Below are 72,089 nucleotides of genomic sequence, written 5' to 3'. Positions count from 1 at the left end.
TTATTATTGAATAAATTCCCATGATCGACCGAGTATTATGTGTTGTTGTTGTTGTTGTTATAGATTCAGCTACTCGGAACAAGTCCCAAGTAGCACGGGCTATGGTGAGCCCGTAGTGGACTTACCTGGCACAGGAGCGGGGCACTAAAAAAAGAGAGGCCGTCGATCTACCGTCCAGAGTGAATTTGACCCCCCCAGGCTCGACTTTCCGTTCCCTGCAACGTGCTCGACTCCCTATATCCTATCCCATTTCCTTCCCTCTGCTCGACCTCCAGCTTACCCCCCCCCTACCCCTACCCCTCCCTCCCTCCGAACATGTCATTAACGTTGTCATTTGGGGGTAATATCCGCTGATTACAGTAGGCAGCTGTTTCAGCGAGCCAATTACCCTCGTTAATTATGTAGTTTTATGTAGTTATCTCATCTGGATCAGCGCTCTAAAAGCTCTGTATATATATATATATATATATATATATATATATATATATATATATATATATATATATATATATATATATATATATATATATATATATATATATATATTGTCTGGTCGTGTTGGTCGAGCGGTTAAGGGATCCTGTACGCCAGCAGAGTGCTCCTGGCAGTATGGGTTCGAGTCATTTCTGAGGTGTGAGTTTTCAGTTGCATATAGTCCTGGGGACCATTCAGGCTTGTTCGCAAAGAGAGGGAGAGAGAGAGAGAGAGAGAGAGAGAGAGAGAGAGAGAGAGAGAGAGAGAGAGAGAGAGAGAGAGAGAGAGAGAGAGAGAGAGAGAGAGAGAGAGAGAGAGCGAGAAAGAGAGCGAGAGAGAGAGAGATTACAAAAACAAAATAAATTTCATTATAAATTAAACTTTTTCTGTGCAATCTCAGTGCATTTGTAACAATATGTAACATCTCGTTTGTCTCGCCCGCCAGGTGTGGTTCCAGAACCGTCGCGCCAAGTGGAGGAAACAAGAGAAGGTCGGCCCGTCGACCCACCCATACGGCGCCTTCCCGCCCTCGACGCCCATGCCGCTGCAGAACCCCGCCCTCCCGCCCACCATCTCCAGCCCCTTCGCCGGCCTCGGCTACCTCAGAAAACCCCATTCCTTCGACTCCCCACCGATATTGCCACCCTCAGCCTCCAGACTCCCGTCATCTTACCTTCAGGCTGCGGCTGCGCAGCTGCTGCCTGGCGCAGGCTACCTGGCCGGCATGTCGGGGCTGCGCGAACTGCACCAGTACCGCGCAGGTCTCATGGCGCCCCACCACTACCCACCATCCTTCACGCACCTCCTGGCGGGGCTCTCTTCCCGCCCCAAACTGCCGGAGGCGGATTACGCGGCTCTTCTGGCTTCGGTTCCAGCATTGCAGCCGCCATTGGTAGCCCCGCCGGCCCCCGTCACGCCCCCAGAGCCCCCCAGAGTCGGGGCTTCTTCCAGGGGGCGCTCTTCTCCCCCGGCGGTTACCTCAGGAGGCGTCGATCAAGACCGTCGAGCGTCGTCCATCGCCGAGCTGCGCCTGCGAGCGCGGGAACACGAACTGCGCCTGGAGATGCAGCGCAAACACGGCGATGTTGTGACCTGAGCGCAGCGGCGCACCACCACGCTTCCCGCCCGCACGTTGGGCCAAGGAAGACCTGCGCGCATTACGCTCTGAATCGGTGATTATGGAAGCAGTGAACTGGTGGTGATTGCGGTGACTAGCGAAGCAGTAGTCACCAGAGACAGTGAATATACTGTGCAGTAGTGAGTCACTGGAAGCTGTGTACAGGACCTGGCAACAGTGAGTGCTGTAGAAGGTAGTGAGGTAGCGGGCTGCCACGGTGGCACCAGCTGCAGTGCCACCAGCCACGGTGCCACCAGCTGCAGTGCCACCAGCCACGGTGGCCACCAGCTGCAGTGCCACCAGCCACGGTGCCACCAGCTGCAGTGCCACCAGCCACGGTGGCCACCAGCTGCAGTGCCACCAGCCACGGTGCCACCAGCTGCAGTGCCACCAGCCACGGTGCCACCAGCTGCAGTGCCACCAGCCACGGTGGCCACCAGCTGCAGTGCCACCAGCCACGGTGCCACCAGCTGCAGTGCTGTAACAGTTGAGGTGAGTGGAGGCCTGAAGGATGACCTAACCTAACCACTGTGACCCAGGGAGATGAGGCAGGGTCACGTTAGCCCCACCTCGGAGAGTTTCCAAGATTAGCGAACTAATCCTTCGGCCGAGAAGTCACCATATCCAGCTTCAGCTCTGTTAATCCAACGGAAACAGGAGGGAACGAAGAACATAAAATGCTGAGGACAAAATACGACTGAGTTACCTCCTGTTTCCGTTGGATTAACAGAACTGAAGCTGGATATGGTGACTTCACAGCCGAGGGATTGGCTCACCAACCTTGGAAACTATTTGAGGTGGGGCTAAGATGACCCTGCCTCACCTCCTTGGGGTCACAGTGGTTAGGTTAGGTCACTTTTCAGGCCTCCAGTCACCTCACTTCAACTGCTACAGTGCCTCAAGCCGTAGTGACTTCCCACGACAGTGCCACCAGCTGTGGTGACCTCCAAAGACAGTGCCACCAGCCGCAATAAAACAGGAACCCGCTACTCTAATGGTCGTTACGCTCTAGCAACCAGCCACTTAAGGTGCTTCTTGTGAATCCCAAGTATTGCAGTATTTAAGTTTTAACATTTATACCTGTGTTGCAAGGGACTAATCCGTCCAATGAACTGTGCTAACTTTTACTAACTTAGTGAATGTACCTATGTGAGTACCTCATCCTTAGATTAAGTGTTACTAAATCTGAGTAATTTTTGGCTTTGACATGACTTAGGCAGCAAGTAGGAGAGCTGAGAGTCCCAAGGGGCATCCCAAGGCTCATTCCTCTCTCTCTATACTACTTATGTGGTCCCATTTCAATACAGTTTTACTATATGAAATTGTGTTTCATTCATTCCAGTGTTACATCAAGACTATATTCATCATATTGAATTTCGCCAAATGGGCAAGATGAATAATTCTAACATTAATCTCCCTATATGACATTCTTCTAAACTTTTAGAAGTTAAATAACACAATATAACATTTTTTTTTGTTCCTGGCTACTGTTATTTTTTTGGTGGCTAATGCCTCCAAAGTTCCAAAGTATAGAAATTTGCTGTTATTTCTCTCAAAATTTGCCCTGACTTCTTTAAGTCAGGGCAAAGAAGAAAGACTTTACCTAAGAAAGCTTAGGTAAGAAGACTAGATGGTACCTTAATTTTGTGTTTTGTTTAGTAACAAACTTAGGTATACGGAGCAATGTGCTGCTATCCTACGCTATATAAAAGATTACAAAGTGTAAGATAACAAAAAACTGGCTATAATTTTCATCTAATGTTCCCATCTCAGGTACCTTAAAGGCAGCCGTCTTATAAAACAATGTGTCACAGCTCAGGATAAAGGAGTCAGCAACCTGTCCTCTTAAAAAGAACGTCGCTTTTGGCCGTTTGCCAGTATGGCCGAATTTGGACGTAATTTGAAAATAAAAAAAATTGAAAATAAATTTGGGATTTTTTTTTTCAACAACGGTAAGTTAAGGGTCCTCTGATAGGTTAGGTGGGCAGGAAATTCTCATAAAGTTTCAAAACGTTATGAAAAACGTTAATTTAAAGTGTCCTCTCATAACCTCTGCGCGTACGCCGGACGACTCAAATAGAAAACGGAACAGAACGTCACTTTTGTGAGTCGATTTCATTTCAAATTACGTCCAAATTTGGCCACAGTGCGCATACGAGCCAAAAGTGACGTTATTTTTAAGAGGACGGGTTGCAGCAGCTGCCAAGTACCTTAATCGAGACGTCTTCCCTAAGAAGCTGTCTAGACAAAGTTTGAGGATGTGGAAAACAACCATTTGCTATGATTTAGAGGCGTAAGCAATCGCAACACTAATCTGGAACACACACACACACACGCAAAGTTACATTGTATAATCACAAATTCCATTCGCCTGGGTTCTATAGGAGGCTCGAACCGTGGTCTCCTCATGTGTCTATCTGCCGAAGCTCTATCGACCGAGCTATTGAGTAGTATTAATAAGGAAAAGTTAGGTGAATGGAATGGTTATTTCTACTGAAGTGTGGATGACAATTTTATGATCACAAATAACATATTACTGGCTCTAAAGTATACATATTACATTAAAAAAATATATATAAATGTTCCTAAACATAAATGACCAGGTCTGGTCGAGGACCGGGCCGCGGGGACGCTAAGCCCCGAAATCATCATCGCAAGGCAGTTTGTTCATTCGATATACATCCTTTAAATAGTTGCAGAATCAAGCTAAGTATTTAATTAGAACTGGGACAACTTGAACTGGACGGTAGAGCGACGGTCTCGTTTCCTACAGGTCGGCGTTCAATTCCCGACCGTCCAAGTGCTTAGGCACCATTCCTTTCCCGCGTCCCATCCCAAATCCTTATTCTCATATTCCTCCCAAGTGCTATATAGACGTAATAGCTTAATGTTCTCTTGATGATTACATTATCTATGGGTGAATTTCTTCTAAAAGATACACCTAGTTAACACAATTATTGCTACGAGTTTCACTAAGTGAAAAGTCAGGTTAGATGGTGACATTCTAAACCACACGAAACGCTAAGTACCCACTACGGTCGAGGACCGGGCCACGGGGACACTAAAGCCCCGAAATCATCTCAAGATAACCCTCAAGATATACGTATTTAATAAGATCTGTGGTATACAGGCGAGTTATTAATCTTACAATTAGTTAATAATTCAGAGTTTCTTGGGTGCAAAAGCGTTCAGAGCTAAGATTGTCACCTCTTGACCCAAACCAACGTGACAATCCCGTTCGGGCTGACTCGACGGCAGGTCCTACCTACCTTGAGGCTACCTTGAGGTGCTTCCGGGGCTTAGTGTCCCCGCGGCCCGGTCGTCGACCAGGCCTCCTGGTTGCTGGACTGATCAACCAGGCTGTTAGACGCGGCTCAGTTAAGTTAGGCTCAGGTCAGTTAAGGTCAAATAAACAATGCATATAGGCAGTTAAGACTGGCAAATATAACTGACTCCAGAGCCGCAGGACAGTCTATTATGACACTGGGGGATGAAATTTAGACACTCGACCATCATATCTGAAAATAATGGAAGTGACGACGTTTCGGGCCATCCTGGAGAGAGATTTGATAATGGGTTTTTAACATGGACCGAAACGTTGTCAATTTTCTCCCCTTTTTTTTACGTTTTTGTTTTCCAGATATGTGGATTATGTGTCTAATTAACACCTATTTGTACTCACCTATTTGTGCTTGCGGGGGTTGAGCTCTGGCTCTTTGGTCCCGCCTCTCAACTGTCAATCAACTGGTGCACAGGTTCCTGAGCCTACTGGGCTCTATCATATCTACACTTGAAACTGTGTATGGAGTCAGCCTCCACCACATCACTTCCTAATGCATTCCATTTGTCAACCACTCTGACACTAAAAAAGTTCTTTCTAATATCTCTGTGGCTCATTTGGGCACTCAGTTTCCACCTGTGTCCCTTAGTGCGTGTGCCCCTTGTGTTAAACAGCCTGTCTTTATCAACCCTGTCAATTCCCTTGAGGATCTTGAATGTGGTGATCATGTCCCCCCTATCTCTTCTGTCTTCCAACGAAGTGAGCTTTAATTCCCGTAGTCTCTCCTCGTAGCTCATACCTCTCAGCTCGGGTACTGTGTGTGTGTGTGTGTGTGTGTGTGTGTGTGTGTGTGTGTGTGTGTGTGTGTGTGTGTGTGTGTGTGTGTGTGTGTGTGTGTGTGTGTTGCAGTTTCAAGTTCTCAAATTATTCATATTACAGTTTAATTAACACCGATTCAAATTATATTTCAAGTTACGATTATCGAAGCTTATGATAGAACCTCGATCGTAACCACGCGCACTACGATCCCCCTTTGAAGAATAAGACTTAGCCAGTTACGATATCCTTCCCCCCCCCCCTCCTCCACAAGAGGCAAACCTTACGCCTCTTGACTGATGATACAGCAGGCAAATAAACATCATCAAATGAAGCCATCATGTGTCATCCTCCGAGACGATCATCTGATGAGTTGATGACGATACAAGCCACACACACACAAGTTACGACCTAATGGCGTATTCATCATACGCTGATTAAGTTAGTATCGAACGAGGAAGGGAGCGATTTTTGCGTAAATTACGATCACCTAATGAAGCGATCGTAGGAGTGGGTGAAGCCATTCTGATTTACGAGTTTTTTTTAATACGTGTCGTAAATTCGCTCTGAAATACGGGGATTGGGGGGGGGGGGTGAGAGATTATGCTGGGGCGATGCTCTTACGTTTAATAATGAATAACCATGGACAGTTTATTTGTTCAGTTTGAGGGTTTTTGTTTCGTTTTGTTGTTTGTTTTGTTTCTCTACGTTCAATAAATTACGGGATTATACCAAAAAAAAAAAAACTGACATTGCAAAAGTATGTCAGAGGCGACTGTAGAGAGAGAGAGATTATGATCGATGCGACTATAGACGAATTGATCGACGTTTGTGAGCTGATTGATCGACGTTTGAGAGTTTGATCGACGTTGGTAGATGATTGATCGACGTTGGTAGATGATTGATCGACGTTTGAGAGTTTGATCGACGTTGGGAGACGATTGATCGACGTTTGAGAGTTTGATCGACGTTGGGAGATGATTGATCGACGTTTGAGAGTTTGATCGACGTTGGGAGACGATTGATCGACGTTTGAGAGTTTGATCGACGTTGGTAGATGATTGATCGACGTTGGTAGATGATTGATCGACGTTGGTAGATGATTGATCGACGTTGGTAGATGATTGATCGACGTTGTGAGAGAGTGGAAGAAGGGTAGAAGGGAATCATCAGGGGGAAAGCACCAAGCCATTACGTGTATATAGCACTTGGAAGGAATCAGGATAAGGAGTTGGAATGAGACGGAGGGGAGAAAGGAATGGTGCCCAACCACTTGGACGCTCGGGGATTGAACGCCGACCCGCAAGAGGCGAGACCGTCGTCACTCTACCGTCCACCCCAAATGAGGGGAATCGAAGGGGGTAGTTTGGGGACGGGTATTGAGAGGAATTGAGGGATATTAGGTATATATATATATATATATCTGTCAGGTGGCAGAGTAACCATAGCCCGTGCGGAGGCTCACCATAGCCTGTGCTACTTGCCCCGCTCCTGTGCCAGGTAAGTCCACTACGGGCTCACCATAGCCTGTGCTACTTGCCCCGCTCCTGTGCCAGGTAAGTCCACTACGGGCTCACCATAGCCTGTGCTACTTGGAACTTTTTGTTCCCAGTAGCTGAATCTAAAACAACATGGCAGAGTAAAGAAGAACAGTTACAGCCCCGCTCCTGTGCCAGGTAAGTCCACTACGGGCTCACCATAGCCTGTGCTACTTGGAACTTTTTGTTCCCAGTAGCTGAGTCTAAAACAACAACAAGAGGGAGGAGGAAGAAGGAAAGTTGGCATATAATTAACAACAAAATAAACTGGAGGAGCCTATTGACAAGCACCATTAAGCTAGACGTCTTAAAGAACCATAAAGTCTTGCACTCTGACGGAAATAAATTCCTGAGGCACGACAGTCAGAGCCCCCGAGTATGGAGCTCCAGTTTCATGCTGGTGGAGGAGGGGAGGCTGAGGAGGGGGGCGTTGGAAAGGTGAGGGAAGGGGAAAATGAGGGAGAGGGGGGATATGGCTGACTCTGTCTCCTTAAAACAATGAGCTCATCATATCTTACCATCTACCAAATGCACTCAAATGCCTCTGTCAGATTGACTCGATTCAAACCTCTCGATTCACTTTCATTTTCACCCCCCCCCCACACACATTTTACCTTATAGTCCCCTCCCCCCCCCCTCTACCCCCACTCCATAATTTCCATAAATTTCCCTTCGAATTTCCATGTGATTTCCCTGCTTACCAGATCTATGATCAAGCCATCTCTACCAGGTATACCCGCAGCAAAGATTTTTGTATACAATAATAATCATAATAATAATAATAATAATAATAATAATAATAATAATAATAATAATACATAAAGAAACAACATTAACGTGATGAATCATTAAGAAAATCAGTAGAAACCTTAAGTAGGATTCGAAGCTGTGCCCTGGAGACTCCCAAGCTTCGCCAATCCCAGTGCACAGGGTCGAATCCTTCCTTATGGCGTCAACTAATCTTCTCACGAATACTAATCCAAAAATTATGTTCTGTGGGTGGCAAAATTAAACTCATTAACACGTCAATAATTAGTTAAATGAGATTTCGCCAAGATTTGGTTGCAGCGATGACGAATGAGGTTATCTTATCTTGAGGTTATCTTGAGATGATTTCGGGGCTTTAGTGTCCCCGCGGCCCGGTCCTCGACCAGGCCTCCACCCCCAGGAAGCAGCCCGTGACAGCTGACTAACACCCAGGTACCTATTTTACTGCTAGGTAACAGGGGTATAGGGTGAAAGAAACTCTGTCCATTGTTTCTCGCCGGCGCCCGGGATCGAACCCGGGAACACAGGATTATAAGTCCAGTGTGCTGTCCGCTCGGCCGACCGGCTTCCTAGTCACGAGGGTGACAAAAGGATACGTTAGCGAAATGCCGCCTTATTTCGACTGCGTTATTAAAGAACTCGTTGGTTCACGTTAAGTGAAAATGGTTTTCTTTTTGAGGGCTCTCATAGGCAAGGTGGAGGCTCGTTATTACTGTGAGAGGGTAGAGGGGGGAAGGGAGGGAGTAGGAGGAAAAGGAAAGGTGAGGGATGGATAAGAAGGGGAGAGGTAGAGGAGGAAGGAGGGGAAGCAGGGAGAGAGAGAGATAGAGAGATGGGAGGGAAAGAGAGGAAGAGAGGAAGAGAGGAAGAGAGAGAGAGAGACTGTATTAGTACTTGCTGTGTGAAAAAAAGGCAGTATCCAAGCACGTGTTATTGAAGATCTTTAAGGGGTTAATTGGCCCTAGTTTTATAGAATCAGGAACTCAATAAATTCCTGGTATACTGAACATTCCTCTAACATAACACAAGAATTTTAAGGAAAGGGCACAAGACCTATTGATCCATATCTAGGCAGATCCAATTGTATCCAACTAAATGAATTCTGTCGACTTTTAGAACTTTATACCAAGAGGTATCCACAGGGCGCACAACCAGTAGCTGTATCTTAGATCACTCCAGACTCAAACCGGACAGTTGCTCAATGAGTTAAGGCCCCACGGAGCAAGGTCTCTCTCTCTCTCTCTCTCTCTCTCTCTCTCTCTCTCTCTCTCTCTCTCTCTCTCTCTCTCTCTCTCTCTCTCTCTCTCTCTCTCTCTCTCTCTCCTGTTTTTGCTGACAGCTGCGGAGTCTGAAACCCGGTGTAAACATTTACGTAGGAGTAAAACCAATGATAAATAAAGTCTGCGTTATGGATCTCTCTCTCTCTCTCTCTCTCTCTCTCTCTCTCTAGGCAGATAGATGGCGGAGGTTAGTGAGCACTGTCGGTGGGTGTGGGGAAGGGAGTCAGACCTCGGAAGATTGTTGTTGTTATAGGTTCAGCTACTCGCAACATGTTTCAAGTACCACGGGCTATGGTGAGCCCGTAGTGGACTTACCTGGCACAGGAGCGGGGCAAGTAGCACGGGCTATGGTGAGCCCGTAGTGGACTTACCTGGCACAGGAGCGGGGCAAGTAGCACGGGCTATGGTGAACCCGTAGGGACTTACCTGGCACAGGGGGCAAGTAGCACGGGCTATGGTGAGCCCGTAGTGGACTTACCTGGCACAGGAGCGGGGCAAGTAGCACGGGCTATGGTGAGCCCGTAGTGGACTTACCTGGCACAGGAGCGGTGCTCGTTCTGACCTCGGAAGGAAATTTACCTCGTTACATTACAGGAGTCAGAACTACAGGAGACTGGGAGAGAAGAATAACCCACGATTGTGTCAGTATAGAGGCAGAACTACATCCCCCCAAAAAACAGGAAAACACGCCCCCCTCCCAAAAAAATACCTGACCAAAAGCGTATATCGAAACACAACGCATCCCAACACCTGTCCGGGTTAGCGTTACATCGCCTGGCGAAGGGTGACTTGTGTTTGAAGAGCCAACCCACCAATGGCGGCGGGTCGTAAACACGACCGAGAGCACATAAATATTATTAATACCTCTCACCACCCTCTAATTATTCGACCACTGTCATTGTTCTATTCGCCGTTCCTACTCCGTTTTCTATTTGTTTTGCCATTTGCATACCTAATTTCCCTCTTAGATCTCTGTGTGTAATTTGGCGGTAAGCAATGGCGGCGTGGCGCGCCCATTAGCGACGAGGCTGGGGCTAGATTCACGAAGAAGTTACGTAAACACTTACGAACCTGTACATCTTTTCTCAATCTTTGGCGGCTTTGTTTACAATTATTAAACAGTTAATGAGCTCCGAAGCACCAGGAGGCTGTTTATAACAATAACAACAGTTGAATGGGAAGTTCACGAAGAAGTTACGTAAACACTTACGAACCTGAACATCTTTTCTCAATCTTTGGCGGCTTTGTTTACAATTTTTAAACAGTTAATGAGCTCCGAAGCACCAGGAGGCTGTTTATAACAATAACAACAGTTGAATGGGAAGTTTCCATGCTTGTAAACTGTTTAATAAATGTAACCAAAGCCGTCAAAGATTGAGGAAAGATGTACACGTTCGTAAGTACTTGCGTAAGTACTTTCGTGAATCTGGCCCCTGGCTTGCGTGGTGATGGATGAGCGAGAACACGGTCTTGCTATCAGTTAAGGCCGGGCCGAGCTCTAATCAATTGGCAAGATTTGAAAATGAGCTTCTGGGCACTCAAGATGGATTGAGCCCCTCCTTCCCCCCCTCCTCCCTCCCCCCCCCCGGCCCCCTCCCGCCCCTGCCCCTCCCCCCCCTTCTCCAACTCCTTGTGAGTAATTTTCACAGCGAGAGGCATGGGTATTTCCCCGGCAATCTTACGGCTGGAAGAAATAGTATTGAGAGCGCCTTACCTTCGGGGCTCAACGTCCCCGGCTGCCCGGTTCTTAACCAAGCCCCTCCCCACCGCCCGATGTGGAATCGATTGAATGTGTTTCAAAATTCAAGGTCCCGGATGCCATTCTTATGATTCTAATAACATTGTGTGTCTTAGCACAAGTTACGATTCTGCATTTATGTTATGACTTTGCTGTACAGCTTTGCCCAACTGTGCTGACATGTTATAAAATAAAAATTATAGCAATAATATATTGAGAGTAGGTCACAATAACGGGGACTAACATCTAATCTAACCCACTCATCAGAAAATAAAATTAATGGCGACAATTCGGCTCTTTTTTTTTTTTTCTGGCCTACACGACTTGGTAATGGTCAACGACGGACCAAAATGACGTTGATGATTTCGATGAGATGATGATATGATTTCGGGGCTTAGAGTCCCAGCGGCCCGGTCCTCGATCTTGCCTCCTTTTTGTTACCCTCCTTCCCCCATGACGACCGGGCCGCGGGGACGTTAAGCCCCGGAAACACCTCAAGGTAACCTCAAGGTAGGTATGAAACAGCCCGTAGCAGCTGTCTAACTCCGAGGTGTTGGTGGAGGTGTTCCCAGAGGTGCTACTGCTAGATGAACAGACGCATCAGGGTGAAAGAAACTTTGCTCATTTGTTTCCGCCTCCACTAGGGCTCGAACCCGGGCCCTTAGGACTACGAATCCCGAGCGTCGTCCACTCAGCTGTCAGACCCCCCCCATTTAAGAAATCTAAAAGGGGGGATTGGGTGAAAATTCTGGTCCAGCTTCAGTGGACGCCTCAGGAAATCCTCGTCTGTTCAGTAGAACTCCAGGTTGCAATCTTTTTGACAATGTCGGGGCCTAGTTGACTAGGCCCCGATTTATATATTATATATATATATATATATATATATATATATATATATATATATATATATATATATATATATATATATATAAAACTACGGATCCCGGATATATATATATATATATATATATATATATATATATATATATATATATATATATATATATATATATATAATTTTTTGTGTAAAAATGGACCCTAGATCGCCTGCCACCTAGACCCCCGAAGTAGACTCCCCTGAAAGAGACTCACCTGAGCCCCTGAAAGAGACTCACCTGAGCCCCCGAAGTATACTCACCTCAGCCCCTGAAGTAGACTCACCTGAGCCCCTGAAAGAGACTCACCTGAGCCCCCGAAGTATACTCACCTCAGCCCCCGAAGTAGTCTCACCTGGCTGGACAGAGGAACGCGCCTTATCATTATTAAATCGTTACTTTAGCAACGAGTCGCTCACGAAGCTTTCACACCCAGGCCCGGCCGCGATGACCGAGCTATTGTCCCGCTATCACAAATTCACCTCACATAATTTGATATCGAATTTTTACCCTCCACTTAATTATGGATTCCTGAGTCAGCAACTTGGGTAAATCGAATTAGGCTACCGGCGTACCGCTGGGGCTACTGCTGCTGCTACCACTATACCCCCCCTATGCCCAGCGGTGCGGTGGGTATATATATATATATATATATATAGCTTGCCCGGGTACACCAACGCTGGAAGCAAGGGCATGACACACACCTCTCTCTCCTTTTTGTTCCTGAACACACCGCTCATTCTCATCCCTTTGTGTGTATTTTACCTCAATAAACTTATTTCAATTTCAATTTCAAATTTCACCGCTCATTCCGTACCATCACCACCATTACGCATTTGGCGAGGGACAAATGTGCTCTCAGAAAACACTGATTAATCGCTTGCTTAAGATACGTAATAATCGCCGGACGGTGAGTGTTCTCAGAAGAGCAAAGCGGTGCACGTGTGTTCAAGCCCAGTGTAGTTCCTTGATGGACCTGAAAGCCGTTAATGATTGAGGAATAATGGGATGGCAGCGGGTAAAAGAGAGAGAGAGAGAGAGAGAGAGAGAGAGAGAGAGAGAGAGAGAGAGAGAGAGAGAGAGAGAGAGAGAGCTTGAAGTCCATCGCCACTGCTACCATCTCCTGGTCTAAGGGGCTCCCTTGTATCATCAGCCTCGTCATCATCGCTACCCTTCCCAATCTTACCCACGCACATAACCCCATACAATTTTTGTTAAAAACAACACACGCTAACCTTATTATTTCCCCGCCCCCGAAAGAAAGCGGGGCATCTCTCAGGGGCATGACCGCGGCGCTGATTACAGGGCGTGAGTGAACAAATACCCCCCATTGTACCGCAAAATAGGTTCCAACACACGGCCCGAGAAGCCACTCAAAAAGGTTCAGGCCGCTATGAACAGTCCGTCCACCAGGCGTGAAATCTCTGTGGCAAATTGAAGGTGATGCTTTTCAGGGGTCCTTTGTGGTGGGGATGGGCGTGGAGCTGATCACAGGTTCTTGTGTATGTTGACGGAGAGGAGGGCAGGGCATGACCGTGTTCTTGTGTATGTTGACGGAGAGGAGGGCAGGGCATGACCGTGTTCTTGTGTATGTTGACGGAGAGGAGGGCAGGGCATGACCGTGTTCTTGGTCAGTTTGGGGTGGAGGGAAGGCTGATGTAGGGAGGGAAGTGTGTTGATGGAGAGGAGAAGCTGGATGACCATGGTCCTGAAGAGGTGCTGTAGGTACCCAGTGAGGCGGTCGACTTGGTGTAGGGAGGTAGAAGCGGTCGACTTGGTGTAGGGAGCTAGAAACGGTCGACTTGGTGTAGGGAGCTAGAAGCGGTCGACTTGGTGTAGGGAGCTAGAGGCGGTCGATCTGGTGTAGGGAGCAAGAGGCGGTCGACTTGGTGTAGGGAGCTAGAGGCGGTCGACTTGGTGTAGGAAGCAAGAGGCGGTCGACTTGGTGTAGGGAGCTAGAGGCGGTCGATCTGGTGTAGGGAGCAAGAGGCGGTCGACTTGGTGTAGGAAGCAAGAGGCGGTCGACTTGGTGTAGGGAGCTAGAGGCGGTCGACTTGGTGTAGAGAGCTAGAGGCGGTCGATCTGGTGTAGGGAGCTAGAGGCGGTCGACTTGGTGTAGGGAGCTAGAGGCGGTCGACTTGGTGTAGGGAGCTAGAGGCGGTCGATCTGGTGTAGAGAGCTAGAAGCGGTCGACTTGGTAAGGCGAAAAAGGTGCAGTAGTTCTATAAACAGAGTTGAGTGATAGCTCCTGAGTCCCTACCCAGCTGTCGGTTGTTGAATGCACTGACTTCCAAACATGTTGTCTGTCAAAATAACTTATCAAATAAGAACAGAACATAAGAAAATGACCGTGTGAATACGAGCAAGATCTGGGAGACAGGACTAATGAGTTGTCATTCATATTGCATCATCTAAACATTAATATGAATTCTTGATCTTTCTGCTTATAGTAGTAGGCATCCATCAGTCTCAGGCTCCAGGGCGCAAAGCCAGGGTAGGTTGACACGAAGGAGAAGCTGTTACCCATGCAGCAGGTCCCCCCTTTCTCCACGGCGCCGACGTTTATGAAGCAGAACAGTTGTTCTGCTACAGCAACAGTTGTAGCAGAACAACTGTTGCTTCAACAGTTGTTGAAGCAACTTCTCCCTCAAGAAGAGCAACTTCTTCTTGAGGGAGAAGCTCCACAGCCAACACATGTCCGGTAAGGTCAGGTCTCTCACAAAAGGCGCTGTTCACATCACATGCGATATTCGGCCGAGCTTAACACCTATTCAGAGGCCTTAATAAGGAGACTTATGATCACCGCGAATGACTCTAATGGGAGTCTACACTCATAGATGAAAGTATGATTGACGTCATATATACGTCACATTTGACAAATGACTTCATATGTGTAAATTACAAGCTACTTCTCGTAACCACAGAGTTCACACACACCTGGCAATTCAATAACTGCAGGAGCATACAATTTTCCACCTGGTTAGCAGTGGTTTTGGCTTCTCCAGTCCATGACAGACTCACAATGTGGGTCCCCAGGAGGAAGGGGGTTGAGCCATGGGGAGGATACCGAGCCATGGGGAGGATATCGAGCCATGGGGAGGATACCGATCCATGGGGAGGATACCGAGCTCAGCGGTCGAGGCCACGCTCCACCGAACTTGCACTTCCAGAATCCTTCAGAAATAGGAGGCTTTTTATACCATGAAGCTGATCACCTGAAGTTCAAGAGGACAAGAAATTTCAGAGCGAGTGGCACACACACCTTCAGTTCGCTGCCCACTCACTCGCTTCAGTGACCGAATTAGGCAGATGCTGGTCTTTTTCAACTATAGTAAGTTGAAACGACCTGATATATAGATAACGTCGAAATATATATATATACATTTCTTCGACTCATTTTACAGCTCCAGCGCTATATATATGTAGAGAAAGAGTCACTCACTGGCTGAAAACAGATAGCCAATCTAACAAACATGAAACGCAAAAAAAATATAAAAAGTGCCTCACATTGGCTGCAGTTCATTTCACAAGTGTGTGTTGGATGAGTTATTGCTAACGATGTCCCATGGTTCTGCTTTCTCCTCTTGTCGAGTCACTTCAGTATCTTGTATGCTGTGATCATATCTCCTCTGTTTTTTTGTTGTCTTCTCTAGTGTTGTGGATTTTAATACTCCTTAACGCATCTTCGTATCTTAAGCCTCTTAGTTCTGGCACTAATCTTGATGCACGTGTTGACGGTTGACGTCAACCCCCCCTTCCCGTCCCTGGGGGAGGGGGGTTGACGGCAGGGAGGGGGTTGACGGCAAGGAGGGGTGTTGACGATAGAGGGGTGTTGACGGCAGGGAGGGGGGTTGACGGGGGTGGTGGAGGCGCAGAGAGGGGGGGGGTTGACGGTAGGGAGGGGGGTTGACGGGGGTAGTGGAGGCGGCAGCAACAGGGGAACACAAGTCATGGTGTAGTAATTACAGTGGCCTAGGGACTCAGCAGGCAGCAGCCACCACCCCTCCCCAAACCCCTCCCCCCAACCCCCAACCCCCTCCCCCCCAACCCCCACCCCACTACACTACCTTATTCACCACTCCTCAATGAGCCTATCTTACCCCTTGATCACCGATAACGGCGATAACCATCGTCTTGTGTTTTGCTCCTGAATACTGTCTCGAAACAGGGGCCCTCCTCCCCCCCCCCCCCCGTCTCTCCTTGCAACCCGTCTTAGTCCCGTCAACAGCATATGCATGAAGGGACAATCTCCCCCCCCCCCCACCACCACCACAATCGTCCGCTCTTCAGCTGCTTTCTTGACTGGTTATTGTTGATTGTAATGAGTCGTTGTTTATGATGGTGACAATTAATACAATGTTGCTTAGCTGATTGTAGTTTATTTGCAGCCCAGAGCGCTTGAACACACACACACACACACACACACACACACACACACACACACACACACACACACACACACACACAGGGATCCAAGAGTCAATGCTCGATCCTGCAAGCACATATAGGTGAGTACACACACACACACACACACACACACACACACACACACACACACACACACACACACACACACGCACACACACACACACACACACACACACACACACACACACACACACACACACAGGGATCCAAGAGTCAATGCTCGATCCTGCAAGCACATATAGGTGAGTACACACAGACACACACACACACACACACACACACACACACACACACACACACACACACACACACACACACACACACACACACACACACATACACACAGGGATCCAAGAGTCAATGCTCGATCCTGCAAGCACATATAGGTGAGTACACACAGACACACACACACACACACACACACGCACACACACACACACACACACACACACACACACACACACACACGCACGCACACACACACACACACACACACACACACACACACACACACACACACCGCTGGACCAGTCATTGCGAGGAAGCAATATCTCTTCCTGACGCGACATTATTAAACCGCATTACCCTCAGCCTCCTGTCATCAATTTCAGTCATGACGAACCTACATGACAAGTGCCAATGTCCGCAAAAAAAAATATAAAAATAAAAGTGAGGGTAGTGGTGCAGGCACACATCTGTTACGTTGCTACCACCTGCCGCCGCAACAGGTGTGGGGGTGGCTGGGGGACTTGTGGGATAAGGATAACCTCATATCCACACGGAGATTAACCTTATCCACACGGAAATATTGGAGTATTTACACAACTTGTAAACAACTCCGTATCACGTCCCTATCCTCCTCCTCTTCCTCCAAAGGCAGCAAGATCTATCCACCTTTGCCTGCTTCACGTAGCTCCACTTCAGGCCATTTAGTTACACAAGAGGTTATGACCGTGACCTTTGGCTGTCTGACCCTATATTTACAAAAAAAAGACGATAATTGAAAATCGTACCCTGCAAACTGGAGTCATTTTCTCGGGTTCTAAGTGAGACAAACTGAAGGGGCAGACCGGAAAGGCACGACTGTATGGAAGTGACTGGGAGAAAATGGACAAATTTCCTGCTCGCGCACGCACACACACGCACACACACACACACACACACACAACCCCCCACAACCCCCACAACCCCCCACAACCCCCCACAACCCCCTTATATGTCTATGTTATTAGCACTTTTACCAGTCTCCTCGCGCTCTTTTAGTAACCACAGAACCACCTTACACCACATAAACCCCCACCACACACACACACACACACACACACACACACACACACACACACACACACACACACACAGAGGAGTTGATATCACGCCGAACCGGTCTCCTGAAGCTAACGCATCAAAAGAATGTCATCAGCGGCGTATGTGAGACAGGCTAACATCTGAACTGCCATTAGAAACTTGTGAAAGGCACCATTTGGAACCTTGTATACCACATATGTAAGACCTAATTCTAAAGCATGCTTGATAAGGGATGGCTTCGATACCTCTTCAAGCATAAGGCAGTGGGTCAAGGCGTTCAGTGTGAATACTGGGCCCAAGGCGTTCAGTGTGAATACTGGGCCCAAGGCGTTCAGTGTGAATGCTGGGCCCAAGGCGTTCAGCTTATCTGATGGGTCAGAGTGTTGCTTGTTATGTAGTTCTCGTCTACTTCACGCCAAAGGCCACACGATCATCCCATGAACTCCTAAAGCAATTATCAAATAAAAACGCCAAGTTCGGAGAGACAGAAGGCAACAGAACGCTCAAAAGGGGTTCAGTTCCTGAGCCCAATATGTGACTAATATTTTCCACTACCACCCCACAGGATGGATATGGCGGCGCATAACAAATGAACTAACTCAACTCACTGAAGAGTGGATAGTTATTTCAATCACAAATTCGCTAAATTTCAATCACAAATTTCTTGCCATTCATTTTAGCTTTCTCTTACTAAAAAATCCTCCTGGTGTGTATGGGTGTTACTGTGTTCATAATGGGGGTGTTCTGACTTTACTTGCTTAGTTCCTTTGATATGAACATCTGGACATTTTGTTAAATCACTCCTTTTTGGTTAGCGAATTTTTACTGTTTCGGGTGGAAGTAAAATGACGATGAAAATTTGATCTTTTGTGCACTGATTCTTATTAATCTATTGCCACATGTGCGAGAGAGTAGCTCATTTTCTTCTTCAGATCTTAGGTTTAACTTACGATTGGTTCCGGCGTCTTAAATGGCTCTCTTACTCACTTCTTTTTCCTTCGGAAAACTTTTCCTCAGGTAAAATAATGATTAGACTTAGCAAACAAGTCAGAGAGATGTAAATATATAGCAGATGTCGTTTTATTCTGCTTCCAAGAGTGATATATATATATATATATATATATATATATATATATATATATATATATATATATATATATAAATATATATATAAATATATAAATATATATATATAAAATATATAAATATTATATATAAATATATATATATATATATATATATATATATATATATATATATATATATATATATATATATATATATATATATATACATACATATATATATATATATTTATGCAACAATGATCACAAAAACACTGATTCAAGTATGCAGAAAAACCACATGTGAAAGAAAAATAGAGAATGATACAGAAAGATATAGAATAGAGAAAATTGAGAAATGGATTCTACTCTGCTCTGATGATGGCAAATTAGCCGAAAACGAGTTAAGCATTTTCTATTTTTCACATGTGGTTTTTCTGCATATATATACTGTATATATATATTTATATATCGGAGTCCTGAGCAGCTCAATTAACTTTCAGGACATTTCTCCAGTCAGGAAACCAATAACAGGATCTATATAAATCAAGCAGACGATCCTACCCTCAGTGACAGCCGACGTCGACCCTCCTGTCAAAGGTCTGGATCAAATCCATCTCAAAACTCAGCGTGACCTCGCGTGATAGGTCTGATGACCTGACCAATCTAGACATCTCCCGTGTGAGGAGCGGGCAACAGCAGCAGCAGCCTGGCAGACCTGCCAGGGGTAACAAGGTGCTGCCACTGCCATAGTTGACCTCAAAGGGGGGTTGTGACTGGCTAAGGGAGTTGACCGACGGTCCTGGTCGACGGTCCTCGTAGCCTGGTGGATAGCGCACAGTACTCGTAATTCTGTGGCGCGGGTTCGATTTCCGCACGAGGCAGAAACAAATGGGTAAAGTTTCTTTCACCCTGAATGCCCCTGTTACCTAGCAGTAAATAGGTACCTGGGTGTTAGTCAGGTGTCACGGGCTGCTTCCTGGGGGTGGAGGCCTGGTCAAGGACCGGGCCGCGGGGACACTAAAGCCCCGAAATCAACTCAAGATAACCTCAAGATAACGGTCCTGGTTGTTCGTGGCAGGCGTCAGAGGACTGGAAGGACACTATTTATTAAAAGATATTCCAGCCTCTGGTTCTCATTGTGGATTCATCACTAATGGAAGTTATAGGGATGATCTAGTTACGTGTAGATCATCGCCAGATAATCACCAGAGATAGCCTGACAAACAACGCCCAAATATTCGACATATTAAGCGACAATAGATGACTGACGGGGCATTATTCATCAAACCAAGCCGTCTGTCAACAGCCAACACTGAAATTACAATCTGTCATCTTCGAGAACACGATGAAACATGCAATAAACTGCCCCAGCCATCATGGGAACATGGGAGAGTGGTAAGCTGCAATGGACCTATTGGCCCCCATAAGAGGTGTTTCACCTTCACCTCATCCTGGGCTATATTATATATATATATATATATATATATATATATATATATATATATATATATATATATATATATATATATATATATATATATATATATATATCCAGCAGCATAGAAACGTGTAACCTATTACGGGCTATTCGTGCCCGTGCCGCTTCTTGTGGTGGCTTAATCTGCCACAACAAACTTGTAACCATTCGAAATCTGCCTTTGATAATGGTGACAAGGCTCAACGAAACGCATCTCTTAGCGTCAGGCCTTAAAAACATTGTAAAATTAACTTTGGCGAGATATTTTTTAGCTTCCTTTTCAGGTGAAGAAAACCCTTTCTGTGTGTGTGTGTGTGTGTGTGTGTGTGTGTGTGTGTGTGTGTGTGTGTGTGTGTGTGTGTGTGTGTGTGTGTGTGTGTGTGTGTGTACTTCGTAACTTCATTAAGATATTTTATATTCTATTGATGAGGAACGTTTAGGTTTCCACAGAAAAATTTAAGATTTTCTTCACTTATTATATTTTATGATGCCATACATTGTCAATAAAAAGAAAACGTTTATCTTGCTGCCCGAAACGTTTAACGTCATCCCAGGAAATTCTATTATCCGTGCAGACAATCTTGACTAAACTATTGTTTAAAAGAAAATGATAGATTTCCGACCCTCGTCTTCTCTTTCTCCATTGCTTTCCACCTTCCCAATCCCCTTCTTCTTCCTCCCACCCTTCTCCCATCCTCCTCCCACCCTCCCACATACCGTCCCACCGTCCAGCCTCACTCCGTCAAAACTCCGTCAAGGAATTCTGCTCAAGGTCCCTATAGGTCTTGATGAGCTAATACAATATATTTACTGCCCTTGTCCTATGTTTAGAGAAGATCGCCTCTCCCTAAACATGGGTGGCTATAACTTTTAAGGTCGTAAACATTGCTGTCCTCTGGAAGAACTTTTTGGCTTTCAACATTGAATCCTGTATAGCGCCACGGCCTTATCGTGGATTTGGAGAGTATGATATGCGTTTGATTATCTTTAGACGTGCGAATTTAGTTACAGTAATAGTTTTTCTTTTGTGTTGTTATACAGAATACATTCAAGAGGCTTCACTGCTGCCTGTGTGACTCTTTGAAGCTAAACCACAATTGTTGTGGTGTATTTTGTGGTCAACACGACCATAGGTTAAACACGCCGGTCGTGTTTATTCGGTAGGTTATTTTACGAAGCTGATTAAATAAGTTATAGAGATTAGTGGCTGATTGATCAGTTGAACCTCTATCGAGTCTACCACAGTAGAGAAGGTTCCAGTCTACCACACTAGACCAGGTTCCAGTCTACCACAGTAGACGAGGTTCCAGTCTACCACAGTAGACCAGGTTCCGGTCTACCACAGTAGACCAGGTTCCAGTCTACCACAGTAGACCAGGTTCGAATCTACCACAGTAAACCAGGTTCCAGTCTACCACAGTAGACCAGGCTCCAGTCTACCACAATAGACCAGGTTCCAGTCTACCACAATAGACCAGGTTCCAGTCTACCACAATAGACCAGGTTCCAGTCTACCACAATAGACCAGGTTCCAGTCTACCACAATAGACCAGGCTCCAGTCTACCACAATAGACCAGGTTCCAGTCTACCACAATAGACCAGGTTCCAGTCTACCACAATAGACCAGGTTCCAGTCTACCACAATAGACCAGGTTCCAGTCTACCACAATAGACCAGGTTCCAGTCTACCACAATAGACCAGGTTCCAGTCTACCAGAACAGTTCTCACGGTGAAGTTAAACCAGATTTATATATACTTATAAATTTATAAAAATATATAAAACAAAACATTTTGTAATTACTAACGATAAAAACTATTTATTTTATATAAATGACATTAACGAATCTAATTGAAATCATAATTTTTTTTTTAATTTTTTAATTTTCAAATATTCATTTTTTTTTTATTATTATTTTCTACCACAGACGTGGCCACACATTTACAATGCTAACCAGCATATATATATTTTCAAATATTCATTACTAATATTCGTTCTCCTGTTAGTTTATTTTCTAGAACTTGCTAGAATGTTCTCCAGTTCCGGGTGTGATAATTAGCGTCTATTAACAAACCAACTAAATTAATACGTCTTATTATGTACGTTTTGGTCCCTCCTTCCCCAATGCACAAATCATGAAGTGTTGTACAAAGTAGCGCGGCTCACGAATATCCCCCGTTTTCTATGCGTTAGTAGGTTAGGTGGGTGGGTTAGGGTTCTACGTACCCTTCTGGTTGGTTAGGTTAGCACGTTGCATTTTGTACGTTGTAGGAATATCAAGGGGGGCCACAGTGGTCGATTACGATTGATTGATAAAGATTAAGCCACCCAAGAGGTGGCACGGGTATGAATACCCCGTAATGGTCGATTACGTTGTTATTGTTATAGATTCAGCTACTCGGAACAAGTTCCAAGTAGCACAGGCTATGGTGAGCCCGTAGTGGACTTGGTCGATTACGATTGAAAAGATTAAGCCAACCAAGAGGTGGCACGGGCATGAATAGCCCGTAATGGTCGATTACGCCAAGTATTGCTTTATATAGCCCCTTTGCAACGCTCCTCGGCCCCGTGCCTTCCTCCCAGCAGAGCCAGATTCGTTGCCATGCAATTCTGCATAATTCTGTTATTGTGCCGGAGGGAGAAGGTTAGGTTAGGCGATCGACTTGAGAATGGTCCAGGACGGACCGAAACGTCGTCGTCCCTTCAACTTCTAGTGTGTGGTCTGGTCAACAAGGTTAGGTTAGAGTGCCATATTATGGCATCATAGATCTGGTCGAGTGCAACTGCGCATGTGCGCAGGAGAAGAGCGTGAGGGGTGAGGAGAGCATAAAAGGATAAGAGAGAGAGAGGAAGGAGCATGTGGAATGTGCCCGCAAGACGTGTGGGGAGCGTAGAGTGAGGTATGCTCCTCTATCAGTGCTTCACTATTAGTCAAATGAACAAATCCACAAGGGCCGTGACGAGGATTCGAACCTGCGTCCGGGAGCATTCACTATTAGTGTCTACGAGAGAAGTGAGGTCTATAGCTCAATAGGTCTCGCGGCGCCTATACTTTGGCTAGACCTATACCAGCCTTGCTGCATAGGCTCCGTTAAAGTTTGAGTATTTTGAGTCTCGATTTCTTTGTCGAATCTGGTCATAAAAGTTGTCGATGGAGGTGGCTTCCTCAGCTTCCTCTTTCAGGTGCGTATGTTGACTACCCGTACTCGGTATACGAGTATTTCCTTATCTTTGACTCGTTTGTGTTTCCAGCTTCACTTATGTCCTACTTTCTTTCCGAGTTAAAGAGGCTGTCCTCCTCTACCTTGTCTATTCCCAGATGCGTCCAGGACTTCAGAGGGAATGAATAAGTTGGGGCCCAGCCAAGTGACCGTAGCGCAACATGAAGGTATAGTACGACCACTTAAGACGACCTCCGGGGTAAACACGGCAAGTATAATATATACACAAATACGCATTGGAAAGTCTTAAAAAGGTACGCAACTTCAGCTACTTCAGTGGCGTCACACAAGGGGTAATATACGTCCACTCACATTCACTCATTACACGCGAGGACCGAAGTCTCAAATGGAAAGTTTTGTTACGCATCTCTCCTAAGAGGAGGGAGATGTCATGAGCCAGACATCTCCTCTCAGAGATATACGGGCTCACCATAGCCCGTGCTACTTGGAACATTTTGTTTCAAGTAGCGAATCTTAAACAACAAATCTTTTCTCCAGACCGTCAGGACTGGAGAGGAGATTGAGGAAGTTGAGGAAGGAACAACTCACAACAGGATTTTGCTGAAGATCTTGTAATATACTTAAAAAGCTTCTAATAGGTAGGTCAATTAGCATAATGACTTTCAACCCTCTTCATTTTTAATTGTAAATTGAGTTAGCCCATTAATTTCCCCATTTGGATCTATTCCATCTATTCATTATAAAGAAGAAATACTACTACAATGAAGAGATGCTCAATTGCATTCGTCTAACTCCCATCTAAGGCCTCATTATATCCTGCTATTCATGCCTAACTTCTTATTTTTTTATATTCTGTCTGTTCTCCCCATTTCTAATCGTTCATGTCGCGATCATGTCCCCGCCTTCACCATTGCCGTGAGGTCGAGTTTCATCAACTTTTGTTCTCAGCTGAAGGGCCAGTCTCCAGATAACCCTCAGCTCTAATCTAGTTTCATTTTATGTTTCTCTAAACGGGATCTCCAAGCACCTGCTGTATTTAAGACTTTTGTAGACTTTTGTAGACTTTCTTGTCTATGTTCATGAAGGTTATTGCGTCTATTATATATAATAGGAGCAATATATAAGATTCACGAATACTCTCAGACTTTTCCAGAAAAGTTCATCAACACGACATGAAAGTCTATCAAGATGCCCTCTATAGGCTTTTCGTGACGTGGTCTTGGACATCAATGGGCTTTCAGGTATTTGGGTTACAAGAATACTGTGAATATCTATTCTTTGTTTGTGTTGTTTATGCAATGATCTCCCTGGCAATGTTCTCTCGTTCAAAACGAGCCCTTGGAGCCTAAGGCTTAGACTATTCTTTGGCAAATCTTCGACAAATAAAGAACGCCTCACAGTACGTCCGCACTCATCCATGCCTCAGGCCAGACTGACGTCCCTTGGGCCAATGAGCTGCCTCGCAGCTTCTCCCTGGGAGTCACGTGTAAATATTATCCCGCCAACCGGTCATGCTCCGATTGGCGGGCTGATACATAACTTGCCCAATCAGGTCACCCGCTCACATCCGGGGATCCGTGGCCCTGGTGTGCGCGCGAAATCTCTGCCTGGATTGAGAACACTATACCGGTCGCCATATTTGATATCATACCACCTAGGCTATCACCTTAAGCACACAAATACGGAAATGATATAGTAGATAGTTATCTTATTTCTATCTAATTTTAACTAAAGGTTACCGTGAGCCGTCTGAAAGGTTTATATGTTGTATGAATGACTCTTGAAAGCAGACGACGGCATTTTTAACAGTTGATATCCCCTGATGCTGCCTGTCTCTGGCACTCCAGAGTTCTTCACCCAACCACTTGGGCTGGACGGTAGAGCGACGGTCTCGCTTCATGTGGGTCGGCGTTCAATCCCCGACCGTCCAAGTGGTTGGGCACCATTCCTTTCCCCCGGCCCATCCCAAATCCTAATTCTGACCCTTTCCCAGTGCTATATAGTCGTAATGGCTTGGCGCTCTCTCCTGATAGTCCCCCCCCCCTTCCAGAGTTCTTCTTTTCCCAAACCCCGTCTTCATCAACAGAGGGCAAATGCTCGTTAATCCAACCGCCAAAACCATAATCCAACTTTTCACAAGTTTCACAACTGTCATATCTGTGTTTTTCTCTCCAGCAATGCTTCGATCACGTCCTCTGCTCCAATTCCATTTCTCTAAATGTTTCACCCCACGTGCCGCAAATTACCAGTAATTGCCAAAATGAAGCCTATAACTACCTATAATCTAGCCCTTAAGTTAGACCTAATATTTCAACACCTTATAGTACAATAATCATAATATTACCTTATATATGTAAGAGAATACCAGTTTTTGAAGACGTAGCTCCTTAAACATTGACGAATACGTCACTGACGTATCGGCCGCGGCTTGGACGAGCCTAGCCTGAGGACAGGGGAAGGGGGTCTTCCCCCCCCCCCAAAAAAAAAGACGAAAATATGACATTGCTATAACGTTCGAACAAGGTTTAACACCTCCTAACAAATTGTAACAACCAATATATATATATATATATATATATATATATATATATATATATATATATATATATATATATATATATATATATATATATAGCAAGTTGTAATAAGAGATCTAATTCGTCATAAAAACCATATAACAAAATGTAACAACTTTATTACGAGTTGTAACAAGCGGAAAATAGGGAAGAGTTACGTTATATGTGTGTTTACAAAGGTTCTTACACCTTGATCAGAAGAAACCCCGTATCTAAGCAGCAGACCAATTTAAATAAGGGGGTGACTAAAATAGATGGATCTTCTCAGAGGTTAGCTTACCTTGCTTCTCTTGCATTTCGTTGTACACCCGGTACACTTAGTATACCAGACGTCCTCACAACACTTACCCCTGTAACCGAAAGAATTGAAGGGCTTTACAACCAGGCTTCTTCAGTTACATACAGTTATCTATTACACACATATATAGTCACTTACAGTTAACTAATACACACATTCAGTCACACTGAACTTATACCAGACGTCCTCACAACACTTACCCCTGTAACCGAAAGAATTGAAGGGCTTTACAACCAGGCTTCTTCAGTTACATACAGTTATCTATTACACACATATAGTCACTTACAGTTAACTAATACACACATTCAGTCACACTGAACTTATACCAGACGTCCTCACAACACTTACCCCTGTAACCGAAAGAATTGAAGGGCTTTACAACCAGGCTTCTTCAGTTACATACAGTTATCTATTACACACAGTCACACTGAACTCCAGACGTCCTCACAACACTTACCCCTGTAACCGAAAGAATTGAAGGGCTTTACAACCAGGCTTCTTCAGTTACATACAGTTATCTATTACACACAGTCACACTGAACTCCAGACGTCCTCACAACACTTACCCCTGTAACCGAAAGAATTGAAGGGCTTTACAACCAGGCTTCTTCAGTTACATACAGTTATCTATTACACACACATATAGTCACTTACAGTTAACTAATACACACATTCAGCCACACTGAACACACACATTCGCATACATTCAACTAATACATATATACAGTGTTCAGAAATAGTAAATATTACTTTTTTGGATTATTTTTGGTTTTGTTAGAAAAATGCAAAATTCATGAATATTATTAATTAGTTTACAAACCCGGAAAATTCTCACAAGGAAAGTAACAATCCTAAGCTCAAGGATCAGTCTCCAGACAAACCTCAGCCTCAAGCACCAGTCTCCAGTCAAACCTCAGCTCAAGCACCAGTCTCCAGTCAAACCTCAAGCTCAAGGATCAGTCTCCAGTCAAACCTCAAGCTCAAGGATCAGTCTCCAGTCAAACCTCAGCTCAAGCACCAGTCTCCAGTCAAACCTCAGCTCAAGCACCAGTCTCCAGTCAAACCTCAGCTCAAGCACCAGTCTCCAGACAAACCTCAAGCTCAAGGATCAGTCTCCAGTCAAACCTCAGCTCAAGCACCAGTCTCCAGTCAAACCTCAAGCTCAAGGATCAGTCTCCAGTCAAACCTCAGCTCAAGCACCAGTCTCCAGTCAAACCTCAGCTCAAGCACCAGTCTCCAGTCAAACCTCAGCTCAAGCGCCAGTCTCCAGTCAAACCTCAGCCTCAAGCACCAGTCTCCAGTCAAACCTCAGCTCAAGCGCCAGTCTCCAGTCAAACCTCAGCCTCAAGCACCAGTCTCCAGTCAAACCTCAGCTCAAGGACATATGATTTCCTTCCTAAACATATGATTTAATACAATCATATGTCAAACCTGGAATCAAATCAGAGGCACATACAGAATATAATTGGTTTAATAAATTGTCAAAAGGAGCAACAATGATAATGGAAAAAGACAATGAATGCCTCAAGGCTTTATATTACAATGCAAAAGCTTTATAAACAGAGAGGATGAATTATGAGCACTTGTGAACACAGAATTTGTGGATGAGTTATGAGCACTTGTGAACACAGAATTTGTGGATGAGTTATGAGCACTTGTGAACACAGAATTTGTGGATGAGTTATGAGCACTTGTGAACACAGAATTTGTGGATGAGTTATGAGCACTTGTGAACACAGAACTTGTGGATGAGTTATGAGCACTAGTGAACACAGAACTTGTGGATGAGTTATGAGCACTTGTGAACACAGAACTTGTGGATGAGTTATGAGCACTTGTGAACACAGAACTTATGGATGAATTATGAACACTAGTGAACACAGAACTTATGGATGAATTATGAGCACTTATGAACACTGAAATTGTGGATGACATTACGTCAACAGATACATGGAGAAATAACTTTAGGGAGTTTCTAACTGAATTATACAATAATGGACGAGAAATTTATATTTCTTAGTAAAAACCAGTAAAAATGAAAAATGCGGAGATGAGAATTTTGGGAATTATCATAACTACTTTCTCAAACAATATTTTCTCGAGACGAATGGGAAAGTAATGAATTAAGATTTTTTTCTCCTAGTAAACAGGGAAAAACAGTAGTTAATAACATCAAAAGGTGTGTGAGAGAGAATTAGGGAACCTGTAATCATGAAAGCCAGGTTTAGTACACACACACACACACACACACACACACACACACACACACACACACACACACACACACACACACACACACACACACACACACACACACGCACACACACAGGTGGAGGCTGACTCCATACACAGTTTCAAATGTAGATATGATAGAGCCCAGTAGGCTCAGGAACCTGTACATCAGTTGATTGACAGTTGAGAGGCGGGACCAAAGAGCCAAAGCTCAACCCCCGCAAGCACAATTAGGTGAGTACAATTAGGTGAGTACACACACACACACACACACACACACACACACACACACACACACACACACACACACACACACACAGTTAACAAATGGAATGCATTAGGCAGTGATGTGGTGGAGGCAGACTCCATACACACTTTCAAGTGTAGATATGACAGAGCCCAATAGGCTCAGGAACCTGTACATCAGTTGACTGACAAGTTGAGAGACGAGACCAAAGAGCCAGACCTCAACCCCCGCAAGCACAACTTAGATGAGTACACACACACACACACACACACACACACACACACACACACACACACACACACACACACACACACACACACACACACACACACACACAGCTAACAAATGGAATGCATTAGGCAGTGATGTGGTGGAGGCAGACTCCATACACACTTTCAAGTGTAGATATGACAGAGCCCAATAGGCTCAGGAACCTGTACACCAGTTGACTGACAAGTTGAGAGACGAGACCAAAGAGCCAGACCTCAACCCCCGCAAGCACAACTAGATGAGTACACACACACACACACACACACACACACACACACACACACACACACACACACACACACACACACACACAGTTAACAAATGGAATGCATTAGGCAGTGATGTGGTGGAGGCAGACTCCATACACACTTTCAAGTGTAGATATGACAGAGCCCAATAGGCTCAGGAACCTGTACACCAGTTGACTGACAAGTTGAGAGACGAGACCAAAGAGCCAGACCTCAACCCCCGCAAGCACAACTAGATGAGTACACAAAAACACACACACAAAAACACACACACACACTGAGAGTCCTGACCAATGGACGCTCCCACCTCCAACAGCCCAAACCCAGCTAACTCCTCGTGTTGATTTAATTACATTCTTCCCCGGACAGTAAAAGATGAACCAGATGTGTCCTTGTCAATTGTCCATGTTTTTCATATGACTTTTTTTTTTTTGGGTGTTTTGAACACGGCGCTGTGTAATTGTTCTGGCGACATGGACTTAATGGCTATTTCCTTCGTCGTCAGGAAACAATTAACCTTAACAGCCAATTAATCCTCTGTTATTAAGCACCGAAAGGGAAGCGAACTCATCTATTATATCTTTGGCTTAAGCCTCCTTTGTCCCGCCCCTTTTCCTCTGGCAAGGCTCTGACAGCTCAACCACTTCGTTTCACCACCATTAACGACAAAAACAAAGGAGGAATAGCCGCTCTATTGCGGCGGATCGTAAAGGATCGCACGCAGAGTGGGGCCAGACAAATGAGCATTGAACGCAAGATTTGTTCCCAAGGATCCCAGGGATGCAAGGATGATCCCGGGGATGCAGGGATGATCCCAGGGATGCAGGGATGATCCCAGGGATGCAGGGATGATCCCAGAGATGCAGGGATGATCCCAGGGATGCAGGGATGATCTCAGGGATGCAGGGATGATCTCAGGGATGCAGGGATGATCCCAGGGATGCAGGGGTGATCCCAGGGATGCAGGGATGATCCCAGGGATGCAGGGATGATCCCAGGGATGCAGGGGTGATCCCAGGGATGCAGGGATGATCCCAGGGATGCAGGGGTGATCCCAGGGATGCAGGGATGATCCCAGGGATGCAGGGATGATCCCAGGGATGAAGGGATGATCTCAGGGATGCAGGGATGATCCCGGGGATGCAGGGATGATCCCAGGGATGCAGGGATGATCCCAGGGATGCAGCATCTCGAAGTCTGAGGTCAAGGAGGGCTTCACATACTTTTTCTTCAAACGACTTGATTTCTCTCTCGCAAGTAGAGATCGCTTTATCGATATCATAACCAGATCCCTGGTGATGGCCGGCGCATGCCGTGCCCTCTCACGGTAAGCTGTGCCCTCTCACGGTAAGCTGTGCCCTCTCACGGTAAGCCGTGCCCTCTCACGGTAAGCCGTGCCCTCTCACGGTAAGCTGTGCCCTCTCACGATAAGCTGTGCCCTCTCACGGTAAGCCGTGCCCTCTCACGGTAAGCCGTGCCCTCTCACGGTAAGCTGTGCCCTCTCACGGTAAGCTGTGCCCTCTCACGGTAAGCCGTGCCTCAAGCTTACCATTACACTGTAAACTGAACAACTGCACTGTAAACTGAACAACTGCACTATAAACTGAACAACTGCACTGTAAACTGAACAACTGCACTGTAAACTGAACAACTGCACTGTAAACTGGACAACTGCACTGTAAACTGAACAACTGCACTGTAAACTGGACAACTGCACTGTAAACTGAACAACTGCACTGTAAACTGAACAACTGCACTGTAAACTGAACAACTGCACTGTAAACTGAACAACTGCACTGTAAACTGAACAACTGCACTGTAAACGGAACAACTGCACTGTAAACTGAACAACTGCACTGTAAACTGAACAACTGCACTGTAAACTGAACAACTGCACTGTAAACGGAACAACTGCACTGTAAACTGAACAACTGCACTGTAAACTGAACAACTGCACTGCAAACTGAACAACTGCACTGTAAACTGAACAACTGCACTGTAAACTGAACAACTGCACTGTAAACTGAACAACTGCACTGTAAACTGAACAACTGCACTGTAAACTGAACAACTGCACTGTAAACTGAACAACTGCACTGTAAACTGAACAACTGCACTGTAAACTGAACAACTGCACTGTAAACTGAACAACTGCACTGTTCACTGGCCCGCTCAAGACAGTTGAGATCAGCAAGCCGGCCAGAACTCAGAGAAGCAAGATACTGATCACAATGTTAAACTTGTCTGGTGATAATTGACAGATTGAAGTAAGAAAGATATTTTTGTCTACCTTGATAACGTGGGAGGACAGTTATCTTGAGATTATCTTGAGAGATGATTGAGGTTATCTTGAGACAACAAACAGTGGTGTCATTAAAAAATAATAATAATATATATCATTCAAAAAGAAAATATTAAATCAAATTAGGAAATAAATGGATATGGACGATACCTATAAACTTAAAAGAATATTAAAAGAAAATATTTAACTGAGATAATAAATATCAAGAAATATATATATATAACAATGTCGAACTCACACGGAAAATTTCCACATCATGAGAGAGAGAGGGAGAGAGAGAGAGAGAGAGAGAGAGAGAGAGAGAGAGAGAGAGAGAGAGAGAGAGAGAGAGAGAGAGAGAGAGAGAGAGAGAAGGAGAGAGAGAGAGAGAGAGAGAGAGAGAGAGAAGGAGAGAGAGAGAGAGAGGAGAGAGAGAGAGAGAGAGAGAGAGAGAGAGAGAGAGAGAGAGAGAGAGAGAGAGAGAGAGAGAGAGAGAGAGAGAGAGAGAGAGAGAGAGAGGAACGTACCAACGCGTCAGGAATAATGTGCGTGCGTGTGAGTGTTCAATTCTCGAATGGTGAACATCTCGTTAGCCAATTTCCACCTGAGTTGCAGCAGGAACACAAAACACCACGTTGGTAATGAACCGAAACCACAGAGGTAACGTCTGGGACAAGGTGTGGAGTGGATAGGAGGATGGGTAGAGGGGAATGGGGAAGATGGTTGATGGGGGGATAGGAGGAGGTGGAGGGAGACAGCATCGCCGATCCAGTGATAGCACTATCAACACATCTCGTATAGGATATATACACTCCCTGGAGACCTTTCCGTTCTCCCTGTATTAATACACCGAAGATATGGACATCCTGGGGGCGGGTATACACATTCCCCGATCATACACATCGCGTGGCCAGCCAACCTGCAATCGACACTCCTGGCACAACGTAATAAGAGCTTGCGCAGCGATCATTTGCCAATTTACATCTGCGCAGAATTCCGATTTCTATTTTTTTTTTTAAGAGTGGGGGGGGGGGGGGGGGTTTGGGGGATGGGATAAGAGGTGGGTTCTTACATATATATATATTTCCGCATCTTCTCTGGTTATTAGCTCTGGGGGTATCTATTAAGTGAATTTAATTGGCGTGATAACCTCTGTGTCATTGGTGGAGTTACGAGGTTGTTAGTGTCCTCTGAGGGGCTGATTATGTGCATGACTTCCTATCATGGGTATTATGCGTGTGTGTGCGTGTGTGTGCGTGTGTGTGTGTGTGTGTGTGTGTGTGTGTGTGTGTGTGTGTGTGTGTGTGTGTGTGTGTGTGTGTGTGTGTGTGTGTGTTTTGTGTTTGCGGGGGTTGAGCTCTGGCTCTTTGGAGTACCAAGTGATCGCGTTCGAATCCTGATCCTCATGACTCCTCCTGATTTTCCAGTTGATTAACAGTTGAGAGGCGGGACCAAAGAGCCAGCGCTCAACCCCCCCCCCCCCGCAAGCACAAATAGGTGAGTACACCAGATCAAGAAACGCCGACGTTTCGGAACCATCCCGGACCGTGATCAAGCCGTGGTAATTACCGCGACTTCCTAATGGTCCAGGACGGACCGAAACGTCGTCGTTTACTTCATTGTCTAATGTCTAGTTTGGTCATCAATACTTCTCTCCTCCTACCATTCATGTCCCTCCTTACTTGTCCTCCTCCTCCCCCACCTCCCACGCTGATGGAAGCCGCTGTTCACACAGAAGTCAGCAACAGTCAGCAATGAAGTCTCTCTCTCTCTCTCTCTCTCTCTCTCTCTCTCTCTCTCTCTCTCTCTCTCTCTCTCTCTCTCTCTCTCTCTCTCTCTCTCTCTCTCTCTCTCTCACAGCAGAAGAAACCTGAAACGCTTCAAGAGATTGAATAACGATAGATGTCTAATGTGTTATCTTTCTCAGCTGGAAGGATTTGGCGTCGCAGCGTGCTTGTGCCAGCAGATGCAAGAATCACAAATAACTATGGCTACTGAGCGTAGAAACATGCCTGGTACTGTCTACCTTCTCTACCACACAGGAGCCTCCACCACACTGGAGCCTCCACCACACTGGAGCCTCTACCACACTGGAGCCTCTACCACACTGGAGCCTCTACCACACTGGAGCCTCTACCACACTGGAGCCTCTACCACACTGGAGCCTCTACCACACTGGAGCCTCAATCTCAGTAACATAACATTAGGAGCCTCACAATCACTGTTTGTTATTTTTTTTAACCCCCTTCAGAACCCGGAGAGAAACACGGATAAGAATTGTAACTGAATTAAGAAGCATTCTAAGATATGGTTTATCTCGGCTTCCAGCAAGGCCACGCACACATATACAGGTTTAAACTAATATTAGTTTCTGGCTTTTGGGAAAAGGTTCTCCTGGAGCTTCATAGGCAATTTACAACCCCTCGGTAGTCAAGACGGGAGAAGAATGTAAATTATCAGACGTGATAAAAACATGTTTGTGCCAGGGAATGCCTGCGAGGCACTTAATAATGATTTATGGGGAATGTGTGCGATGAGGAGCCGCTATTTGCACCCCCCCCATACTGACATGAACCCCCCCTCCCATCCTCCCCCATAACTCTATCCCCATCTGCCTCCTCTCCTCCCCAACTACTCCTGACCAGATTCCCACTCATTCTCAAGACTTTAACGTGATTTTTTCTCATAAAATCGGACTTCTCACATGGGATATACTCCCTCTATCATTCCCTCATCATTCACATATACTCATGATAGGTAAATGCAGCTTCCAGGTTCTCACGCGATACCCGCTAGCATCATCCGTGTTCACGATAGATCATCTTAGGTATATTAAGATGCACATCTGCAGCATCCATGGGGCCTCACTATAGAAGCTGTTGGGGGTACTTAAAATAGTGACAGAAACGTAATAGTTTTTAATATGTGAATTTATAGTATATTTCTCAACGATTTGTTATATTTACTGCCCGGGGCAGATTTGATTGACTTGACATATTATTTGGGTATGTAAACCTTTATGAAAACAGGATACGACTTACCACGGAATAGTTTGATTCGCAGAGTGAACCAGTCAGTCCAGACACGATTGTTTACACACACCTGTCAATATATTTACAGGTAAACTCAGATGTTTACGCTGCTGTGTATTTAATATTCCTCTCGAACCCGCATTTACAATGTACACGATTCTGTTACCTGGAACTGAAAAAATAATTAATTTGACCTTTCGTCTTTTCACGCTGAATTTTCGAAGCCATATATTATCTGAATTTACAGTGTTCATATACATCCGGGGGGTTATATACCTGAATAATGGTATTCTATAATGGAATAATGGTAATGGAATAAAGGGTTATTTATCGGAGAATATCTTAGCTACATTGGGGGGGGGGGGTAGGGGATCCTTTTGCTTCTATTGACCTTGATTGAGGAAGGAACACGATTGATTGGGGGTATATATACATCCCCCTAATCAATCCCCCAATATATATTGGGGGATTTGAGTCTCTCTTCAAACCCTTGTCAGTAGAGACTTTTCTCGACGCACGGTTGAGAAAGTGTGTCAAAAGGGAAGATCCTTGGAAGAAGCGTCTATGGAGGGGAAGGGGGGGGATGGGGGGGGAGAAGCACAATGCTTGTGGATAGAAAAGCCAGATTTCGTTGGAAATTTCATTAACCTCCAAACCGACCCACAACAGAGACTGTTGTATTCGACTGTACGCTACAATGTACTATACTGTTGTGTAGTGCCAGAACTGAGGCACTATTCGAGTGCCAGTACTGGGGCACTCTAATATTGTGACTCAGCCGGGACTCCATCTCTATATTGCTGAACAAAAATATTTTTCTTTGTGTCTCTTGATAAATCATGAGTTTTATCTGTACCGTTCCGTTATCGTTGTGTCTATTCCAAGCTTATCTTTAACCAAGTTGATCATCAACTTTCTACACTGATAACTTGGCGACCATTCCTCGCCTTGGAGGGCTCAAGTTGACAAGCGTTTATGGGTCGTCTGAGGCAGCGAGGTCTGGGACCCAAGCAAAGCCTTCTGCGAATTGAATGATCTTGGTTCGGGCTGACGATTGCAGCGAAGTAAAAAAATAATCCAAACAGGTTGATTTTGGAGCAAAAATTAGCCGGATGAATCAATTTTGTTTGTTCTTCAATCTTACTTTTGCTTTCATTCACAGCTGAATCTCATTTCACCCTCTGGAAGTCTCTCTCAGTTTTCTTAGCCTCTCGCTCACATCTCTCAGCCCTCTCTCACCTCTCATCCTTCAGTCTCTAGGCCGTCTGGTATATCTCAATTTCCGAAATGAATCTGTTCGCTCCCAAAGTCTTGGTAGCTTTCACTTGACAAAATCGGAATCCACTTGATTTTCTCCCTGGAATGCAGATCAACATTACCTCATCTCCCTGAAACAGCTCACACCTTTCCATGTGCAATTTCCTTGATGTTCTCTCTCTCTCTCTCTCTCTCTCTCTCTCTCTCTCTCTCTCTCTCTCTCTCTCTCTCTCTCTCTCTCTCTCTCTCTCTCTCTCTCTCACCCCACCGACCTTCGTCGCCTCCCCGTCACCGCTACGGACCTCTCCCAGACGCTCTCACACAACGTGGCATTTGATTTATTCGCCAATCTGATCTCCAACAATCTGTCAGCATCCTTTTATCTCGGTCCAGCATCTGCCATCGGATAGGCGCGATACATCAGCGCTCCTTCAGCTCCAGTCCGCGCTGACGCCACTCATTAAAAACTGGTGTACGGTATGCCAAGCTCGAACGCTTCCCGTGTCCCTCCCGTGTCCGCTCCGTGTCCACGTCCGATCCACGTCGTCTCCCGTGTCACCTACGCACACCAGAGGGGTGAGGAGATGGGGGGTAGTAGTGGGGGGTGACTTGGAGGACCTTTGAGTAGGTCCTCAAGCGTGAGTCGATCTCACAGTGAACTGGACATCACACTACAGAGCGATACTATCAAACCTACACCACCAACCACCCCATTACAAGATCACGGCCCTACCTAACCGCCCTCCCATCCCTCTCTCCTCCTACAAATCCCTCCCACTGCAAAACCACTCACGCGACAATTTTCACCCCAGGGGGATATCTTACAGTTTGCTATGGTGGTTTAAGCAACATATTTCATCCCGTTCACCCGGAGTCCAAAATGTCCGCTTAACAGTATGACACAGTGTTGGCCAGGGTCAGATTGGGGGGGGGGGGGCTACCGTTACCTGTGGCAGGTGGCTATACCGTTACCTGTGGCAGGTGGCTATACAGTTACCTGTGGCAGGTGGCTACAGTTACCTGTGGCAGGTGGCTCCACCAACACTCCTGTCATCCTGGGTATACCTCACACTCCTCCGTCAGCCCCGAGTATACCTCATACTCATGTTGAGTATGTTGTCCTTGGCTATTTGGAACGGGCTTGCAGTTTACTTTGATATATAAGACATAATCTCAAAATATATTTGCATAAATGTGTATGTGTGTGTGTGTGTGTGTGTGTGTGTGTGTGTGTGTGTGTGTGTGTGTGTGTGTGTGTGTGTATCACTCTAGATACAAGAAAATGCTAATGGACTGATATATTACATATTTACAAACATGTATGACACGTAATGCAAACACACTCCTCAACAACTGCAGGGATCAGTCGATGCAACAGGAAAGTTATCCCTCTTTGGTCTTTTAGTTACCTTGATCAGTTTATAACCCCATCTCTGTTAGGAACTTTATAAACCCACATTTACCCCATGATTCAAGAGGAGTGGGGGGAGGGAGGATTCAAAGCCGATCAGAACGAGGTGAATATAATGAGCTCTGCATCTGATAGTGTTCTGAATCTCCTATGGATGAAAGAGCATCTGTTCATTTTCTCGTGTGATTTACGACATACAAGACCGAGGTGCGGAATGGTGCCTGTATCGGGGCAGTGAGGATAAGGGGGGTAGCATTAAGGTGAAGATGACATAAAGGCAAAGGACATTATGTTTTAAGGTGAAGGTAGCATTAAGGGAAAACGAGATCTCAGGATGAAGCTGGGATTGATGAATGGATAGATCCTCCCCCCCCCCTTGATGTATTCATGTACCTATCCCCCCCCCCTACTATCCAGTAGCGCTGCACAGGCTCATTGTCTTTGTAAATCAGAGGTCAAATGCCTTTTGTTCCGGAATATTGACTTGAGGAGCTGGCCGTATTGACCTGGACGCGGGCGGCTGAAGGTCACTACCTCCTTAAAACAAAAAAACGATGAACAACAATCATAAACGCATCATATATCCGCGATAACAACAACAATAATAATATTTTGGAGCAATACGATGGATTCGAACTCGCGTTTAGGCCTCAAACCAGACCTACGCATTACCCACTGGACAGCGATAGGGGCTTAACGCTGCTCGACGTGGCGTCAAGGGTTAGTGCGACGTACGTCTGGAGGAGACGCAACGACGCAATGGGGTGACGCTAGGACGCAATGGGGGTGACGCCAGGACGCAATGGGGAGAGATAGATAGATATAGATAAACAGACGGAAAGAGCCGTCCAAGGAATCATTAACATACTCGCTGGAACGATGTGGACGGAGATATGAGAGAAGAGGGGGGGGGGGAAGGGGGGATAGGGGGGGGGGGAGGATAGATAGACGCGCGTCCCCTAGGCTAGACCCCGCTGATCAGATCCCTCTCCACGATAACCTAACCTCCAGACACTCGCCGATAACAGATATGCAAGGTTATGCTCACATAATTAAAGGGAGATGAGACTGATATCTCGGTACGCGGACAATGTTGAGATAACGACGCTTGAGACAGCCACTAGCCTGGTGGAAACTGGTTAGATGAGGGGGCGAGACTTGGGGAGGGGGTGGGTGAGGGGACACTGTGAGGGGGATAGGGGGAGTGGTGAGGGGATAGGGAAGGTCGTCAGGGGTAAAAATAGGGGGAGCTGAGTAGCATCAAAAATCACACTAAATTGCCTCTCAGACTCTCGGAATATTGAATCCAAAAAGAAGAGAAAAAACGAGACAGAAATATTATTTGGATCAGGATGTGGAGGAAAAGAGAAGCAAAAAACAATTAAGATAAATGAATAAATAAAAATTTAAGTGGTAACCGAGTGAAATAATTAAAAGGGGGCACAAGTGCAGAGGAGAGAACACAAGGTGGTGACATTCCTCGAGTCTCAGGCTTCGAGGAATGTCGGAAAGATCAGTTCTTGGGACTCTCCGAGTCTGTGAGATTAATGCTCACTCGTTTATGAATTGTAAACGGTGGGTAGGGAAGGGGTAATTTATTACAACTGGGACCGTTCTTCCACATCTCCAGCTTCCACAGACTCAGCTTCCACATCCCCAGCCTCCACATCCTCCACATCTCCAGCTTCCACATCCCCAGCCTCCACATCTCCAGCTTCCACATCCCCAGCCTCCACATCCTCCACATCTCCAGCTTCCACATCCCCAGCCTCCACATCCTCCACATCTCCAGCTTCCACATCCCCAGCCTCCACATCCTCCACATCTCCAGCCTCCACATCCTCCACATCTCCAGCTTCCACATCCCCAGCCTCCACATCCTCCACATCTCCAGCTTCCACATCCCCAGCCTCCACATCCTCCACATCTCCAGCTTCCACATCCCCAGCCTCCACATCCTCCACATCTCCAGCTTCCACATCCCCAGCCTCCATATCCTCAGCCTTCCTCATGCGTGTCTCTCGTCGCTTTAGTGGGAAGGGCTCTTGCACGGTCGACTGACTGACTGACTGTTCCTTGCACGGTCGACTGACTGACTGCTTCCTTGCACGGTCGACTGGCTGACTGGTTCCTTGCACGGTCGACTGGCTGACTGGTTCCTTGCACGGTCGACTGGCTGACTGGTTCCTTGCACGGTCGACTGGCTGACTGGTTCCTTGCACGGTCGACTGACTGACTGACTGGTTCCTTGCTCGACTGACTGACTGACTGCTTCCTTGCACGGTCGACTGACTGACTGACTGCTTCCTTGCACGGTCGACTGACTGACTGACTGGTTCCTTGCACGGTCGACTGACTGACTGGTTCCTTGCACGGTCGACTGACTGACTGGTTCCTTGCACGGTCGACTGACTGACTGCTTCCTTGCACGGTCGACTGACTGACTGACTAGTTCCTTGCACGGTCGACTGACTGACTGACTAGTTCCTTGCACGGTCGACTGACTGACTGACTAGTTCCTTGCACGGTCGACTGACTGACTGACTAGTTCCTTGCACGGTCGACTGACTGACTGACTAGTTCCTTGCACGGTCGACTGACTGACTGACTAGTTCCTTGCACGGTCGACTGACTGACTGACTAGTTCCTTGCACGGTCGACTGACTAGTTCCTTGCACGGTCGACTGATTGACTGACTAGTTCCTTGCACGGTCGACTGACTGACTGACTAGTTCCTTGCACGGTCGACTGGCTGACTGCTTCCTTGCACGGTCGACTGGCTGATAGAGTGGTTCCTCTACTAGTGGTCTCCATAAGCATTTGGCTTCCAGGTTACCCAAATAACTTTGTTTTCAGATGCTTGTTCACTATACTCTTAACAGGGGAGTTCCTTGCTTGATAACTGCTCATGGCTTGTTTGCCTTACATCCTTAACTGACTATTTCCCCTAGCTGTCTGAAATACTTGCTTGCTTGCTTGCTTGCTTGCTTTAGATTTTTTAATTGAGCCACTTGCTTGCACGATATATGTTATGAGGTCATTGTACAAGACGTTTCCTGAATCATTTCACTGGTCTGTGAGCAAGCAATTTAGTTTGCCTGCTTGTTTAGCTGCTGTAAAACAATTTTCCTTTTTCAGTATTCGTTATTTTCTTATGTTAGCCTCCGCACCTTTTACTTAGCTATAGCTTCATCATACACGGGTATAAGGGTGCACGGGTATACGGGTATATAGGTATACTGGTATATGGGTATAAGGGAACAGTCTTCCACGACAAAATGTATAAAAATCGCTTCCGCGTCGTCCTAATTATATTGTACACTTGTCTTGCCCCTCTAATTGTAAACTACACACTGGTTTACCCAATATATATATATACATATATATATATATATATATATATATATATATATATATATATATATATATATATATATATATATATATATATATATATATGATCATTTAAATAGTAAACTAGACGTAAGTATGACTTAATGAACAACTGTTCAGTCCAGCCAGTATTGTAACTATTTGTTCAAGTTGTTCAAAATGAAGTTTCTAATGCTGATTATCCCAGCTGGCGCTGACACGACACCTTGGGATCCCATTTGTCGTCACGTCGAATAGGGTGTGTGGGTTGACCAGGACCTCGTCAAGTCTGCTAGGAGCTGGGGTGTCTATAGGCTCTCGTCACTAGGCAGGGGTAACAAGTATTCCCTCGTCCTCACTAGTCTAGGGTTACTAACTATCCCTAGTCCCCCACTAGGCTAAGGATACTAACTATCCCTAGTTCCCCACTAGGTTAAGGATACTAACTATTCCTCGTCCCCTCTAGGCGGGGAGCTATTCAAAACAGACGATGAATAACGTGGCTGATGATATGATGACCAAAATCACGCATCAGAAGATGGTGAAATAGACGACGTTTCGGTCCGTTCTTGACCATTGACAAGTCGTACGACTTGATAATGGTCCAGGACGGACCGAAACGTCGTCTGTTTCACCATTTTCTGATGTGTGGGTTTTGGCCATCACGCCTAAAAAGTTTTCTTAATACTTATCAAAAGAAAACACCAAGGCCCCGGGGGGGATAAGTTATCTAAATATGCTTTTATAAGCTTGCGTGTGCCTGTATGGGGAATTGTGATTTGCTTATCCATATTTAGAAAATATAAATGTCTGTCTGTTCGGGGTTGGAGGCCAGACGCTTGCGGCTAGCCTCACCCAACTTTGCACCGTGATTGCTTTCGGGTACGTGACCAAAAAGGTCAGGTCGAGGGGTCGGGACAACTCAAAAAAGAGAACAGCGTGCCACAATTAGAGAGTAAGAAAGCCGGAGCGGAGGGAGGGAGAACCAGACAGACCCGGGTACCGCCGCGTATAACCCGCTCCAGTAATATTCTGTATTAACATTGTTGTCCCCATGTAAAATTATCAGGAAAATGGGGAAGAGAATATTGTCCACACCACCCATTCCACCAGCACTCACCACCATCACCACCCACCAACAATGACAGCAAACACCCCGCTCACAAGTGCCCCCCCCCCCTCCCTACAACCACCACAACTACCACCACTTCGCTAAATAACGAGCATGGTTTAGCCCAAGCGGACGAGAGCCATTGATTGGTGGAGAAGCATCAAGGAACCACCAGACTGCTGGCGCTGGCTTTTAGCGATCGTTCGCTGGAGGGCAAGAACTCCCTCCACAAGATATATAGCCCACTAATGACCCTAAATTATCAACTTATGTGTCAACAAACCTCACTCTTCTACTCGAGTCCCTCCCCCCCCCCCCCCCCGCCCAGGCCAGCAGCCGGGCTGGCAGCGTTCGGCTTCTCACCGGCATGACGCCCATACTAAACCCCGCGCTACCGGGCGGACTTCGTATCCCGCTACGCTCAGCTGACGACATACGCATTCCGACGCTCCCTTCCCGACACCAATACGCCCCATAAATATCGATAATGATGCGGGCGTAAGGCTTTCATCTAAGTGGAAGTTGAGATGCAAGGAATCGAACGAGGCTGCAGTTGGCAGTTTGCATAATAATAGGTATGTTAATACCTTGGCTGATCATTTGAATTTTATTATCTTCCAAATCACTACGTTCTCCGCTGCCAGTTTAATAAAGTTCTGACTAATGACAACCAAGGATATTATTAAGACTTACTTAAAATACATATATTCGCCGAGCCCATTGTCTGTAGAGTGTTGGGACAGAGCAGTGAGGCGCCCTAACATAAAGCTCCTTCACCTCCATCAGCCAGGGACCTCCGCCCTCTCCTCCCGCGGTCTATAGAGCCTCCTCCCTCGGTCTAGGACCTCCTCCCTCGGTCGAGGACCTCCTCACTCTGTCTAGGACCTTCACCTTCGGTCTAGGACCTCCTCCCTCGGTCTAGGACCTCCTCCCTCGGTCTAGGGCTTCCTCCCTTGGTGTATAGGGCCTCCTCCCTCGGTCTAGGGCCTCCACCCTCGGTCTAGGACCTCCTCCCTCGGTCTAGGGCTTCCTCCCTTGGTGTATAGGGCCTCCTCCCTCGGTCTAGGGCCTCCACCCTTGATCTAGGACCTCCTCCCTCGGTCCAGGACCTCCTCCCTCGGTCTAGGGCTTCCTCCCTCGGTGTATAGGGCCTCCTCCCTCGGTCTAGGGCCTCCACCCTCGGTCTAGGACCTCCTCCCTCGGTCTAGGGCTTCCTCCCTCGGTGTATAGGGCCTCCTCCCTCGGTCTAGGGCCTCCACCCTCGGTCTAGGTCCTCCTCCCTCGGTCTAGGGCTTCCTCCCTTGGTGTATAGGGCCTCCTCCCTCGGTCTAGGGCCTCCACCCTTGATCTAGGACCTCCTCCCTCGGTCCAGGACCTCCTCCTTCGGTCTAGGGCTTCCTCCCTCGGTCTAGGACCTCCTCCCTCGGTCTAGCACCCCCTCCCTCGGTCTAGGACCTCCTCCCTCGGTCTAGGACCCCCTCCCTCGGTCTAGGACCCCCACTCCCTCGGGCCTCGGGGGGTCTATCGCTGCAAGGCGCGGAGACATATTCGTCCGAATCATTTTATTCCGGGAACGCTAATTAGTATCCGGACTGAGAGCAATTAGCCAACACGCGACCGGTGTCCGACAGCGCCCCGACGAGCGAGTCAGAGACTTCGGTCTTGTTGACGGGGTCGTGATCACGGCTATTTTAAAGGTTTGTAGAAGCATGTTGTTGTTGTTGTTGTTGTTAAAGATTTAGCTACTCGGGGCGAAGTGTCCATGTAGCACGGGCTATGGTGAGCCCGTAATTGGTAGAAGCAGCTAACTACACGTTTTTATGCTGTCACGGTGGCTAGATGAGGATATGGGGGGATGGGGGGGAGGGGGGGATGGTAGGATGGTATTGTTACCCCCTCCCCCCCCTCCCCCCTCCCCCACCCTCCCCCCCCTCCCCCCACCTCTCCCCACCTCCCCCCTCCCCCCCCGCTTAATTGTCATTAAGGTGCTGATGATGATAGTTGAACGATTGGGGGGGGGTGTTGTTTAAGATTTGCTACTTGGAACAAAAAGTTCCAAGTAGCACGGGCTATGGCGAGCCCGTAGTGTTGATTGGGGAAGGGGTTGGTTAGGGTGGGGATAGTAGTAGTAGGCTGGGATGGATAGTTGGAGACAGGTGAAGGTACAAGAATGGGAGGGTTAGATAGGGATATGGTATTACGGGCTATTCATGCCCGTGCTACCTCCTGGTTGGCCTAATCTTAATCAATCAATCGGATATGCTAGACAGGGATGAGTTAGTGTGCAGGGCAGCTGGGAGTCCCACGTTAAATTCATGATGACTTAACTAATCACTTAATCACTCACTTCTCTCATTACCAAAACTAACTTATTCATCGCCTTGCACAGCACATGTCCTCCCCCATATATATATATATATATATATATATATATATATATATATATATATATATATATATATATATATATATATATATTATACGCCAAGCATATTATAATATAAATTAGCAAAAACCCAAATTATGTTTCACAATGCTGTGATCATCAACCAATCATACAAGACGACTTATAAGCACTTAAGAAAATAATATAAATCGCTAATAAGTTAATTACTATACTTAATTGAAAACTTATAAGACTGAACATAAACAAAAAATGGTAAAGTTTTAAAGCTAATACAATATGTCCAGCCGGTAAGTGTATTATAAGTTCAATTCAAGTTCAAGTATGCAGGCGATGAGTCACAATAACGTGGCTAAATTATGCTGACCAGACCACACACTAGAAGGTGAAGGGACGAACCACGACGTTTCGGTCCGTCCTGGACCATTCTCAAGTCGATTGTCATTCTCACAATCGACTTGAGAATGGTCCAGTACGGACCGAAACGTCGTCGATTCTCAAGTCGATTGTGATTCGAAACGTCGTCGATTCTCAAGTCGATTGTGATTCGAAACGTCGTCGATTCTCAAGTCGATTGTGATTCGAAACGTCGTCGTCCCTTCACCTTCTAGTGTGTGGTCTGGTGAACAAGCTCAAGTATGTTTATTGAGACAAGAAAGAAATACATCTCAAAGGGAAAAAGAGTGCATCATTGCAACACTGCACAGGTGTTGGGAGCGACATTTGCCGTATTAGAGCAGCACCCTGGAAACACAAACCGAAACTGTCTCTACTTTCCGCTTGTAACAACTTGAAATAAAGTTGCTACATCTTGGCTTAACGTGTTTATGACGTATTACAACGTTGTTACAACTTGCTATATTGGTTGTTATAACTGGTTAGGAGGTGTTAAAACTTGCTCGAACGTTGCACCAACGTCGTAGTTTCGGTGTGTGTTTGGTGGGCATAGAGTCCCTGAGGCCGAGAAAGACTCTATGACGACGCGGCGGGATTTCAAAGCTCTATATCTCTCTCTCACACACACAAATACTCACCAATAAAAAGGAATTCTAATCAATCCTTAAAATTTGCAAAACAGCCATTAGTGTCCCACAAAAGCTTCCCGGCAGCGTGCAAGTGGGGGTGTAGAGTGGGGGTTGGTGGGGTGGATGTGGGGGGAGTGGGGGGTGCTGGGGCAAAAAAAAAGGGGGGAGTAGCGAGGGGCAGTTGCAAGACCGAGAATTATGACCGTTGCATAATTACAATATGTAAATGCAATGCTATTTTTTTAAGGGGGAGGGGAGCGGGGGGGGGGTCTCTTTCTCCCCCCCCCCCAACACCCCGGCGTAACAAAGTGATTGTTGTGGTCACTTTGGCACTGATCATTGTGTGTCACGTGTGTGTGTCATATGTGTCAAGCGTTCGCTATATCCGGATGTGTCCCTTAACCGGCCGCTCAACCCCCTCTCGTCAGCGGACATATTCCCAGCAACGCCAACCTGGTGAATCCATCCCAGGCCGGCTTCCATAATTCAGATAACGATAATACCTACGTCTTATCCGGCTATTGTGACCCCCTTATCATTTATAGTATCAAATTCGTGTATTGTTGATTGTGACGGCAAGCTTTTCTAATTATAAATGTACAATCAATCAAGAAAAAACAATAAAACACTTATGGTTTGATTTGATTTGAACCCCCCTTGGTAGGCCTATTGGAATTGAATTGAGCCAGAGCTCAACCCCCGCAAGCACAATTAGGTGAGTACACCATGAACTTTTTTTAATCAACATGCAACTATTGATTTTTTTATGTATTTGTATTGTATTCCTCACTGTAGTTGTTTTGTTTTATCAAATTAAGGTAGGCCTACCTACCTACCTACCTATCTACCTACTTACCTACCTATCTACCTGCCTACCTACCTGCCTATCTACCTACCTACATACCTACCTACCCACCTACCTATCTACCTATCTACCTACCTTCGTACCTCCTTGCCTACCTACCTACCTGCCTACCCACCTACCTACCTACCTACCTGCCTGCCTACCTACCTACCTACCCACCTGCCTACCTACCCACCTACCTACCTACTTACCTACCTACCCACATACCTACCTACCAACCTACCTGCCTACCTACCTACCTACCCACCTACCTACCTACCTACCCACCTACCTACCAACCTACCTGCCTACCTACCCACCTGCCTGCCTACCTACCTACCTACCCACCTGCCTACCTACCCACCTACCTACCTACCCACCTGCCTACCTACCAACCTACCTGCCTACCTACCCACCTGCCTGCCTACCTACCTACCTACCCACCTCCTACCTACCTACCCACCTACCTACCTACCAACCTACCTGCCTACCTACCCACCTGCCTGCCTACCTACCTACCTACCCACCTGCCTACCTACCCACCTACCTACCTACCCACCTGCCTACCTACCCACCTACCCACCTACCTACCTACCTACCCACCTACCTACCCACCTACCAACCTACCTACCTACCAACCTACCCACCTACCTACCTACCAACCTACCCACCTACCTACCTACCCACCTACCCACCTACCTACCTACCCACCTACCTACCTACCCACCTACCCACCTACCTACCTACCCACCTACCTATACCTTCTTTGGTTCCTGGGATCAGCTCAACCTAACATGTATAATCGCAAATATCCAACATATTCCGCCTAACAAGAAATTAGAAAATAATATATCAACTCGTAAAATAATTCTTGAGTACCCTGTGATAATTATCAACTATCTTCATTATATCTAAGACACATGATAAGAAACTACAAAAAAAAATCATCAATTACTATATCATGTCTTTTTAATAATAAATTAGAATGAACGAACCGGTTCAATATAATTAAGAAAATATAATTCAAGAAATATCCAACATAATTAAGGAGATTAATTACCGCGTAGATGACCTCAAGCAGCCATTTGCTCCTTGCCTTCCCTGAGGCCTAATGACCGTTCACGTAATAATTACAATTTAATTGCTCGCGTAAACTAACGCGCGTCGTCTAATTTAAGCCCAGCTACTGAAGATATATTTCCCCCGGCTTGTAGCGTAGATGTCGCCGTAATAAACACCGGGGAGGAGATTAACGACCCTTGACCTCTCCGTTGCCAGCCTCGTTAGCGCCGCGGTCGGGTCGGGTGAGCCACCGTGGCGATCTGACGGGAATACCAAGGGCCGGTTCGAGCCCCCGTATTAGGTGTGAGTTGTGGTCGGGAGAGAGAGAGAGAGACCACCTGAGCCGGGTAGTTTGGCTCACCTATTCTCTTTCTTAACAACCCCCAGCATCTTAACTTTCAGTCCCAGCATCTTCACTCTCAATCCCAGCATCTTTCTTCACTCTCAATCTCAGCATCTTAACTCTCAATCCCCAGCATCTTCACTCTCAATTTCCAGCATCTTCGCTCTCAATCCCAGCATCTTCACTCTCAATCCCCAGCATCTTCACTCTCAATCCCCAGCATCTTCACTCTCAATCCCCAGCATCTTCGCTCTCAATCCCAGCATCTTCACTCTCAATCCCAGCATCTTCGCTCTCAATCCCAGCATCTTCACTCTCAATCCCAGCATCTTCACTCTCACTCCCCAGCATCTTCACTCTCAATCCCCAGCATCTTCACTCTCAATCCCAGCATCTTCACTCTCAATCCCAGCATCTTCACTCTCAATCCCAGCATCTTCACTCTCAATCCCCAGCATCTTCACTCTCAATCCCCAGCATCTTCACTCTCAATCCCAACATCTTCACTCTCAAACGCAACATCTTCACTCTCAAACGCAACATCTTCACTCTCAAACGCAACATCTTCACTCTCAAACGCAACATCTTCACTCTCAAACGCAACATCTTCACTCTCAAACGCGTGAGCCACGCAAACATCCCGACTGACCATCACTACTAATAAATACTTATTCTGAAACAACAAAAAATGTCATTGATGCACATTGATACATCACATTGACGTAATGCATCAACGAGAAAATCATTAATTTTCAATGTGGTCAATTCACAAAACCATTGCCGTCTAAGGCGTTGTGCTTGGGGAGTATCCAGGACACAGGTTCGAATCCCCATCACGGCTCCTACGGATCTTCTAGTGTCATTGATGGTATATAAAATAAGTATTTATCCACCAATTGGCTTATAGCTTGTCAGTCTCAGCTTGACACCACTGGTGATTCAACTCGCAGGTTGTTAGTGGCTCTGAGAGGTATTTGAGCTACAGGGGGTCCCTCCCTCCCTCCTTTTTTCCCCAATTGGGTGCAATTGATTCAGTTGTTTCTTGATTGTGGATAGAACAGGCGACACTCAACTCCTCAACTCTTGTTCGATTGATTGATTGATGAAGATCAAGCCACCACCGGCGGAAGCATGGGCATGAGTAGTGGTCTTTGGTCGTGTGATATCTTGAAAAAAGTGTCTCTGGGCCGCTTAATTGTCTCTTGTTCGGACGCTTAATTGCTGGTTATCTACCCCTCCTTTTCCTCCTCAGACCTACACCCACCTCCCTTCCTCTCTCCCACCTCCCTTCCTCTCTCCCACCTCCCTTCCTCTCTCTCTCTCTCTCTCTCTCTCTCTCTCTCTCTCTCTCTCTCTCTCTCTCTCTCTCTCTCTCTTCCTCGCCCTCAAGATAGCATCCTATGCACCTTAGTATCTCGACAACATGAGAGCAGATCACGAGTCCAAATCACTCCTGTGACTTCATTTCTCTTTACAGTGAGAACCGATGAAGATTCTATAATTCTGAGGCAAAAATATAGCTATATGTCAAAGAGTTCAAATTCTGTCTATAACAGCTGTTCAAATTCAGCATTTTTTGTAATACTGATGATGAATTAGTATACTGATGATCAAGTTTCTTTTGATTCTTTTCAAAGGCGTGTCTTGGGAGAGTCCGAGACGCTGTGTACAGTCTTTAGTGTTATAACAACAACAACAAGGCTCAAAATATCAATTGCATCTGCAACCTTCTGATGGTGCAAGAGCAGCGGAACTGCCATGGTCAGGGGGGCAGTAGTCTTCTGGAAATCATCATAATCCAGATGTCTGCTGGAGAAGCTACCTGGAGAAAAATAATGTCTGCTGGAGAAGACACCTGGAGAAAATAATGTCTGCTGGAGAAGACACCTGGAGAAAATAATGTCTGCTGGAAAAATAATGTTTTGCAGGTAAATCTAACTGCCAGAATCCACCCCCACACCCACCCACCCACACCTGGATGTGGGTGGGTGGGTGTGGGTGGGTGTGGGTGGATGTGGATGGGGTGTCAGGTCTGAATGGGTTAAGTATGCATTTCGGCCAACTATGGATTTCGGCGCCGCACTAGTAACCCACCGTCGCAGCCCACCCTTGTAGTCGTCCCTGCCAGCCCACCCACGGGAGTCCCACTCGTAGCCCACCTTCACAAACCCCCCCCCCCTCCCCATCCCCCCTTCACCCCCTCCCTGAAGGACCAGACCCACCGCTAACATATTGGGAATTAGGGGATATTATCTCCACCGTAATGACCCGGGACAAAAGGAAGTCAGAGAAATGGTCTAAATGTGTGTTTTATTTGACTAATTACCTTAATGTCCGTAATTGTGTACAGAGCAGGTGTGTGGGGGGGGGGGGGTGGTAGTGGTGGTGTGGGGTGGGTGGTGGTGGTGGTGGTGGTGGTGATAGTGGTAGGTGTAAACTGGAGAGGGTGTGAGTGGTGGTTGTAGTGGACGCGTCACAGTACCGAGGCATGTTTTCACACACACACACACACACACACACACACACACACACACACACACACACACACACACACACACACACACACACACACACACACACTCTCCCCTGCACAGCGTCCACTCATTACCCAGAAACAACCCAACAACTAATGACATTGTTTGCAAAAACAGACCCCCCTTAACCCATACGACTGTTTGCCTCTCCCACCTGCATCTCTCTCTCTCTCTCCCCTCTTCTCCTCTTCCATGGGAGAGGAAGGTGGGCGAGCAGTCAACAAGCGCTGCTTGGAGGTGTCTCCTCTCCCTTATTAAGCGAGTATCGGAAGGTTGAAATTGAAATTGAAAATTGAAATAAGTTTATTGAGGTAAAATACACACAAAGGGATGAGGTAGCTCAAGCTATTCTCACCCCGTTCAGTACAACGTGTTAATATATACATATACACACATCACAAATAAACACATTACCAAACATTCTGAGAGGTAAAAATATACATTTCCTCCTTCACAAGTAGTATGGTATCAGACGTACACACAAATACTTTTATGACCTAGGTATACTGTATAGACAATTTGCAAGACTCCTGCAGATAATTCAACAAAATATTACAATCTTGGTGCAAAATTCTTATATCTCTCAAGAATATCATCAACCTTTCCGTTGTGACACATCCAGGCTATTTGTTCAGGAACAGTCCTTATCTCAGTGTTTCTATATACACTAATCAACGGACAATCAAGAATATAATGGGCAAGGGTGTGAGACCTTAACATACCACATAGTTTACACTTCGTGTCATTACCATGAACATCTATCCCATATTCCCAGTAATATTTGTACCCAAGCCTGAGCCGCATGTACACAGAGTCACTCCAAGCATTTCTCCTTTTACCATAAGTGAAATGGGTGTTTTGACTCACATACATGTAGTGTTGCATGGTTTGACTACTCTCATACATTATCTCTCTCCTCTCCACTCCCGCCTGTGCCTGAATATTTCTGATTTTGCTTCTTATTTGTCTCATTGTGAATTCACATTCAATGTCAACTTGTGGTTTTGATGTGGCACGTTTGGCCAAGTCATCCGCCACCTCGTTGAGCACTATTCCAACATGAGATGGAATCCACATGAATTTCACACTATAACCTTTCAGCTGTATCTCAGTTATTCTTCTCTTACAGTCCTCCACTATAGACATGAAGACTGGGTTTCGACTGTTTAAGGACTCCAGTGCTCCTCGGCTATCGACAAATACAAAAACATTTTTGTCGTCATGACGTACTTCCTCCAAACACGCCAGAATGGCCTGCAGTTCAGCTTGTGTGGATGATATATAATTACTAAGCCGGAGTTCAATTATCCTGTCCACAGTCCCAAACTCCGTATAATCCCTTATTAGGACACCACACCCTGCCCTGCCATCCTCCGCCACCGACCCGTCGCAATATACATGTAAACTGTTGCCTCTTGGTAACCGAGATATCATGCTTCCATACAAACACCGTAATTGTCCCGGTTCATGATGAATCTTTTTCACCTTGAGGGGTACAATTTCGACGTCTATTTTCTGTACTTTCCAGGGAGCAGACATATTACACTTTCGAGAGGGTTTACAGCAGTCAAGTACGTCGTATTCCCTGAGGTCATGAGCTAATCCTCTCGTATAGCGTGTCTCCCTCAGTTTCCTGGAAGTGTGTACGTCACTCAAGCAGGTCTGAACGCTCTCAAACAGCTTATCCCCTCCTTTTCTCCGCATGAAACGAATAGATACTCTAGTGTTAATGTCACGGACTCTATCACACACACTCTGTAAATTTAATTCCATTCTCATTATTTCAATCATTGCATTTCTTTGACATCCAAGAATAATCCTCATAGCCTCGTTCTGTATCAGCTCTATTTTTTGAATTCTGCCTTGGCCTGTGTAAGACAATACGGGTGCTGCGTAGTCTATCAGGGATCGAACAGTGCTTATGTATAACATCCGCAAGATAGGTACCCCAACACCTTTACCAGAAAAAGCCAGTGCTTTTAGAGGATGCAGACGGGCTTTACATAAGGTGCTGATATGATTTATTTCAGCATTTTTACTCTCACATGTGTATCCAACATACATGCCCAGATACTTGTACTTCTGTACACGGCTCAGTTCCACACCATTTAGAGTAAGTGTTATATTTCTTCGTTTCCTATACTCGTATTTGGTTTTATCTGCATTTATAACTAAGCCTAACTTGTGACAGGTTGTACCAAGTATGTTAAGAGCATCTTGAATTTTGTTCCCAGAAGTGCCTTGTATAAGAATGTCATCAGCATATATGATCGTCGTGACCCCTGGAGGATACATCTCTGATGCTAATCTGTTCATTAATACATTGAATAAGGTGGGACTTAATACTCCCCCTTGTGGGGTACCTAACTGAAACCTCCGTTCCTCAGACATGTATCCCTGGTAATACACCTGACCTTTTCTGCCTTGCAGGTAATCCCTTATCCAGTGTAGCAATCTCCCTGTTATTCCCAGATTGGCTAATTCGTATAAGATTACTTCCCCATTGGCTTTATCAAACGCTCCTTGTAGATCAACAAAAACTCTACAATTGTCATCCACATTAGACAAACACTTTAAGAGACAATCCGCAGTACTTTTGCCTTTGATAAAACCAAAGAGATTATTGGACATGTTATCACCTACAAGGTAGAGTAGCCTATTTAACAAAATCCTTTCCATCATTTTACAAAAGCAGGATATTAAGGAGACAGGTCTGTAGCCTCCGTTTGACTTAGGGATAGGAATGATGACAGCCTCTTTCCATTTTCTTGGTAACTTTCCCTCTCTATAACTCATATTAAACAAATCAAGTAAGGGATTAGGTTTCATACCGGCTAAATAATTAAGTATGTCATACGTTACTCCATCTTTTCCCGGAGCAGTGGAGCTGCCACTTTTTATAGCATCCAGTAGCTCATCGTGGGTTATCTCAGTGCATGCTATAGATCTTGTATTTAAGGCACATAAAGTTACTCCATTTCTAATATTTTCCCATGACTCAATGGTGACTCTCGTGTCTGCAGGTAAGGACTCCATACCAGCAGCACTTGCCCATTTATCTACTAACTCATTAGCAACTTTCCCTGGTATCGGAAGGTAAGTCACACCTCCGCTCCCACTTGGACGACCCCTTAAGGGCTGATAATTAGCGCTGAGCGCGACAACAGATCTTAAGGTGTTAAGTACGGGGACTGGTGCACCAGGTGTGTGTGTCTCTTAGGCTGGCTTGGTGTTCTACCTAACCGTCTACCGACCGTAGACGGAGGTAGGCACGCAGATACGTCAGTACGTACGTGTGTGGGGGTGTGTCTGTCTGTCTGTCTGTCTGTCTGTCTGTCTGTCTGTCTGTCTGTCTGTCTATTTCCTGTTATTCCTCTCTTGCTTGTCTACCATTTGATCTCACCTGGACGCGAGCAGTACACCAATCAGCTCACTCACTCACTCACTCACTCACTCACCCACCCACCAGCCGGGCCATTAAAGCGACCTGTGATACCAGATGTCGCCCCAATTCACTGTGTTTATTGGCTAATTATAGGGAATTAGAAGCAGTAGAGCGCTTTAATTGGTGAGTGTGTGTGTGAAGGGTGTTTTCCCCCCCCCAGAGATGTGGGTGGTAATACCCCCTCCCCACCCCCCACCCCCTCTGTTTCCTCCCCCTTTGTGGATAAGGTAGTCTTGGTAGTCTTAATTTCCGGCCGGAATTTCAAGAGACAATCTTAAACTACTCGTCTGCCTCGTTTTGTGTTACTGACCTCGAACTAGTAGATCATATCACGTTATGACGAGGATCGAAACCAAAGGTTTCGAGATTACTTTACGATACGAGATTACGATTACGAGAGGATTACGAGATACGAGAGAGCATTTCGTCATTTTTTTTTTACTACGGGAAGAGTTGAAAAAAGAAAAAGGAGTTGAAGATCAAATAGATTTAGATTCTAAACGTTTTCCATTCCTACGAGATATTTATATAAATTTTCCACGAAAAATCACATAAAACGTCGTACTAAGTCTTCCTGTCCCAGCTTTCAGCTTACTGAAGGCTGAGGAAGAACTGACATTACAAATGAAGTCTAAAAATAAAAAAAAATGGGGTAGTGTAGTGTAAGTCTAAAAATAGCACTAGAAAGTCTATCACAAAACGTCTTAAGACTAATAATCTTAACATTTAGATTGACCAGACTCGAAAAAAAATCAAAATATAAAATTTTCCGCATTTACCATAAATCTGTCTATGCCTGAAGGTGATATCAGAAAGACTGACCAACATCCTAATTAATTACAGATAAGAAAACAAAAATTATCAGACAATTTTGGAAGAATTGCCAAGAAAACAATTAGAAACTAACTGCATGACGCCCTCTCAATACTGTCAAATAAGCTTTGACAGTAGTATCACTGCCTTTCCTGTCAAATAAGCGCCAGTTTCAGACCCCCAAATCGCAATAAAGTGCCTACAAAATTAAACTATTAGACACAAAATAAGGCATTATTAGACACAAAATTAAACTATTAGACACAAAATAAGGCATTATTAGACACAAAATTAAACTATTAGACACAAAATAAGGCATTATTAGACACAAAATTAAACTATTAGACACAAAATAAGGCATTATTAGACACAAAATTAAACTATTAGACACAAAATAAGGCATTATTAGACACAAAATTAAACTATTAGACACAAAATAAGGCATTATTAGACACAAAATTAAACTATTAGACACAAAATAAGGCATTATTAGACACAACATTAAACTATTAGACACAAAATAAGGCATTATTAGACACAAAATTAAACTATTAGACACAAAATAAGGCATTATTAGACACAAAATTAAACTATTAGACACAAAATAAGGCATTATTAGACACAACATTAAACTATTAGACACAAAATAAGGCATTATTAGACACAAAATTAAACTATTAGACACAAAATAAGGCATTATTAGACACAAAATTAGACTATTAGACACAAAATAAGGCATTATTAGAAACAAAATAAGACATTATTAGACACAAAATAAGACATTATTAGACACAAAATAAGACACTATAGACCCAGGTCTGAAAACAACGGAAGTGACGAGACCTTTCGGACCATCGTAGACCATCCTCAATATGGATCATCAATATGGCCCCTGGACGAACAAAAAATTAAAAAGGCAGTTTCTGTTATTTCCGATTTGAGGGATGGATATCTTCTAGATATCCATCCCTAGTCAGCTATAGCGTATCGCGTATAGGCCGTTCTTTAGATTTGCCTCAACGTTCAAATTACGCGGTACTTTAAAACGTACGAACCCAACCTAATCACCTAACATAGAAAACGTGGATATATATATATTTGAGAGGCGCTACTTTGCATAGTACCCCTTTATTTTGGACGTTTGGGACCATTGTGTACGATATGAGTCTGGTCAACCCAGGATCGGTCTGGTCAACCCAACACCGGTCTGGTCAATTGTTACTCTGGCGGACTTATAAGGGGGGAAACAATCACTTTCAATCAATCTCTTTCCACAGCCACAATCGGCTCACAATCCAACCCGTCCTCCTAATTCGTCGAAATTTTGACGTATACTCTACCTAAGGCACTCAACAAATTGTCGTGCTAGAAAAGGATATCGCGGCTAGCTAAATTTCACATACTGTCCCGTTTTCTGTTGTGGGTCCTCTGGTTAGGTGAGGATAAGGCATGGGGGCACTTTAGTACAACAGTTTCTCGACGTTGGGGTAACCTTAGGAGGACGGGCTGTGGTAACCTACCCTGGGGTTAGGGTGGGGGTGGAAGGGGAATAGAGGGGGGGGCTCTATCAGGCCAACACGAGTTTGCTGTTGAGTTCTCATCCGCCCCGCCAGCGTTATCTCTCTAACATGATTCTGAGAGCATTCGGCTTTTACTTATACTGCAAGTCCCTTCACACATACACACACACACACACACACACACACACACACACACACACACACACACACACACACACACACACACACACACACACGCCTGTAAATTGTGTACCACCTCCCTTATCCTGCTTTCTGGGGGAGGAGGTGGCGAAGGATTTGTTGTCAAGGGCTGAAAAAGTGAGTGTTTCGCGAGAGACGAGGTGTAGATGCGAGTGGAATTGGGGGAAGAGGGCTGTGGCCTGTGTGTGTGTGTGTGTGTGTGTGTGTGTGTGTGTGTGTGTGTGTGTGTGTGTGTGTGTGTGTGTGTGTGTGTGTGTACTCACCTAATTGTGATTGCGGCGGTTGAGCTTTGGCTCTTTGGTCCCGCCTCTCAACTGTCAATCAACTGGTGTATACAGATTCCTGAGCCTATTGGGCTCTATCATATCTACATTTGAAACTGTGTATGGAGTCAGCCTCCACCACATCACTGCCTAATGCATTCCATTTATTAACTACTCTGACACTGGAAAATTCTTTCTGACGTCTGTGTGTGTGTGTGTGTGTGTGTGTGTGTGTGTGTGTGTGTGTGTGTGGTGGGGGGTTTATGTGGTGTAAGGTGATTCTGTGGTTACTAAAAGAGCGTGAGGAGACTGGTAAAAGTGCTAATAACATAGACATATAAGGGGGTTGTGGGGGGTTGTGGGGGGTTGTGGGGGTTGTGGGGGGTTGTGGGGGGTTGTGGGGGTTGTGGCTCGTGATATCATGTCTGCGAAACATTGTGGTTGACGACTTTCCCGCAATTCTCATTCCAGTTGTTGTTGTGGTTGTTAGCGGTGTTGTAATGAGCAATTGAGTGATTCAAAACATTAGACAAAAACATCCGTTTAGAGGTAACCTTTCCTTAACATAGAGAGAAGAACATAGAAAACATAGAGAAAGGATATTCCTTTAACATAGAGAACATTGAGGGAGGTTATCTTGAGGTTATCTTGAGATGATTTCGGGGCTTAGCGTCCCCCGCGGCCCGGTCCTCGACTAGGCCTCCTTTTTGTTACATACCCCTTGGAATCAGGCCATAGCAGCTGTCTAACTCCCAGGTACCTATTTACTGCTAGGTGAACAGACGCACTATGGTGAAAGAAACTCTGCCCATTTGTTTCCGCCTTCATCGGGGATCGAACTCGGAACCTCAGGACTACGAGTCCGAAACGCTGTCCATTCAGTTGTCAGGCTCACAATAGGGGAAGGTATCGAAGGTACCATTAACTGATACGTCTCGTATCGATTGGTCAACCTAAACTGGATTTAGGTTGGCCACTGGACCCTAAGCATTAATTGGTAAGCCAGTGGATTCTGTCGGGGCCCCACTGAACGAGTGTCCGGTTCCTACACTCACATCAAAGAAGCGTATTGACCTTCATAACGTAAGGGTCAACACGCCACAGTGGTCACAACAGTCTACTCATAACATGACGCACATGAGGAGACTATATTTCCAGATGAAGCAAAACTGGAAAAAAAACACATGTCCACAGTACAAGGTGAACCCGAGGATGTCACGAAGCCTCGGTGGACAGTTTGGTCTCACGTCTTTGGCGTGAGACCAAACCAGTGCCAGTGCCTTGGTCTCACCCAGTGCCCACTTGGCACACACAAGTTGAAGTGGTAACGTCATTGGTAACTACATAGCCGCATTAACACTAATGTGCAAAGTAGCAACAGTGCCAACATGGTATAGTGCCACAGTAGCACCAGTGCCAACATGGTATAGTGCCACAGTAGCACCAGTGCCAACATGGTGTAGTGCCACAGTAGCACCAGTGCCAACATGGTGTACTGCCACAGTAGCACCAGTGCCAACATGGTCTACTGCCACAGTAGCACCAGTGCCAACATGATGTAGTGCCACAGGAACACCAGTGCCAACATGATGTAGTGCGACAGTAGCACCAGTGCCAACATGATGTAGTGCCACAGGAACACCAGTGCCAACATGATGTAGTGCCACAGTAGCACCAGTGCCAACATGGTATAGTGCCACAGTAGCACCAGTGCCAACATGATGTAGTGCCACAGTAGCACCAGTGCCAACATGGTATAGTGCCACAGTAGCACCAGTGCCAACATGATGTAGTGCCCCAGTAGCACCACTGCCAACATGATGTAGTGCCACAGGAACACCAGTGCCAACATCACCACCATCTGATTAACATATTTTTTTTAATATAAGAATTAACAAAAGAACTCGCTGTCATCATAAACATTAATCCTCATTAATTAATAACTTTTTGCTGCTTAAATTCATATATATATTTTATTTTTTGTTTATACGAAGACATTCCTGTGGATCAGAGCACCTTAATCTCATCTTACGGGACCATTCACATCAAAGTAGCAGGAAACAAGATCTTTAGAATACACACCCCTGGAAACACAAACCGAAACTGTCTCTATTTTCCGCTTGTAACAACTTGTAATAAAGTTGTTACATCTTGGCTTAACGTGTTTATGACGTATTGGAACGTTGTTACGACTTGATATATTGGTTGTTATAACTGGTTAGGTGGTGTTAAAACTTGTTCGAACGTTGTACCAACGTCGTAGTTTCGGTGTGTGTTTGGCGGGAACTACCCGTATAAAACACACTTAACGCTACATAACAAAAGGGAAGAGACAGTGCAACTCATCAAATATCTCCATTTATACTAAATGAACTAAATAACTAAGGATGAAAAGGACCACATCAAGAACTACAAAAAAAAAAAAAACACATCCTGGCGTTCCCTTGCTGCAAATGAGCCCAACCTCATTGGAGCCGGTCGGCCGAGCGGACAGCACGTTGGACTCGTGATCCTGTGGTCCTGGGTTCGATCCCAGGCGCCGGCGAGAAACAATGGGCAGAGTTTCTTTCACCCTATGCCCCTGTTACCTAGCAGTAAAATAGGTACCTGGGTGTTAGTCAGCTGTCACGGGCTGCTTCCTGGGGGTGGAGGCCTGGTCGAGGACCGGGCCGCGGGGACACTAAAAAGCCCCGAAATTATCTCAAGATAACCTCAAGATAACCTCACCAACCTCATTTGAGACTCAACCTCAAATGAGCCTCACCAACCTCTCTAATATTCCAATAATATCCAGCAACCCCCAAAAAAATGCAGGATAAATGGACCATTATAACGACAAACTGACGAGGTGAGTAATGAACGTGTATATTCCAACCTTTGGCCAAAGAAGTTCACCATTAGCGCATAACTTCCAGATTGTCTTCTCGTGATTTCATTCCCGATGAAGCAGTGAGATAACGAGTCCCTCCTCTACGGTTTGTATAAACCGTAATTAAATCACTGGTGTAATGGGCGCACATTCCAGCTCCCGGTCAGCAGCATACAGGGAGACCTCATCAAGGAGAGCACATTCCCCTTGCAGAATCATGAGATCTAATCAAGCGGAAGAAAGATATACCGTTCCTGCAACTCTGTTACGAATTTCTTGATTACCAGATTAAACAAGTCGAAGCAGCAGCAGCAGAAGCAGCAGCAGCAGCAGCAGAAGCAGCAGCAGCAGCAGCAGCAGGAGAATCAGGGATGAAGATAAAGGCAATTATGAAAAGCATGTGCTAAGCCAGTTCGGTTATATGGCACTTGCAAGGGAGGCGAAGACCGGATCGGTATTGAGCATAAGAGAACAATGCTCCATCGGGAATCGAACATCAGTCCCTGTGCGATCAGACTTGAAAGACGTCTATGCTCCGGTCAAGACGCTGTGAAACACTTAAACTGTCACAGGAGAATGCCTCAACAAAGACCACCTGTACAGACTGCGTCTTGTTCTTGCTTCTTAGCGTATTCTTAATGTGATGAGAAAAGGTCGTCGTCCCGAAAGCGATGCACCTGCAAAGATTTACGACCCACTGAAGTAATCTGATGAGAAATAGCAAGATCTCTGAGAAATGTCAACAAGAATGTGCCTTCTTAATCATGGTGGATTAAATCTTTCGACTAATGCTTCAACAAGTTACCTGTCATCTTGCAGCTGAGAAAATGCAAACATTTAATGAGAATAATTATGCTGCATTGAGATATACTTCTCGTAGGGATTCCTGTTACTCATTAACATACTGAAGGACATTACCATATTTAAGACTAGCAAAAGTAACATGGGTGCCTTTAATTATGTAATATTCATGAAATTATATCATTAAAAATATCCCCGTGTTGAAATGATAAATATATATGCTGTATTGATACCTTAAAACAGTTTTTTGGAAATTATAAATTGTCAGAAAATGAATAAACGATAAATAAAGAGGGATTTAGACCCGAGGCGAAGACTGGTAATCCTCTAAGAATCATGGTTGTCTGTTTTGAAAAGAACAAATTAATATCTAATGTATTTCAAACATTTAATCGTTTGTTACCCTGTTTAATATACCTGCCAGTGATTTAATGTTTTTTCTTCAATAAAGAAAATTTTACCTGTGGAAATTTCCACAAGTAAAAATTTTACTTTTGGAAGATAACTAAAATGTCTTAATTAACTCATTAAGACACGCGAGCTGTCAAAACATAGTTGAGGCTGATGATTAAGTGCAGGCTCTCTGGGCCTTCAAATGAGCTCTAAGCTTTAGTTAGTTCTCAGCTCTAAGTTAGCTTTGTCATCTGTTGTGCTGGAGAGACCAGATAAATATGGCGTGGTGATGAGCTTCAGAAATTTGTTGATTTTTTTCTCGTGAGACTGTTTAATCATTTTTTTGCGATTTGTATCTACATGCAGATGTTGAAAGCGGGTGTTGGAGGTGTTTGGGGAGGCTCCGTGTCGCGAGCCGGGGTGAGGGCTGTCGAGGTCCCATCTACCAATCAGAACCCAACAACTAACCAGCGATCAACCCACAACTTCAGCCATCATCAAACATTGATCGTTTTCTCGTCTTTGCTCCATCTATAGTCTCTCCAGCTCCTTCTTGCTGTTTATATTGTTAAAGCTCCATCTTGCCTATCACTTTCCTCTTGAGACCTCTAGCAAGAGCATAAACATAGGTGTGTTGGACTTGGGCATCACACTAAGGTGTGTTGGACTTGGGCATCACACTAAGGTGTGTTGGACTTGGGCATCACACTAAGGTGTGTTGGACTTGGGCATCACACTAAGGTGTGTTGGACTTGGGCATCACACTAAGGTGTGTTGGACTTGGGCATCACACTAAGGTGTGTTGGACTTGGGCATCACACTAAGGTGTGTTGGACTTGGGCATCACACTAAGGTGTGTTGGACTTGGGCATCACACTAAGGTGTGTTGGACTTGGGCATCACACTAAGGTGTGTTGGACTTGGGCATCACACTAAGGTGTGTTGGACTTGGGCATCACACTAAGGTGTGTTGGACTTGGGCATCACACTAAGGTGTGTTGGACTTGGGCATCACACTAAGGTGTGTTGGACTTGGGCATCACACTAAGGTGTGTTGGACTTGGGCATCACACTAAGGTGTGTTGGACTTGGGCATCACACTAAGGTGTGTTGGACTTGGGCATCACACTAAGGTGTGTTGGACTTGGGCATCACACTAAGGTGTGTTGGACTTGGGCATCACACTAAGGTGTGTTGGACTTGGGCATCACACTAAGGTGTGTTGGACTTGGGCATCACACTAAGGTGTGTTGGACTTGGGCATCACACTAAGGTGTGTTGGACTTGGGCATCACACTAAGGTGTGTTGGACTTGGGCATCACACTAAGGTGTGTTGGACTTGGGCATCACACTAAGGTGTGTTGGACTTGGGCATCACACTAAGGTGTGTTGGACTTGGGCATCATCAGCTGAACACGAGTACACACTTGCGGAGGTCATGAGTCAAGTCCGATAAGGCGGTTATCTATCCCCACTTTCATTTGATAACAGTTTATCCCAAGCCATTGTCTCTGGCAGGGTGATAACTACTAAATGGGATTTACAGAGGTCGTCTTCTTGCTTTATGAAGATTTATATAACCATTTATTGTCGACTAAACGAGGGTGTTAATCATGGCAATTTTGGGATACAATATTTTTGTATCCACATTATCTCTTGGTTATGTCCATGACAACTAAAATCCTTTTAATTTTTTCTTGTTGGTTACATTCTCCTTTAACCCAAGTCCTCTTTGCTGAGATAAGTGAAGGGACTCGGGTACTAAGAGGTGGGTCGTGTCGTCTTAACAACTGGAGATTTCACTCTGACGGTAAGAAGTGATCCAAGGACGGCCGGACCATCCGTACTCTCGTAAGATCTTCCCCTATGGGAAGGTCGGCTGTTCGAGTCGCCCAGAGGGGGAAAACGTCTTGATAGGATGGGGAAGGAGGATGGGGGAAGGGGGATAGAGGAAGGGGAAGGGGGATAGAGGAAGGGGGAAAGGGGATAGAGGAAGGGGGAAAGGGGAACCAATGAAGAAAGGGGAGGTATATGTAGCGCATGTTTTTATCTAGTTGTTGAACTACAGAGCCAATATAAGCATTTAGGAACATGCTGCGTCCATTATAGGATGGTTGAAGGCCGAGGAGGTGGAGGAGACCCCACCCCCCAAGAACACCCCCTCCTCCCCCTCCTTCTTCTTCCCCCTCCACCACTCGGCCCACCCTTCACGGCGGGGACAAATTGCCGTCGATAAGGAGCCGTGCTAATGGTGGCGTTATCGGTATTCTCCCTCCATATCCCCGCCGCCCGCTGTCACCTTCCTCCACTGTCTCTACCCCCCCCCCCCCCACCACCACCCCTCATCCATCGCTCAGCCGCACCTCGCCACCACTCAACTACTACTGTACTACAACAACAACTACTACAACTATCCAACAACGTATCACTACCACAACACAACCTCCACCTCATTTTGCCTCCAGCTGGGGGGTAAGGGAGTACCTGAAGAGCGGAAAACAAAGAGTCACAGAGAGGTGATTTCAAGAGAGTGGACGCAACAAGTCGAGGAGGGAGGGGGGGGGGGGGGTCCACCAAGGCTTGGCTTTAGTACCTCTACTGTTCCTAATTTATGTCAATGACCAATCCGAGGGAAGTGAGCTCGAACGTGTCAATGTTTGCAGATGACGCGAAGCTAATCAGGAACTAAAAAAACAGAGGAGTACTGCAGAAAGTTACCCCGAAGATCATGACCAACTTCAAGAATGGGCTAAAAAAAAAAACTGGTTGCTAGAATTCAATCCCAAGATGTGTAAGCTAATGAAGATGGGACAGAGCGAAATGAGATCAGACAGTGTGTAGACAACACGGAGGTTATCTTGAGGTTATCTTGAGATGATTTCGGGGCTTTTTAGTGTCCCCGCGGCCCGGTCCTCGACCAGGCCTCCACCCCCAGGAAGCAGCCCGTGACAGCTGACTAACTCCCAGGTACCTATTTACTGCTAGGTAACAGGGGCATTCAGGGTGAAAGAAACTTTGCCCATTTGTTTCTGCCTCGTGCGGGAATCGAACCCGCGCCACAGAATTACGAGTCCTGCGCGCTATCCACCGGGCTACGAGGCCCCTACGGAGATGACAAGTACAGGAATAAGAAAGCTAAAAGGAGGAATTAGGAGCAGGGTGAGAGAAGCTAGTGTCAGACGCCACACGAGCATACCAAACAACAGACATTAGTTCAATTGCATGCCATAAAAAAAGAACCAATTTCCGTTTGCAAATTGCATATATCATCTGTAAACAGATCTGCGAAACCATGAACTTTTCCTGCCGCGCCGAATGGTGTTAAGAGAGGTAGTTAATGACCAGGTTTAGTATACCGAGACAAACCCGTGTAGCGGGCATTTGGGACACTTAGTGGGACCCAGATGCAACATAAATCAACAGACAGGAAATCATGTGCAACATGTATTCTGCAGTGCCAGGGTCACATGCAACGTGTATTCTGCAGTGCCAGGATCACATGCAACATGTATTCTGCAGTGCCAGGATCACATGCAACGTGTATTCTACAGTGACAGGATCACATGCAACATGTATTCTGCAGTGCCAGGATCACATGCAACGTGTATTCTACAGTGCCAGGATCACATGCAACATGTATTCTGCAGTGCCAGGATCACATGCAACTTGTATTCTGCAGTGCCAGGGTCACACGCAACATTTAACAGTGCCACGGAAACGTTTGTCCACGATTTTCCAACGCTGATTGATATCCAGATTCACACAAATCTTTGAAGAAAAATAAGACAAGAATTGACTAATTGGAGATAACATTTGGCACGGTTTCTACAGAATAGTTTTTGGGATATCTAAGTGAAGGATATTTAACTCGGATTAACTCTGAGACCTTAAGAAGCTTTCAAGTAAAGCTTCTTAAGGTATATATATATATATATATATATATATATATATATATATATATATATATATATATATATATATATATATATATATATATATATATATATATATATATGTCGTACCTAGTAGCCAGAACTCACTTCTCAGCCTACTATGCAAGGCCCGATTTGCCTAATAAGCCAAGTTTTCATGAATTAATGTTTTTTCGTCTACCTAACCTACCTAACCTTAGCTAACCTAGCTTTTTTTGGCTACCTAACCTAACCTTACCTATAAAGATAGGTTAGGTTAGGTTATGTAGGGTTGGTTAGGTTCGGTCATATATCTACGTTAATTTTAACTCCAATAAAAAAAAATTGACCTCATACATAGTGAAAAGGGTAGCTTTATCATTTCATAAGAAAAAAATTATAGAAAATATATTAATTCAGGAAAACTTGGCTTATTAGGCAAATCAGGCCTTGCATAGTAGGCTGAGAAGTGAGTTCTGGCTACTAGGTACGACATATATATATATATATATATATATATATATATATATATATATATATATATATTAGGCTTGTATCGAGGTCCCCCCTACTGACTCTCCCCAGAATGCAGTTCCCCACAACAGTTGCCTTGCTCCCGGGTACCTATTTACTGGTAGGTGAAAAGAGGCGGGAGGTGAACGGATAAGTGTGCCCAATCATTTCTGTCCCGTCCGGGATTCAAGCCCCGGGATACCCATTTTGCGGATCGAGAACGACCCCCGGCTGTACTAAAGAGTTTGTTAGGTGCATATATCAACATATCTTAATAAGTGGACGCTTACTTAAGCGTGCACTTGCGAAACCTGTGCATCTTTGCTTAATTATGGTGGCATAGTTTGTATTCATCAAAGTTTACGGACTCCACAAGTGCCCGCGGAGATTTACCTCTAAGAATAACGACCCTGGGTTGAGAATGTGTTTTCAACCTCGTAAACTGTTTACGAGGTTTATGTAACAAACTACAGATTAAGCTACCATTATAGAGAGGAGAGATGTACAGGTTTCGTAATTGGATACGCAGACGCACGCTTGGTCAATCCTGATTTCACGTTAATGTAGTCAAATCAATATCTGAATTAAAATTACTTTATTAAACAGAGTCCGGAGTTTTAGTAGCACGGGCTATGGCGAACCCGTAGTGGACCTGGCACAGGAGCGGGGCTGTCACTGTGGCCTACACACGTCCTGCTGGACCCGGGTCGCTCTTTTTCGCTCCGCTGCAACGTGGAAAAGTGTTCAACCTATCCACTTGTGGACGAACCCAAGCCACCCACCTAACCTAACCCAGCATGTGGTTAGGTTAGGTGGCTTGGAGGGCCGGGGTGTGACAGACGAGTCTCCGCCACCCTCGTGTGGATAGTCTTATCACTTGGTAATGCTTGCCTAAAACGCTCCAGCAGGGAGAGTCCGGGATACTCCCGCTTGAACTATGCGGTCCTGTGGCGGCGGACGCGCGGGGTGTGTGGACGGACGGGAGGAGTGGACGGATAGGAGGATGTGGACGGACTTGAGATGTGGATAGACAGGGTGAACGGACGGGGAGGTGGGGGGTGGACGCACACGCAAACACTTGAAGTTCGAGTAATAACCAACCAAGCTCCACAAGAAAACTCATCGAGTGACAAGAGGCAGCTTGTCAACTCTAAGTTTCAAACGAGAGGAGGAGAAGGACGGAGCTCTGTTTGCCCGAAGAGGAGAAAAACATCCCCCCCCCCCAGACACTATGACGATGTTAATCTGAGACTCCTGCCCTGAAGGACGCCGGACATCTCACAAACTATACGGAGAGATATATCTGGGATGCTCCCGGACGCAGGTTCGAATCCTCGTCACGGCCCTTGTGGATTTGTTCAGCCTGATGACTTCAAGCTTGAGGCAACAGCTTAAAAATTACCACCTGTTTACCTCACCAACAACAGATTTCAAGAGATTTCAATTTCAATCAACACCGGATTTACTCTTAGTGGCCACAGCCACCAAGTGAATACGGAATATATATATTTATGGGCACCCTTAGATCTTGTTAACTTTTCAGTGAGCTGTCAAGAAGCGACGTCCAAATGAGAGATGAAGACAATTTTAACTAGTTGACACAAAAGATGGCCATTGAAACGGACAACTTAGAAGACAGAGATTCCTCCCAGTTAGCTAACACTCGAATCAGTCTGACTCGTATCTGGCAGCTTCGCCTCGCCCAGGAGACACTTATCAGGTAAATTGTTAGGTTCACTTAAGAGAGCTTGTATCGTGTTTAAGCCCAACCGGCCACACCGCCGGACAGCCACACCTGGACGGTCCCCCATGCCTTGGTGCCACACCTATAGACCTTAGGTGCCACATCTAGGCCTTGCCACAGTTGCGCAAAGAGATCAATCGAAATTCCTATATTGAATATCAACTTCTGTTTTTTTTCCGAATAACTTTAAGCCTCTTTAGACGAACGTTACATAATAAAATATATAACGTAACGCCAAAAAATATATTACATAACGTTATGCAAAAATCTTCGATTGAGTTCCGTAGTGGTGTCTGAGTCATTAGCACTAGGCATGGAAGACTCCACAAGAAAATTGAAGTTGAAAATCACTGTCTGGACGTATTCTATAATCCACCCACCACTTGGGTCAATCGGAGCAGCAACAGTCTCGCTCTTTGCAGATCGTCGTTCGATCCCCGATTGCTCAAGTGGGTAGCGCCATTCATTCTCCTTGTCCTCATATCCCAGCTCCTTGTCCTCATATCCCAGCTCCTTGTCCTCATATCCCAGCTCCTTGTCCTCATATCCCAGCTCCTTGTCCTCATATCCCAGCTCCTTGTCCTCATATTCCAGCTCCTTGTCCTCATATCCTTTATATACTATGTAGTCATTCTGGCTAAGAGCTTTCTCCTTAAAATGATCTTACCTTATTAAGACAATACCTACACTACCACAAGTCTTTCGTCTGTTGATAAAGTGACAGCAGCTTGCAAGCGATGAGTCACAATGACGTGGCTAAAGTAAGTTGACCAGACCACACACTAGAAGGTGAAGGGACGACGACGTTTCGGTCCATCCCGGACCCTTCTCAGTCTGATCAACAACAGGCATATATTTTACCTTTCCTTAACGCACTGACTAAATACTTTTCCAACCGCCAAATTCATTAAAAGTTGTTTTGCAGTAATGATTATAAAGAAAATGATTTTTGGGTTTAAAATATCTCCCCCCCCCAGACTTGTTTTCAGACTTTGCTTGAGTGAGAGTGAAGAGATGTATCGTGTGAGTGAAGGAAGTGGTGAAATCCCTCCCCCCCCCCCCCCCACGCACAGCAACCTCCCCAGAAGGCATATAGTAGTCGATATTAGCCGAGTAAAAAAAATACTACCAGACAGACGAAAAACAGAACCCCATAGTGAGAGATTTTTTCCTTTTTTATAGACTGGAAGAGGACGGTAAATATGGACTCACAGGACTGTTAATACTTTTTTCTCGTTTGAGATGTTCGAACGTACGGAGGAATAATGTCTTACAAGACAATGTTTTTTTTCTTCTCAGACGACATAAAACTGATAAAAAAAAAAGAAGGTTACAGAATAAAAGGAACACTGCACTTGACGTCACTAGGATCTTATCAGAGATAAAGAACACCGCACTTAGTTACGATAGCATCTAATCACATATAAATATCTAATATGTTTCAACGCCAAAACGTGTCAGACAATGATGAGTGAGAGGGGGGGGGAGGGGAAGGGGGAGGGATGAGGGGGGAGGGATGAGGGGGGAGGGGGAAGGGGAGAGAAAGGGAGAAAAACAGTGTATGATAAATGAACAAAAAAAAAACAGCCAAGACAGGAGAAGGTCTGAGAAGTGTATAGAACACAAACATCATCGCTAGAAAAAAAAATTAATAGAAAAAACATATACGACCATAAAGACAGAGTTTAGAAACCGACGCAAGAAATCATTCGGAATTGAATTGAACTATCAGGGGGGGGGGGGGAAAGCGCCAAGTCATTACCGCTATATAGCACTTGGAAGGGTTCAGGATAAGGATTTGGAACGGGGGGGGGGGGAAGGGGAAGGAATGGTGCCCAATCGCTTGTGGACGGTTGGGGGATTGAACGCCGACCTGCATGAAGCACCAGAGATAAAGGAGTTTAGTCACGAGGACAGGTCAAGGAGTTCACCTGTTCACCCATGTCACGGTGAACACACCCTCCCCCCTTCTCCTTGTCACAGTGTGGGGTCTCGGAGGCAGCCGTGGTTGAGAGCGGGCAGCCGTAGCCACTCCGTGTCGAGCCAGACAGCTGCGACTCAGCGGGACATATTCCGTGTCGTTTGGTGTCGGTCAGGAGGAGGTGCGTGTCGGTGATAGCGGAGGTGATAGGACACGTGATGGTGGAGAGTGGTCCGCTGTGGTCTGCTGTGGTTCGCTGTGGTTCGCTGTGGTCCGCTGTGGTCTGCTGAGGTGGAGAAAAGTCTGCCGCTGTTGTTGTTGTTGTAAGAGGAAAGTATTTGTAGGCTGTCAAAGCGGGTGTGGTGGTGATGGTGGCCCACAGTGGTGATTATGGTAGTATCCACAGTGGTAGTCTAAGGTGGTGCTCAAAGTAGCGGGTTCCGAGTAGCACTCAAAGTGGTGCTTGGGGTCCTGGTCTCCTCGGCCACAGTGATTGTCGGAGCTCGAGTGTGAGGTGCAGAGAGAGAGAGAGAGAGAGAGAGAGAGAGAGAGAGAGAGAGAGAGAGAGAGAGAGAGAGAGAGAGAGAGAGAGAGAGAGAGAGAGAGAGCCTTATACTTCGTTCTTATATAATAATTCTGTATAAGGGCTTCTTATACACAGTACTTATGCGAGAACTGTGAATAAAGGGCACTTACATATTATATATATATATATATATATATATATATATATATATATATATATATATATATATATATATATATATATATATATATATATATATACAGTTCCTGTAAAACACTTGTATAAAGAACTGCGCAAAGTCTCACCTAGACTTACGACGGAGAAGAATGATAAATCTTGACATAGCGTTGTTGTGACTCAAGTTGGACCAATACGAACCCGGGGGGGTGTGAGGGATTCGAACCCGGACAGGGGGAGAAGGAAGAGGGTAGTTGTTGCATCCGCTCTGATGGCCATGCCTTAGTGGTTGCAAGGCGGCCTGCAAAGCGTTTGGACCTGGCTGGCTTCCTATCATTTATTAAACTTTAAAAGATTTGATGGAACTAAATATTTTAGAAACATCCGTTTTGACCCACAAACAATAACAAAGCAAGCAAATAGAGAGACAAGCACGGTAATAGCACCACAAGTTACCACATAAAACACACAAACAGGATTCAAACCAGCCATAACTTGTCAAAACAATTGTGACCAGACACAAATGTATCATTACAGCCACTTACCTGGCCAATTACCGATAACATATGTGATTATCCCCATTACAGCTACTTCCGCGGCGGTTATAAATAGGCCCCGCGGTCTGGAGGCTCCCGTCTCCTCCTCAGACAATTTGTTTGTCCCAGTATCTAGCTGTCCACTTCGTCTTGGCCGAAGAGAGAGAGAGAGAGAGAGAGAGAGAGAGAGAGAGAGAGAGAGAGAGAGAGAGAGAGAGAGAGAGAGAGAAAGAGAGAGAGAAAGAGAGAGAGAGAGAGAGAGAGAGAGAGAGAGAGAGAGAGAGAGAGAGAGAGAGAGAGAGAGAGAGAGAAAGAGAGAGAGAGAGAGAGAGAGAGAGAGAGAGAGAGAGAGAGAGAGAGAGAGAGAGAGAGAATAGCCTCCTGAGCATTTTACTGTACGTCTAAATCGTCTATAACCATCTAAAACGTCGAAAATCATCTAAAACGTCGAAAATCATCTTAAACGTCTAACGCAGCCGGCGACTGAGGAGCGTGTTGCCATGAGTAGAGGTTGTTGCTACGACGACCGTGCTGTCATGTGCGAGGTGTTGCCATAGGCAGCGTGTTATCATGGGATTCGTATAAGGGCCCGGAAGACATCAGTTCCGGATGCGAACTGTTCGTGTTTCGGTTTGTCTCGACTCTTTCCGGTTTCTAAGAAGCAGTGGGGAGAGAAAGAAGCAGTGGGAAGCAGAGAGAAGCAGAGAGAGAGAGAAGCAATGGGGAGAAATCTCGATTCTCGATTCTCCAGTGATTCTAAGAGATGTCTCAATAGTCAGTGCTTTCTCAGACAACCATTGCTGTGCTGACAGGTCGACATATTCATCTCTTGTGGGAATTTCAAGCCGCCAAAAATTCATGTAAGAGCTCAGTACTAGCCTATAATACTCTCAAAAATATATGCTCTTGAGTATTGTCGATACTCGGTGCTTGTATTTAAATACATTCAGAACACACCACTGTCATCTCAAAACTGTTAAGAACTAGTAATAAACCAAAAAAATAATTCCGACACCCAATCCTGAAACATTTCAAACAAAATCCCTTTACAAAACTGTTTTTTTTTATTTTCAGAAGGAAATTTTTTGTTTAAGAGACACACCTGTAATTAAGAGACACACCTGTAATTAAGAGACACACCTGTAATTAAGAGACAACTGGCATACCTGAAGGTGTTCAGCACGGCTGTGAACCCCCGACAGATATATCACTTCCAATTAATTACAGGTGTGTCTCTTAATTACAGGTGTGTCTCTCTTGAACCGTCTCACGTGAAGATTCAAGGGAGTGGTTCGTTCCTCCGGGAGACTAGACTTGGTGATGGATTTCGTAGTGCTGAAAATGGTTCATATCGAGCACCGTGATAGCCTTCGTTTAAGCATGATAACATACTCCGCAGCATGATAGCAAAAGTTGGGGTTGAGGTGACAAAGTTGATTTGCCACAGCTTTCCGGTTTGGTAAATTTGCATGTTGGGACAGAGTTGCTTAAGGTGTTAGTAACTGAAATATTACGATATGCGAGTTATTGAGCAAATGAAAAATTTAAGCAAACCAGACCTGAACCAAACCAGCCTTGAACCAAACCAGCCTTGAACCAAACCAGCCTTGAACCAAACCAGCCTTGAACCAAACCAGCCTTGAACCAAACCAGCCTTGAACCAAACCAGCCCTGAACCAAACCAGCCCTGAACCAAACCAGCCCTGAACCAAACCAGCCCTGAACCATACCAACCCTGAACCAAACCAGTCTTGAACCAAACCAGTCTTGAACCAAACCAGTCTTGAACCAAACTAGTCTTGAACCAATCCAGCCCTGAACCAAACCAACCCTTAATCAAACCAGCCCTGAACCATACCAACCCTGAACCAAACCAGTCTTGAACCAAACCAGCCTTGAACCAAACCAGCCCTGAACCAAACCAGCCCTGAACCAAACCAGCCCTGAACCAAACCAGCCCTGAACCAAACCAGCCCTGAACCAAACCAACCCTTAACCAAACCAGCCCTGAACCATACCAACCCTGAACCAAACCAGTCTTGAACCAAACCAGTCTTGAACCAAACCAGTCTTGAACCAAACTAGTCTTGAACCAAACCAGCCCTGAACCAAACCAACCCTTAACCAAACCAACCCTTAACCAAACCAACCCTTAACCAAACCAACCCTTAACCAAACCAACCCTTAACCAAACCAACCCTGAACCAACCTGAACTACAGTCAAACGTAACCCATAGCTGTATAGTATTTCCCCAACCAACGAAGATTCGCGGATCTCATAATCGCAAGGGTTAAAAAATGCGGACTGCCTGAATCATCGAACTCATCTCCCCTGAGATGGAGAAGAGCAGATTATCGCCTAAGAACCGGCAGTATTCCGACTCAAATCGCCGTACTGCCTCATCATGTTTATGATGACTATGATGATCGAATACCTGGTACTCGAATTGCCACATTAATTGGTAAAAAAAAAAAATTCTGGTACTCTGTAATCATCTAGAATATTTAATTCCTTAAAAAAAATCTGATAAAATTACAAAACAAAATGTGAAATATAGTTTTT

At 45.5% G+C, this 72,089-nt stretch overlaps 3 protein-coding genes across 3 annotated transcripts in view; 2 read left to right on the top strand and 1 right to left on the bottom strand.

Moving 5' to 3' along the window:
* The window catches only part of LOC123747893 (homeobox protein aristaless-like), a 22,757-nt gene extending 19,844 nt beyond the window's left edge, over window positions 1-2,913 (top strand). Inside the window, exon 2 of the mRNA XM_069339155.1 lies at window positions 920-2,913. Coding sequence (XP_069195256.1) covers window positions 920-1,570 — 651 coding nt within the window. The 3' untranslated portion in view covers window positions 1,571-2,913. The remainder of the gene's footprint in view (window positions 1-919) is intronic.
* A 19,610-nt stretch (window positions 2,914-22,523) lies between these two features.
* LOC138373139 (uncharacterized) lies at window positions 22,524-27,627 on the top strand. The gene is made up of 2 exons (XM_069339154.1): window positions 22,524-22,592; window positions 27,031-27,627. Exons 1-2 carry the CDS (start codon window positions 22,524-22,526, stop codon window positions 27,625-27,627), a joined length of 666 nt encoding a protein of 221 aa, XP_069195255.1.
* An 11,168-nt stretch (window positions 27,628-38,795) lies between these two features.
* LOC138373138 (sodium/potassium/calcium exchanger 1-like) lies at window positions 38,796-39,209 on the bottom strand. Its single transcript, XM_069339153.1, has one exon. It carries the CDS (start codon window positions 39,207-39,209, stop codon window positions 38,796-38,798), a length of 414 nt encoding a protein of 137 aa, XP_069195254.1.
* Between the last annotated feature and the right edge of the window lie 32,880 nt (window positions 39,210-72,089).

The sequence above is a fragment of the Procambarus clarkii genome, chromosome 41 (genome assembly GCF_040958095.1).
Source record: "Procambarus clarkii isolate CNS0578487 chromosome 41, FALCON_Pclarkii_2.0, whole genome shotgun sequence".
Lineage (NCBI taxonomy): Eukaryota > Metazoa > Arthropoda > Malacostraca > Decapoda > Cambaridae > Procambarus > Procambarus clarkii.
Note: the sequence above shows the minus strand (reverse complement) of the source record. Positions and strands in the feature narration are given on the sequence as shown.

Coding starts and splice junctions, on each gene's coding strand:
- LOC138373139 (XM_069339154.1), top strand. CDS start 22,524: ATGGTCGATTACGTTGTTATTGTTATAGATTCAGCTACTCGGAACAAG. Junction 22,593..27,030: donor TCCAAGTAGCACAGGCTATG/GTGAGCCCGTAG, acceptor ATTATTAATTAG/TTTACAAACCCGGAAAATTC.
- LOC138373138 (XM_069339153.1), bottom strand. CDS start 39,209: ATGAGGAAGGCTGAGGATATGGAGGCTGGGGATGTGGAAGCTGGAGAT.